We start from the raw sequence: 72,089 nt of genomic DNA on the forward strand, positions 1-72,089 counted from the left end.
CGGGCGCTGGCGTTAATTCACAATCGAAGGAGATAGACTGTATCGCTACTTCGCACTCTGACAGGTGAGTTTTCGCATTGGCGAATGGACGTAACTACGCAAATTCACTAAGATGCAGATTTTTCTTAACGTTACCTCTTGCACCAAACTTGCCTTCGCCACCTCAGACCAGGCGTAGGTGAGTGCCCAAAAAAACGCTGGCGTCTTTTCCTTTTTACAGGGTGATAGGCTGAAAAAGATCGAAAAAAACTTTTGGGGTACCCGCCTTCCCCCTACATTTGATAACATATGGCACCTAAACTAAATTGTGGGCATGTGTAGGGCATTATAAGAACTCTATATAATTTTATTAAGGTTCCCTGCAGTAATGTAGCTGCTGCAGCATATACGGCCATTGTACTTTAAATGCACGCTGTATGCAAATTAGCCAACGCTAGCGTAACTTCGAACTGCTGAACGTATTTTGGCTAGCACAACTTCGCAAGCGTTCGGTACCCTGTGCGCAACTTCGGATCTTTGTGAATTAGCATTGTCCAGGCGAATTTACGCCTGGTGAAGTGTTGCATTGTGCGCAAAGCCAGCACTGGCGAATTTTCGCATGTAAGTAAATTTGCCCCATTTTTCTTTTTCTGGATGTTCAGTGCAGAGAAAAACGGGATTTCCAGTATAAATGAGGGACTGCAGGTTGAGCTGTCAAAACAGGGACTGTCCCTCTAAAAACAGGACAGTTGGGAGGTATGTTTTAATACACATTTAAAAACTTAAGGCAAACAAGTGACAGCAGAGACAAAGAACTGAATTTAGATCATAGGATCATATATTATATATTTTAGTAAAATTTGCATGGGATTCTTCCTAGAAATTAGGGGCATTTTGTAAGGTGGACTCCTTTGCAGTGCTACTGAAACATTTCTGAAGGCTGCTTTATCTAAAAGTTACTGCAGTTGAAGCAGATCACAATCTTTATTAAAGTGTCTCTGGTTTGCACCAAAGTAAACAATATAAAAGTAAACAATATATTTTGGGACGATCTGGTGGAAATCAGGGGACTAGATTAATGTACGTTCATGCTCGTCTAGCTTGCTTTTAGTTCCTCCCCAGTCTCCTTAGAATAGGTATAACACCTGTTATAGCTGTTATAACACATTTTGTCAATTTCCCAGCTGCCCCCAGTCATGTGACTTGTGCCTGCACTTTAGGAGAGAAATGCTTTCTGGCAGGCTGCTGTTTTTCCTTCTCAATGTAACTGAATGTGTCTCAGTGAGACTATTGAGTGTTGTTCTTAGATCTACCAGGCAGCTGTTATCTTGTGTTAGGGAGCTGCTATCTGGTTACCTTCCCATTGTTCTTTTGTTTGGCTGCTGGGGGGAAAAGGGAGGGGGTGATATCACTCCAACTTGCAGTACAGCAGTAAAGAGTGATTGAAGTTTATCAGAGCACAAGTCACATGACTTGGGGCAGCTGGGAAATTGACAATATGTCTAGCCCCATGTCATATTTAAAAATTGAATATAAAAAAAATCTGTTTGTTCTTTTGAGAAATGGATTTCAGTGCAGAATTCTGCTGGAGCAGCACTATTAACTGATTCATTTTGAAAAAATGTTTTTTCCCATGACAGTATCCCTTTAAGTTATTTTGGGGCACATGTGCTAATTTTCGCTTTGGAAGTCTCTGCCATACTTTGTGCATCTAAGACAGATGTTATTTTGTGACTAATACATATATTCATCAAAATATAAAATTATATCTCAGGAAAAGTATGTTGAGATACTTTGTCAGCGATTCGTCGGCACAAAAATTTCATAACGAATTTTGGCTAAAGTTACTTCTTACTTTCCTAGAGAAACTTTGTTAACTTACTTACGCTTACGTCATTTTAAATTGAACAGGTATATAAAGGCCATATGTATGATTTTTATCAGTGATGTTGGTGAAATTGCTAGAAGTGGCCACTTCATCTTAAACATGTCCAAGGAAGCAAAATGAAGACAGAGATCCTCTATTGTCCTAGGCCATGAGCCCACCTTAAAACAAATGTAGTCAAATGTTAACAAAAGTGTTAGTAAGATACAGTATGTTGGTCAGTTACAACTTGTAAACATAATCCCACATTAAATATGAAAAAACACTAACGTTTTGACTTTTGCTTATGCCTTTTTTGGAATACAGGATATAATGTTACTGACATAATAATGTTGAGGATGTAATGTCATTGTATTAATTTGCAGAATCAGAATCTGGCGAAATAGATTTTGGTGTAAAGGGGTAACAAATTGAAATTTTCACATAAATTAGCGAATTTCTCTGTAATGAAGTACAATGTACAATGATCCCAACTAAAATATAATTAATCCTAATTGGAGGCAAAACAATCTTATTGGGCTTATTCAATGATTATATGATATTTTAGTAGACATAAAGGCAGGGGCACACGAGTAGATTCGGGGAGATTTAGTCACTTGGCGACTAATCGCCTCTTCTGCGAGGCGACAATCTCCCCGAATTGCCTTCCCCCTGCCTTCTGCCTGCTATAATGAGAAGACGCCCGCTTAATGGCACTTGCGGTACTTCGATTTCCAAAGTCACCCGAGGTCGCCTCACGAGGAAACTTCTGGCAACTTCGGAAATCGAAGCGCCTCAAGTGCATTAGCACAGGCGATTTTTCATTTTAGCAGGTGGAAGGCGGAGGAAAGCAGTTCGGGGAGATTGTCGCCCCGCAGAAGCGGCGATTAGTCACCAGGCGACTAAATCTCCCCGAATCTGCCCGTGTGCCCCTGCCCTTAAGTATGGATATCCAAATTACAGAAAGATCCCTTATCCAGAAGACCCCAGATCCCAAGAATTCTGGATAACAGGTTCCATACCTGTATCAAATATTGGGCAACAAGATCACAACAAATTGTGCAGGGATTTAATATACATTCTATAATTGCATTCTATAACCCATTACAAAGTAGATAAGATGACAGAGTATCTCCTTTTAATAGCTTCTTCATGTTTTTGTAGTAAAAAATATTAGCAAGACTATGACTAGTATGACATTTAGTACTGTCTTAAGTAAAGTAAAAAAAACTGTCAATTCCACAAGACGGTTGTGCTGGAAAGCATCCAATCAGGGAGAATGTGTTGGTGCTTATTCCTCTCTAAAGTCATAGTACAATCTGTTTAGCATATTGGATTCATTTACTGTTTTTCACACATTGAGACAATGAAAAATAATAACTTCTCACCTAGTTCTGTGATCGAGAGTAATGATGTGAAATGGCATCTGTAAAACCATCTATCATCCTGACATTTTTATCCAGACAAGCACTCCTGATGAAAATCCCCAGAAAATGGATTTACTCCAATTCAAAGTTGTCCTTTCACCCATGTTTTAAAGCTTTTTCTGTTAAGATCTGATTTATAGATAGAGGGGGAAATGTTGTAAAATTCCTCTTTTTGGCTGATGGGAATTTGTTTCACTTAATAGATCAGCAGAATTTGTTTTTCATTAAAAATCTTGGCTAACACGATCAGCAGAAATGTGAAAAAAAGCAGACAAATAAAGGCTGGGTTGTAAAGGACAACTGCAAATCTTTCCTGGACGTTGCTCTTCTCAAATAAATGGAAGCAGATTTCCTTCTTAAATGCTGAATCAAAACACAGGAACAGTTCCAATTTAAATAGTTGGAAAATAAAAAGAAATAGAGCAACATCAGTGTCTTTCCTATTCTCTATAGAGTAAAGCTGAGTACAAGAAAAATGAAAGTATAAATTCCCTTGCATTGCATAATGGATGTATTTATTTAACAAATAACATTAATGGAAGTTAAAGATACAGGGTCTCATTTATTAATGATAGGCAAGGGATACAGTTAAATTGACCCAATATACCATTTTTTCCCAATAATGCAATGTTATGCCCAGATTTCCAGTGTCATTGGCCTGCCACAAGTCAGCACAATTTTTGTCCCCCATGGCTAGGCACAAGCAAAGTGCATGCACAATACTTGCACCAACTTCTAAATCTTGCACACCTGCCTCAATTTGCTCCAAAAAAGTGTGGGGGTGCAGTTCAAAGAGAGAAGGTTTCCCTTGCATTTTAAAGGGATACTGTCATGGGAAAAAAAATATTTTATCAGTTAATAGTGCTGCTCCAGCAGAATTCTGCACTGAAATCCATTTCTCAAAAGAGCAAACAGATTTTTTTATATTCAAATCTGACATGGGGCTAGACATATTGTCAATTTCCCAGCTGCCCCTGGTCATGTGACGTGTGCTCTGATAAACTTCAACCACTCTTTACTGCTGTCCTGCAAGTTGGAGTGATATCACCCCACCCCAGCAGCCAAGCAAAAGAACAATGGGAAGGTAACCAGATAACAGCTCCCTAACACAAGATAACAGCTGCCTGGTAGATCTAAGAACAACACTCAATATTAAAAACCCATGTCTCACTGAGACACATTCATTTACATTGAGAAGGAAAAACAACAGCCTGTCAGAAAGCATTTCTCTCCTAAAGTGCAGGCACAAGTCACATGACATGGGGAAAAGTTGGTCACCTTAGATTAGATTACCAGGGAACAAATAATCGCCCTGCATAATGGGCCTCTGTTTATCTGTGCACTGGGAATCCAATTATCTACATCACAAGGAGAATATAGAGAAGCTTAAATATACATTTCAAGGAGCCGTGTTTCTTTTTTCTCTGTATACATATTGCTAGTGTTATTACCCCTTGTTCGACTCAAACTAGTCCCCCCCCATATAAGCAACAGAACTTCTGCAGTAACGCATGGACATTAATTTGTAATTATGTACAGACATTAGGGTATATTTCATATTTAATTATGAATGCATATATATATATATTTATTTATTTTTATTTTTTTTACTATACTTTCATTGCCATGCAATCTAGGTATCCCTGAGTGGCTGCATGATTCTATGCTTATAATAAAGGGTCATTATTATGGTTTCAGCTTCATCAGGTGCGATCCTGGTAATAAAATTAATAACTATAATACAATTTTCTTTTGAACCCGTAGTGATGGTTAACTATTTGTGGAGCTGCTATACCGTTCTTGCCAGAGCAACCAATGCAATCTCAATCCATTGTCACAAATTGTGAAAAACGCTTTCTGAGGCTCAACAAATGAGCCCAAGACAGGTCCTAAATTACTCAAGTGCAGTTTTCTCAGCACTTCAAATCCATACATAGGATTTTTTATTTTACCATTTTCATGCATCTCATAGTAATCCGACACCATTAAAACATAGCAAAACAAAGTCAGTTACATCTCTGGCTAAACTTTGTCAAATCTGATTATCCAGCAAAAATGTTCCTCAGCAAGCCTAGTTTATATGGGAATTCCAATTACCTTCTGACCTGCAAAATAGAGGTTTCTACCTATTAATTTGATTGTGGACTAGTATAGGCTGACAGAGGAGCCCAATGTTTAGTATATGTATTATAGGTATCTGTGGTGATACTTTGCAACTGTTCATTTACCATAATCCAGTTAATTTAATATGGAATGTAATGAGGAAGCAAAAGTTTTTTCCATGAAGCTATTATTGTTTGCTTTGCTGTATACATATAAACTGCATCAGTTTTGTCTGATGTTTGTTTGGGACTGGGATTGGTTTATTGAGTAACAACTGGGAAGGGTCTTTTTGAAATTTGACCCTAAATACCTAAACTTTTAGGGGCAGATTTACTAAGCTCGAGTGAATTTTCGAATTTAAAAAAGTTCCAATTTCGAAGTAATTTTTTGGTTACTTTACCATCGAATAGGATACTACGACTTCGAATTTACTTCGACTTCGATTTGATAATCTAAGTACTGTCTCTTTAAAAAAAACTTCGACTTCATACTTCGCCAAATTAAAGCTACCGAAGTTAGCCTATGGGGACCTTCCACAGCACTTTTCTAAGTTTTTTTGATTGAATAGAAATCCTTTGATCGATCGCTATAAATCGTTCGAATCGTTCGATTGAACGATTTAATCATTCGATCGTACGATATCTATTTGATCTTTCAGATACGCTAAAAATCCTTCGACTTCGATATTCAAAGTCAAAGGATTTCAATTCGAGGGTCGAATTTCGAGGTTTTTTTCAACTTCGAACTTCAACCCTTAGTAAATCTGCCCCTTATTGTTAAATAACCTACCCAAGTTGAAACAGGATCAATGGACATCTTTTAATTATAGATGGTGAAGAGCTATATTTTTGATTTCCATAATGTTAATTTCGGTTTCTGCTTGGTAATATATCTGACTTGCTTCTAAAAGTTTGTTATTTAACTGTACAGAGAATGTCAATGCTTTTCTTAGATTGACATTGTTTCGGAATGATTTTGCAGCTGTCAAAACATTATAGAAAGTAAAGGCAGTCAACACAGTCTTCTGTATATGACAACCAGAAGACCTGGATTAAATGCTAAGCAGCAAAAGTCACTTATTGGACAAGAACCATCTCAGGCTTAACTTAAACAGGGAAGGGCATGAAAACTGGGTTCTTGCCCAGGGTCTGTTTGTCTCATTACACCACCCTTAATATCTTGCTTATATTGTAAATTTCGTATGATATTTTGGCACTCTCGAAATGGCTAAATTATATCCCAGTTAGTATCCAATAGAGTTAAGCCTGAAGTGACTGGACTTGCCCTCTTTCCACCTGCAATATTAACCTCAATTGATCAAAATTGTATTTATTTTTTTCTAAACTAAAGCTTTTTTTAACTAGGGATGCTTTATGGTAAACATATGGATAGCCTCTGTCACAGTTCCAGCTGTATGTCTGACTTCCAAATTGTGCAAGTGTCAGGATGTATCTACAAGCCCCAAATGCAGAAGAGCTTACAGAAGGGAAATACAGGATAATAACGCAGAAAGTGAATAATGGAATTTGTGCAGAATTGAAGACGAGACCAAAGTCAGGCAGGTCCATTAACAAGTGGAAGGGTAGAAATGAAGCAGGGTCAGGAAGAAAGGTTGGATGTAGGGATTTCACACGGGACTAGCTTCCAGGCAGAGTCAGTGGCATCATACAGTTGCCCAGTGCTGTATCACGCTGGAAATGAACTTGTTACAGGTGTGACATTCCTTATCTGAGAACCCATTATCCAAAACAGTTCATAATTAGGGGAAGGGCCATCTCCCATACAGTCCATTTTAAACAAATGATTCTAATTTTTAAAAATTGTTTACATTTTCTCTGAAATAATAAAATAGTAGCTTGTACTTGATGGTAATGGAGAAGCATAAATCAAAAATGATGGCAAAACAATTCTACTGGGTTTATTTAGGGGCACATTTACAAAGCTCGAGTGAAGGATTCGAATTAAAAAAACTTCGAATTTTGAAGTGTTTTTTTGGCTACTTCGACCATCGAATGGGCTACTTCGACCTTCGACTACTACTTCGACTTCGAATCGAACGATTCGAACTAAAAATCGTTCGACTATTCGACCATTCGATAATCGAAGTACTGTCTCTTTAAGAAAAACTTCGACCCCCTAGTTCGGCAGCTAAAAGCTACCGAACTCAATGTTAGCCTATGGGGAAGGTCCCCATAGGCTTGCCTGTGTTTTTTTGATCGAAGGATATTCCTTAGATCGTTGGATTAAAATCCTTCGAATCGTTCGATTCGAAGGATGTAATCGTTCGATCGAACGAATAATCCTTCGATCGTATGATCGTACGATTAGCGCTAAATCGTTCGACTTCGATATTCGAAGTCGAACGATTTTAGTTCCTAGTCGAATATCGAGGGTTAATTAACCCTCGATATTCGACCCTTAGTAAATCTGCCCCTATATGTTTAATTGATTTTTAGATTTAAGGTATAATGATCCAAATTACAGAAGGATTACTGGAAAAACCCAGATACCAAGCATTCTGGATAATTGAGCCTATTATACCTTTACAGGTAAGAAACCTGTGATCCAGAATACTTGGGACCTGGGGTGTCCGGATAAGAAATCTTTCCATAATTTTGATCTTCATGCCATAAGTCTACTAGAAAATAATGTAAACATGAAATAAACCCAATAGGCTGGTTTGGCTTCCAATAAGGATTAAATATATCATAGTTTGGACAAGATACTGTTTTATGATCAGAGAGAGAAAGGAAATCATTTTTAAAATTTTTGAATATTTGGATAAAATGGAGTCTATGGGAAGACAGCCCTTCCGTAATTTGTAACTTTATGGATAGCGGGTTTCTGGGTAACAGATCACATAACTGTAATTACACCATTGTATAAGCTTGTCCAGTGATTGCAGCAATGCAGAAACATATACAGTAGGATTGTCTTGACAGTTGCAGCATTTCCTGCTGCTGAAAGGAGGTAGGTTCTTTGGGGTATATTTATTAAAGAGTAAAGTTAGAGATTCCGCCAATCTCCATGTTCCCACCATGTGTATTTTGTATTTCCGTAATGTATGTGGGTAAAATCTGTATGACCTTATTTAATTTGAAAATGTGTACAATATAAGAAATATTGTTGGCTACAAGACTAGAAGGAAAGAAGAAAAGTGATCAAAGATACTTAATAGGGGGAATTACACAAGTGGACAACCGTTGGTGCTGTGTAAATAGTTTGCCAGAAGGTTCCAATTCCAAACTAATTACTATCTGGGATACTAAAGGGAGACAAACATCTTTAGTTGTAACATATCAAAGCCATCAAACCTCTCTGCGTCTGAAGGGCAAGGAGTGTTGTTCCAATAAACTGCGTATATAACATATAAGAAATTTCTGTACCATTTTACTTCCATCCATGCTGTTTTATATTTAGTTTAGTTGAAACTGTGTTTACCTTCCATGCTGTACCCTGTTTACTGAACAAAGACATAAAAATGCACTTTATTTTTGTATAAAATCCACAGCGAGCCGCAACATTGTTATTAACCCCTTGGCAAACAAGCGAGTCAGCACTTGCATTAGCAATTATTCCATACTTCTACATCAGCAAGCAGTCCCCATTTGCAACCGGGTGTTGCCATGGAAACAAAGTGACACAATGAAAAAACTGAATTTAATTTCCATATATTTTATTCCAATCATATTATTATACCATTTTGTGATAAGGTTTTTTAAATATATTTATTTATGTTAAGAACCAAGTTCACTTTGCTTCTTTCACTGCTGCTCTTTACCTTCTCTGCTATTATCTATGCCCAGAACTGTTCATTATAAAACACAATGTGCTTTCTTCCTTTCATTGCAGATGTTTGTATCATCCATGAATACTCTCAGACTCTCATGATCTAGTTATCTTCTCTAGTTGCTGCCATCTTTTTTTTAAAGGTATTTAATAAGCAATATGCAACTGTAACTTAGAAGAAGTCCCTAGACTGAAGCAGACATTCTCTATTTCTGTGGTAGCATGAGATACAAGAGCCTCTCCCTTCTACCTTTAGATGGTTATCAATGTCAGACTGTTTTCTCTTTCTTTATGCATGTATGGGTTTATACATATATGTTTGTTGAAATCCTGCCTAACTAATGTGCACAACATTTAGAGACATTGTAAACCAAAACAGAAATTACTAATTGAAAGTGGGGAGAATTTGCACAGACATAAGGGAATAATATGAAATAATATGATGAATAAAATATTGAAATCAATCCTGTAATAGGTGTTTTGAGACTGTTATTGAATAGAGAAATTATAAGCACCGAGACTGAGTTAAGAAGCCTTACAACTTGCCAGTTTGAACATCCAATGAAAAAAAGTAAAAGCCAATAAACGAGTGTTATGCAGAAAATCCCAAAGTTTTTTTTACAAGGTGCTCATGACCGTGATTGAACTTTTGGCACTCCCAAGTGATTGTATTTACTTACCTGAAACCCCAGTGGGTGCTCCTATCAACAGAAAACTGCACTGGCCCAGGGTTATTCCATCAATCATCACGGAGCGATCCTCTTCCTGCTACATCTTTATTCACGTGAGTGCACAAGCACAGTAGAGAGAAAAGACAAACTTTAATGAAAAGTCGGCTATTTTGTTCTACTGCGCATGTGTCTGCGCTGCGAAAGAAGAAGAAGGAAGACAATCGATCGATGGTGCTCGCTGGAACAACCCCAGGCCGGTGCAGTTTTCTCCTGAGAGGGGCACCGGTGTCAGGTAAGTAAATACAATCACTTAGGGGTGCCTAACGTTTGGCACTCCAAAGTAAAAATGTGTTTTCCTTCTATTTTAACATTAAGGGGGTTATTTTTTAAAGTCCGGATGCCAAAAACCCCAAAAAATTTGGGTTTTTTTTACTATAAAATCAGATTTTTTTTTTGTGGGAAAAAAAACTCACATTTTTTCCAGTCTGGCAGAAAGAATGGATATGGGGAGAGGAACAGTAGCTAGATGTCAACTATTCATGAGTGTTTAAAGGTGGGGGTAAATTCCCCTGTTAGATCACACCTTACATTGATATGAACATTAAGGGGCCCATTTACTTAGTTTGAGTGATGGAATAGAGGAAAAAAAGTTTGAATTTCAAATGGTCAAATATGGCTACTTCGACCATCGAATGGGCTACTTCGAACTTCGACTTCGAATTGATCGATTCAAACTAAAAATCGTTCGACTATTCGACCATTTGATAGTCGAAGTACTGTCTCTTTAAAAAATTCTTCGACCCCTTAGTTCGCCACCTAAAAGCTACCAAGGCCAATGTTAGCCTATGGGGAAGGTCCCCATGTGCTTCCTAATAATTTCCTGATCGAACGATTATTCCTTCGATTGTTCGATCGTAGGAATAGCGGTAAATCCTTCGAGTTCTATGGTCGAATATCGAGGGTTAATTAACCCTCGATATTCGACCCTAGGTAAATGTGCCCCTAGGTGAATGATAACTTCCACATGCACCTGCAATATGCGCAATGAACCAAGTAGGTGGGCAGATGTTGGGCATTGTATATATACTGATACTGTATGTATAACACCAAGAAAAAAATATTTATTTCTTAAACATTTTTAGGTACCCTCAAAATAGTGCCTACCCGCAGTTGGGACAGACATTGCCCTTTTGTAAAAACAAATACAACTGGTTAGTTGTTTAAAAACGTTCCCAGAAAAGCATACCATACAGGCTGCACACAAGTGACTTTGGGAGATGAAAAGAAGAACTGTTTTCATTTGTTTATACATCTTTTATAACAAATTCTATTAGCTTGCAAAGCTCTCATTTCCATTTGCACGTGGGTAAGGAGCAACATAGAGACAGACATCATTTATCAACAATGTCTGCTGCAAGTAGCCCTCTGTCTCTTCCTGCAAGTACAGTAGGACTTTGTATCTGTTGCCTACTGATCTTCATATCTATTACAGAAGCAACCATCTAGATGTTTATCTATTGCAGAAACTGACTGCAAGTTAAAGGGGCAATACAACTAAATAATAAAGAAAATAATGAAATAAAATGTAATTTTAAGCAACTTTCCATTACACTTTAATTACACATTTTCAGTGGTTTTAAAGTTATTTGTAAAAGTGAAAGCAGTGCTACTGGAAGTAGTGTGTGTCCCCTGCTATTCTCTACTCTTAGAGCTGCCATGAGAAAGCAATCGTGGGGCCCCATGAAACTTAGTTGGCAGGGCAACACAAAGGGCCCATCTGTGCAGGGGTCTAAGCTCTGTGGTGCCAAATAAGTAGCATAGAGCATATAGATATATTATATATTTACATCTAAAATGTACATATTTAAAATGCTGCTTTACAAAAATGTATAATATTGAGCCTATTATTTTATGAACTAGAAGGTCTTAGAGTGAACTGGACACCTTTGAAACTGATTTGGACCTTAAGAATGAGAAGGCGAGTACAATACTTTTGTTTTGTTTCCAGGTATGCATTTATTTTGCACAATTAGAACTATCTTTTCTACTCTTCTTATTATACTGACATTTTTTCCATTTGTGCCCCCACCTATATTATGTAGAAATCTTAATGTATATGAAAAACAAAGTAGCCATTTAAGGTGGATACCAGCATTTAATAGTGTTGGCACTGACAACATCAATATGCAGTAAATATACCTCCGTGGTCCTTTCCCTGTTGTAATAATACTAGTTTTTGTTCCCCTAAAATATAGGTGCCAGGTTTTAGAACATGTATAGCTTAATAACATTTATATTTGTTACATGTTTATTAGTCAAGGTTTGGTCTTCAAAGCAAATTACTGTATGGAGTCCAGTATACCAAAATGTTTCAAATGGTTGACACTATCCCAATAGGTTGACAGATGTGATACAAGAATATGTTTATCTGTCGATCTTGTTATGAAAACTATCTATCAATATACCGAAATGAGCGCCATTTATAGATGCAACTGTAGCCAGTCAACTCCAAAGTTAAGAATTCATCCAGTCCAGAAGTGCAAGTAAGGGATATCAAAAAAGCATGCACTTTATTTCTTCATTAAATGCAGATGAGCGATGAGGATTGCTGCTGGTGCAGACTGGGGATCTACTGCAGATTCCAAGAGAGAGGAATACCACTGGCATCTGGTCTAGGAGTTTGGCCATGGAAAACAGCAATAGCTCAACTGGGCTGTCTGCAATGCCAAGTGTATTCCAAACACTAATTGCAGACGTATGCCGGATTCAAGTAGCAAAAGCTCTGCACTGAATCAACGGACTGTAAAAAAAAATCAGAGTCTGCCAAACAACATTAATAATACAGACGGCGCACTAGAAGATGCAGAGCTCATTTCTGTTGGCAATACTTGCTATGAAATGTGGCAGAGGAGTGTATACAATAAATAGTGACTTTTATGAATCAAAGGTCATGGAAAGGAGAAGATAATTATTCTGTGAGCCAGGTTGGAGAATGGTGGGACATGATATTATTATTAATGAATATACAGTAAGTAATCAGGACTGCGGAACAACTGAAATACAGGGTGGTGTGTCACTATATTAAAAAGCAGTCAGATGCAACAGTGTATAAAAATTTTTAGTATCTTGTAGAAACATGATGAGAAGACAATGTCAGTTCAGATCACAAATTTCATCCATCTTGTTGAAAACCCTTCCAGGATAGTCCCAGAATTTAAAGACATTTAAACACTCATATAAAACCCACTGCTTCATCCAAACTTACAATCCAAGTTCTCAACAATGTTACCAGCTGTTATGATGCTCTTCATTTTCTCCCACAGACACTAGTTACTGGTTTGACAATTTCTGCTAATATCTAGACTGACTGGACACCCTGACTTAATGACTCATGCCCCCTCACTTTTAGATGTAGGCTCTTGCAATCAGACCCAATTTTGCTTCTTATTTACTTACTATATGATGTTCGCAGAAGGGTATCTATTGTTTTATTTGGTTTAACACTATTAGGTCCCTTTATTACTTGTTGTACATGTCATGACTTGTTAATTATGAATTTATAGTGCAAACACATTGCACTATAATATTAGTAACATTAAAATTAAGTATGATTAAATAGACTCTAGTAACCCCCCAAAAGGCAAAGCTTGTGTTGACAGTGGGGAGTCATCAGAAATGTAACACCCCCAGTGCTTTTTCTCCAAATAAAGTTCAATGACCTCTTTAAAAACAATATGAGTAAAATGATTGAAAAAGGTTTTTTAAATCAAGATCAATCAATATCCCAACGCTAAGGATGTTTATACAGCCTGCTAGAATGAAAACACTAAAATGATAGTTGCCAAATGCACCCAGGGTGATTGGTGAGATATTGCAACATAAACACAGAGCCAGCACACATATTAATAACACATATTAATGAGGCACCTGAGATAATATTTCAAGGATGTGGCCTCAACTGGGTAATCTCCTTAATCCCTTGTGCTAATATTTACTCTTTTGCTGTAAAATGTAGAAACGTGCCACAGTAAGATGGTGAATTTCTGCTCTCTCAAACCAATTCGGATGATGTTTTTATCCCTTCACTTGGTACTCACGAGTCATTACAGACAATAAACATCTTCACAAATAAGCAAGTTAAGCTCCAGTGGCATAACTAGAAGTTACAGGGTCCTGCAACCAAACCAATATGTGCCCCACTATACTTCCTAGGCCCCCAGCAGTCACAGAGTCTGCTTCCTCTATAATGACACCCCTGGAAGAGACCATAAAATGACCAAATCTGATAATAGAATATCATATATTTAATATCCATACATATAAACTATACAGATATATGTTATTCACTTGCTTCCTTAATGTAAAGAATAATGTCTATACTTTTGTATAGGAAACTTTGTAAAAGGTGTCATTGGAGGGTCTGGGGCGCCGGTAACAAAGAATATTTAGGAATGTTTAGGTTTGAAAAAATTATTTATATGCTACTTTAGCTGTTTCAAGCTGAATTACCTTTTATAACTCTCTAAACTGGACTATTCGGGGCACATTTATCAAAGGTCGGATTTCGAATTCATGTGAATTTTTTTAACTCTAATAAATTCGAATATATTCGAAATTCAATTGGGGGGTTATTTAATTTAAGAATCGAATATCTAAAACGCGAACAAATCCTACTGAAAACTCGAATCGAATTCAAATCTAATTCGACTAAACTTGAATTTTTAATTTTTCTGAAAAGAATGTCAGGAAGGCTAGTAACATCTTCAAATTGGTCACTGGACCTCTGCTAATGACTTATACATGAACGCGGCAGGTTTTAGGTGGCAAATAGGTTTAATAAATCATGAAATTCGAATTCAAATTTAAATCGAGTTTGGATTACTCACAATTTGAATTGAAGAGTTTTGACAATAAAAAAAAATGAACATTCGAAATTCGAATTTTCAATTCGACCCTTAATAAATCTGCCCCTTAAACTTTGGGTGGACATATACTGCTTGTTCTGCATTTTAAGGATGAATGTGTATTTTCATCGTCGACCTAGCCTTGAGCCAAGGAAAATGGACTTGGCTATTCCGAAGCTGGCTCTCAAAGCAAAGGTAGGTATGCACATCTTACTACTTCCCCTGAGATTGAGACGTATAGTAGGAAAAGTTAAAACTGATGGGTCGTTAAGTTATCTGAGGATCTAATATGTCCAATATATTATACAACAATATCGTAACAGTCAGGCCCGGATTTGCGGCAAGGCCGCATAGGCCCGGGCCTAGGGCGGCAAAGAAATAGGGGCGGCATGCCGCCGAGCCGCCGTTCAACTGCACCAGCTGCGCCGGCGTTTTTTTCGCCGGCACGCTGGGAAGGCAGGCGCTAGGACCGCGCAGCCGCCTGGTCGGACTGCGCGGCCTAGGGGCGCCCAGAAGTGAAATCCGGCGCTGGTAACAGTTCTTGACACAGTTATATATGTTGCAGAAACTAGGAGGCAGCTAGCAGATACAGAGGTTTATTTCCCAATGAAGAACAACCCTACTGCTTGGTATAAGAAGGAATTGTATAAATTGCTGATGGAGGCTGTGAAGAAAGTTACTATTGCTCAATCTATGGCCAAGCATATGATGTTGGACTATCTAACAACCCTATTCATATATGTTTTACCAGAAATACATATGAATTCTATTAACCAGCCTGGTAGGCCAATCGTGACAAGTGTACCTGCTGAGGTTTGTGACAAAAGTCTATTAGTACAAATAACAAGGTTGTAACTCAAGGGCATTGCAGTCTATATAGATAAGGGACCTGTTACGCTAAGAAATAATTCCAAATCCTTTCCTATCATGTTAATTGAGCAAAATACATTTTACTTACACTATTTAAACTTTGTTCTCTTCAGTCTTGGAATTCACAATCAAAGCAACCAGGGCGCTGTTTTTTAAGGCAAGTTGTGTATCACCACAAAATCTTGTGTATGCTCCAGAATGAGGAGACCTAATGCCCATGCTTCATGCCCTACACAATTATAGAATATGAGGAGGGAAGGGGAAATGTGAGGGAGTGCTGTGACTAGTGATGGGCGAATCTTTTCCTTTTCGCTGCACCTAAATATTCACGAAACGGTGAATAAAATTTGCAAACCACATTGAAGTCAATGGCTGTCAAAAAAATTTTGACAATTTTGGAGAGAACAATTTTTATACGGGCGACTATTTTGTTCCTAATGCATTAAAGTAAATTGGTGTCCGAATAATTTTAATGCGTGCCAATTTTGATGCAATGGATTTTTCATCTGTGAATTTTCGCTGCACATTCGCAAAAACAGTAGCTGGCGGCGAAACGCGGAAGTTCTACGCGAATCCATGTCTGGCAAATTTATTCTACCATCACTAGCTGTGACATCTAGGAATTGCTGAATGGAAAGACAATTGCAAAGGAACTTCATTATAAAGCTTTCAATGTTTGGGTGAAAGGTCTGCTTTAAATATATGGGACAAACTTATGACATTAGAAGTGGCAAGCTTTCTGGATAACGGATTCCTTCCCTGTATATATATTTTGATGTTTTTTGCTTACCAGGTGTAAAAACTTTACCAGTATAGGGAATGAGGTCAGGAATTTATACTACATGGTCAACCACTAGATATTTGTGCAGTGCAACCAATAATAGAGGGAGCCAACAGACAAAAAATAAGACTATTGGTCTGTGAGAATAAAAAGGGTTGTAAAGGGAAATGTTGCCTTTCCATACAAAATGCCTTATCAAAAATTTAAACTTGTGGGTGTAGAATTGAGGACAAAAGCCAAAAGAAATAATTAGCATGGCCCATGTCCTCTTGAAAGGACATTCCACTTTATTGATTCCCTGATTTTTGCTCGTGCATGCACATATAGACAAATCTGTCCTCCAGACAGGGAACAAGGGAACCGCATGTCTGCAATTAGTTCACTGATTTAAACATCCTCCAGCTTTGAAATTGAAATATAATTTAAATTCAACATATCAATGATCTCACACTGTTCCTCACATGCAAATAGAATGGCCATGGGGCACAATAGGAAATACTTACATAAAATGCATAAAATATGGAATATCATCTCGAATAGATTAAACCAGCAAGGGATTTAATGGAATGTCATAAAGTGGATAAAAAAGACAGATGCTTTAATATTTGGCAAAACGGAGCAGAAGAGGGGAGAGTCCAGTTTTACTGAGCCAAAGAAAGGTCATGTGGAGATTACTTAGAATTTGCTTAAATACAGAGTATTTAATAGATGGCAGATTGCATCAGGCAGTTCTGAAGCTGCTAAAAGAAAACATATATATTTCAAAGGCTTAAGATGAGGAAGAAAAAACATTCTGGGAATTCATGGAAGATTTACTCCGAGCTGATTTTAGTCTCAAGATGCACTGTGAAACATGCTTTGATTTTCAACAGCTATTGCATCTTGATGCTGTACTTCGGATACTTTAAAGTAATACTAAAGGCAAAATACAATTTATTTCCATATGGGCATGTGAATATGGCTTCAGTACTGTCCATACTTTAGGCCAGATTCTGTGTGATGAGAAAAAGTTACATTGTTGCTTATCTCAGGGAAATTCCATTGCACCCTATGGCAAAAACTGCACCTTTGTATAACAATAACACGCATTTAAGGACAACTTATTAAAGTTGATAACATATGCAAATTAGAAACACAAAGGACAGTGGAGGAGCTTTGGAAAATGACCTATACAATGAGCAAATGAAGCTGCTTGTCAGCTGAAGAATAGCACAATAATAATAATAAAAATAGGCAGCTTGCCTTTCTGCAGAGAAGCTGGTGAAGGATGATGGGAGTTGTTGCCAAATATTACAGTTTAGGTTGATTATGACTGTCCTTGCAATCTTTAAAGATTATTATTTAAAGGAACAGTAACACCAAAACATTAAAGTATCCTAAAGTAATTAAAATATAATGTACTGTTGTAAAAGCACTTGTAAAACTGGTGTGTTTGCTTCAGAAACCATAGTTTATATAAACAAGCTGCTGTGTAGCCATGGGGGCAGCCATTCAAAGCTGTGGATAAAAGACACAGGATACACAGCAGATAACAAATAAGCCGTGTAGCATACAATGGGATTCTTCAGAATTTATCTGTTATCTACAATGTGTTCTGTGCTTGAATGCTGCCCCAATGACTACACAGCAGCTGCTTTATATAAACTATTGTTTTTTTTTTAAAGAAAACACAGCAGTTTTATAGGTGCAGGGCACCAGTACATTATATTGTCTTTTCTTTAAAACACTTTAATTTTCCGATGTTACTGTTTCTTTAAGGATGTATTCGTTCTAACTGATAACAATAGAATCAGTTAAAAAAAAAACCTTTAGAAATATGTGTACAATAGATTAAGCTTCCAGCAGTCTGACAGGACCTCTTGTGAGCAGAAGTGCATTGCTGCATACAGTGATAGAGTGACAGAATTTGGTTTAATGAATGAGAGTCATGCAGAATGGTGACAGCAGCAATGTGTTCAATCAATGCTCACACTGAACACTGGGTTTTGCAATCTTCCACAAAAATTACTTATGTAATTAAGCTTATGCTGTGAGTGTAACTGTAACTGTCTTATCTACATTTTTCCTTACTATAAATGCTGGTTAGAATTTAAATATCTTTTCAATAAAAGCAACAAGAAAATGTGTAAATCGGTATTATAGCTCCATGGAGTATATGGGGTGTATTAACTCCTGGTAGGCAGAACACAGTATATGCCACTCCCTCTCTTCAGGTGGGCTCCCACAGTGGTAAAGCTACCAAGCTGAATTATATCTCTAACACACACTTTCAGAAGATATCTCGGGTGCCAGTGGTTCTTAAACAGGAAGGTCAAATTTATGAAGAATGAAAATAACGGAAAAGGTTCTTCACAGGCTTAGAACATTAATCGTTTATTTTCAGTATTATCTGGCCTACCTTTGGATAGTAATGGCCCAAAACGTAGGAACTGTGGGATCCCTTCCCTTTTATAGACAAGGGAATAACCAAAACATCCTTGGGCACTACAGATCACATTTTAAGTTATATGGTAGTAGTTATGGCTGTGACCCCCTTGAACCCAGAGCAACGGCAAGGGCTTTAGTCCAATGGCAAATTAAAGTAAAATTTTTCTTTGTACAATTCTGGGAATTCCTGGAAGCCAAGCTAGAATGTTAATTTACTGTTGTTCTTTAAACTATGGAGGAATGACTGTAACAACAATGTTTTCATAGATCTTTAACTTGGTTATGAGCCAAGGGGGCCTTTACCATATGTTTGACCACATAGGTTTTTTTTTACTAAAAAATGTTGTAATCTCACTGACAGTAACATTTCACATCCCTTACAGTAATAAGCTACTTGTATTCCTTCCATTCCTTTACTTTGCACTTTCTTAGATAATTTAAGTTGAAAGTTAAAGGACAAGGAAAGCCACTGTTTCAAAAATTAACAATAGCATACCTCCACTTTAGCTCTCCTCAGTTGCTATCTTATTTCCCCTGCAATGTCTCTAGTTTACTTGGTATAAGGCACCAAAATTTTACACTGTGCTCTAATAGTCACGGGTATTTTTTAAAAATACACGTCATCAATATGTCGAATGACACCTTACTGCAAATGCGCCACTATTGTCCTGCAGCGCACCAGGAGATCCAGAGGTCTGAGAGGATACGTTATGCGCATGCTTCTGTTCCGAATTAGACTGAGCAGAATCGTGGTTGTGATAAAGACCGAGGCATTATGGGCTATTTCTTTTAAAGAAGCCAGCAGTTTGTATGGGAAAACGTTAATGCAGGACCTATATGAATAATGTTTAAGGTAATTAAAGGGCTATGCACATTTTTTTATCGGCCTTTTATATGGCACATAAAGTTGATTAAGCTTTCCTTTTCCTTTAAAGGGGTCTTTCACCTTTAAATTTACTTTTAGTTTGATGTGGGATATTCTGAGCCAATTAGCAACTGGTATTCATTTTTCATTATTTTTGGTTTTGAGTTATTTAGCTCTTTATTCAGCAGCTCTCCAGTTTGCAATTTTAGCAAACTGTTTATTAGGTGTCAGGCCTCACCTGTCTAGAGTTCAGATGTGAGGAGACGAGGTCCAGCAGGAGTGTCACAAGCTGTGGCAGGCAATAGTAGTAAAAAGGAATAGGCAGAAGAGTAGTCGGAAGGCAGGCCGGGGTCGGTGCAGGCGGAGTTCAGTCGTTATCGGAAAGGCAGGCCGGAGTCGGATTCAGGCAAGGTTCAATCGTAAACGGATAAACAGGCTGGGGTCAGATGCAGGCGGTGTTCAGTCGTAAGTCGAGATCCAATGCCGAAGTCAAAACCAGAATCAAATAGTCAGAGTTCCAAAAGGTACAGGAGCAGGTTTTTATCAACAAGCACAGAGCCTTCCCCTGAGCGTCCTTTTAAAGAGGTATTTTGGCGCCAAGCGTAATGATGCCTGCGTCATGCGTCATCACGCCGCGCACGTTCATGTTAGCGGACCTTTTTGACGCCCGCGTATGTTTCAGCGTGCAGCGTAAGATGACGCTATTGGCGCGCACGCTCATGCACGCTGAAACCTCACATTAGGGCACTTATAGACAAATACAAGATTCCTCTGCACTCCACCCATTATCAATATATTTAAGACAGAGACATTTTGTGCATACGGCTACTGAAAAATGCCTTACCCTTTAAACAAAACAGGGATTGTTTGTCCATATATTGCAATATATTTAAGCTGGCCAACTACGTCAAAGTCATCCCATATCTGGCCAGTCCTACACTCAACGTTCATCTGATTCATTAAGAATTCTATTGCTTCATTATACATTTTACAATGGGACTAAGTTTTACCTACAACTTACTAGCTGCTTTCAAAGTAAAACTCCCAAAGCTTAATATATAGTGCAATATATGGACATACAATCCCTAGTTTGTTTAAAGGGTAAGGCATTTTTTAGTAGCAGTATGCACAAAATGTCTCTATCTTAAATATATTGATAATGGGTTGAGTGCAGAGGACTCTTGTATTTGACTATATGAATTTTGTGGTCACAACCTCATTGCACCCCCCGCCTAATGGTCTTAAAAAAAGTGGTGAGCACAACTTTCCCTTTTTTGTTATTAGGGCACTTATTTCTGTGTCAAAACAAGGGTTTTTCAAAAAATATACTCGACAAGGTGTGAATGAAAAATATAAAATATATTGATATTTTATATTTTCCATTCACACCTCAAGGACAAGCCCCTTGGCTTTTACACTAGCTGAAATCTGTAATGCAGAGGAGGTGTGACTAGGTCTCTTTGTCCAGAACTACAATCTGATTTTCTTGCATCCCGCTAGGGGCTCAGTGCTCTATTTTTCTTGGCTTATTTCCTGCAATGCCCTTTAGTTAGTGGAAAGCAGAGTCCTCTCCCCCATGAGAAAGAGATTAATTTGTTTCATAGGAATTTAATACTTGAGGATGACAGTCCTCTCTGGCACCCAGTGAGTTCACCACAGTCCACAGTATACATGAATTTATAATCAAAGACAGATGTTTCTGCCTGTTAAAAACAGCCATTTCTCCTTGTTCAGGCCAGGAAAAAAATCCTTGTTTAGACTGGTGTAACTTATTGCTGGATCCTTGTATTTTCTTTTGGCTCCCCCATCTCTTCTCCCTCTCACTAGCATTTGATATTTGCCTAAGGAAATACTAGGAATAGGATTTCTTGGCTCTTGCACCGTCCCAAAGGATTATTCTATATGGTGAAATTAAACTCATGTGACATATAAAAGAGAATAGTGCTTTAATTTATAGCAAAAAAAATGTTTTAGCTAAAGCCTGGCTTTCCTGTTTTGTGTGTGAAAATGTCACAAGGTTTGCAAGCTATAAAAAAATATAAACCTTCTTTTGTTCACGTTTTATAATAGCTCGTTTTTTCAAACTAAAGTATTTTTTTTTTTATGATTTGAACCAGTTATTGTAAATGGGGACATATTTCTAAAAGCTCCAACTATTTAAATGATACCAGTTTTTCTTCCATGTGAAGAAAACCCAACACTCAGTCTTAATTAGCTTGGATTTACTTGGAAGCCATTATGATTTCATTACGATCGTTGGACTTGATATTTTGGGAATCCTAGTGCTATACACCACAGAGAAAGCTGATTAATTGGGCAAGCAATTGCAAAAAGGATCCACCAGACAGGCTTATTTTAGATTAAATAGATGAGAAATAAGTTACGAAAACAACAAATAGTGGCTATAAAGTTAGAAAAGAAGGGTGTTGTGCTGATTTGACAGCACTGAGATATTGATAACACAAAGTAATTGATGGCACAAAGGTAGCTGGGGCACTATTCATTGTCAGGTTATTTAAATAGTTGGTAAAGATGTTGCTTTCGGGGAGTTTTTAAACTATGTTGCGTTCATTTGCAAAATCATGGGAGGTGAATTCTCCTTATGGGCTCTTTCACTGATTTTGCAAATTAAGAATTCAACCCTTAATTAAAAATACCCCTACCCCCAACCCTACATATACCCCCCTCCCTGCTCCCCCCAGCCTAAGTGTTACTCTGGGTAAATTCCCCTAACTCTTTACTTACCCCTCGGTGCAGATTCAGGGCATCAGAGTTCACAGCCGCCATCTCCTTCTTTTTGGTAATCTTCGGAATGAGAATGGTGTATCGGCGCATGCGCAGTGGGAGAAATCTTCGCAACAACTGAAAATGTGCCGAAAGTCACGGAAATTGAAGTGAAGGTACAAGACCCACAGATAACTGAAGCGCCGGAAGATGGCGTCCGTGAACTCTGATGCCCTGAATCTGCACCAAGGGGTAAGTAAGGAGTTAGGAGCATTTACCAGGGGTAGCAGCTAGGCTGGGGGGGAGCAGGGAGGGGGTCTATGTAACATAGGGGTGTAGGAGTTTTTTTCATTAAGGGTTTAGTTCTCATTTAATAATTGGAGTAATCAGTAGCATCAGGATTGTATTAAATATAAACATATATGGTGACAGAGCAGGTTGCATTAAAATCAATCACTGTTTGCAGATGTGCACATTTTTAAGGTCCTGCTTAAAGGGGATGTATTTTAGTGCTTTTTTGAACCCAGAAATTATTTACTGCAGTGTAATAAAGTTTTATTACATACACACAAACAGGTACAAACTATAGATTTCACTAACATTCTTCCACTGCACTAAATAATTTCAAGGTTCACAAAAGCTATACAAGTATGGGACCCGTTATCCAGAATGCTCAGGACCTTGGGGTTTTCCTAATAACAGATTTTTCCATACCTTAAGTCTATTAGAGATTTAGGGGCTCATTTACTTAGCTCAAGTACAGGAATAGAGGAAAAAAAACTTCAAATTTCAAATGTTTTTTTTGGCTACTTCGACCATCGAATGGGCTACTTCGACCTTCGACTATGACTTCGAATCGAACGATTCGAACTACAAATCGTTCGACCATCCGACCATTCGAGAGTCGAAGTACTGTCTCTTTAAAAAAAACTTTGACCCCCTAGTTCGCCACCTAAAACCGAAGTCAATGTTAGCCTTGGGGAAGGTCCCCATAGGCTTTGCTATCTTTTTTTGGTCGAAGAAAAATCATTCGATCGATGGATTAAAATCGAACGAATTGCAGTAAATCCTTCGACTTCGATATTCGAAGTTGAAGGATTTCCATTCGGCAGTCGAATATCGAGGGTTAATTAACCCTCGATATTCGACCTTAAGTAAATTTGCCCCTTAATGCAAACGTTAAATAAACCCAATAGGCTGGTTTTGCTTCCAATAAGGATTAATAATATCTTAGTTAGGATCAAGTACAAGGCACTGTTTAATTATTACAAAGAAAAAAAGGAAATAATTTGTAAAAATTTAGATTATTTGAATAAAATAGTGTCTATGATGATTTTTTTTTCGTAATTGTCACATTTATATTCTATGTGTACTGTACATTTTGAGTTGTTTCCTAAGCTCAATAACTGACAAGAGCACAGAGCATGTGCAGTGAATCAGCAGAAAAGAAGATGGGGAGCTACTGGGGCATCTTTGGAGGCACATATCTTTACTGATAAAGGACTGTGGTTGCCTTGGGCTGGTATAGAAGCCCAAAACATAATGTACAACATTTCTAGCCTACTTCTTTAGGTAAACTTTAGTTCTCCTTTAAGCATTGTATGTTCATTCCCTTTAACAATATTAAGATGTAATTTGGCAAAAGAAGGGTTCTAACGAAGTTCCCAAAGTGACAAACAAGAATGTGATCAACAGTATGAATTTAACTGTAAGTTCCAGAAGAAGACACGGAAAGCAGCACACATTTAGTAAAACTAATACCAGTTAACAAGCATTAGATTAGTCTAAAACCGCAAGAAACAAAATATATTTTATGATTTGAGCATATACTGTACAGTAGCATCATTCACCTGTTGCATTATACTATGCTGGGTTAATCAAAGAGTGGAGGGTGGCAGCAGTTATATTTATTTATTTATTCAATTCACTTGCATGTAACTGTAGGTATCTCATAAAAATGAGTAATGTAGCTGAAGGAGTAATGGAATCACCTTCTTCATTTGCTGAACTCCACAGGTGCAGAGCAAAAGCTTCTGGCAGAAGGTGTTCATGTTACACCTTCAGCTAAATAACTAGGATTTATATAATAGTCAATAGCCTTGGTTGGCTCCCAAGGAATTAAATGTATTCCTTTTTAATATCATCCATACCATATGCTCCAGTCCTTTAAATAAGACAAATGTGAGTTCCGGAATGTGCAAAGGTAAGGATGTCAGTTTATTTATTGGCTCAACTTTACCTTTAATCTCTGAGGTTACTTATATTAATATACAGTAAATCATGCCCCTACTGGCTCAGGGCAATCGCACATTTTCCACTATTTCTTTTTATATATAATGAACTTACTAAACCAGCCCAGAGGTTAAACAGTCCTATAACAGTAATGACCCAGTTGTCCACAGCATGTTCTCATCTTGCACGATAAATCATCCTGAGCAAGTTTATGTTGCAGCAATGAGGGATAAGGCCATGGTACACTCTGTATATTTGCATATTTGCATTGATACGTACATTATGAAATTAGACTTTTGCTAAAGAGGCCAAAATGCTAAGAACAGGTTCTTAGAATTTTGGCATCATAATGTACATATCAATGCAAATATAGCCAGGAAAAACCTTCTAAGCAAATCTCAGCAAGTATAAGAGTGTGTTTTAGCAATAATGAGGGCTTAGAGTGTGTGTAATATGATCACTATGAATTATTGTTCTCTTTATTTATTCTGCTGACAGCTAGAGAAACTATGAATTCAATCCAACATGAAAGTGCTTTTAGGGTGGAGATGGGATTTGTAGCACAGTTTCCATAATTAGGGATTATTATTTTATACAAAAGGTTATTAAAGCTGGAATATTAGTTAAGAAAAATCAGTTACAATTGGGTACATTTCAGTACAATTGGGACAAGAAAGTTCAAAAATTTGCAGATTTCTAAATAATTACAATTTAACGATACACTTCAATTGGAAAGTGTTTCTCCATTAGTTAAAGTAATAGCAGAAAACATATATTTTGCATTCTTTTAAGAAAAATATAGTAAAATAAAATATTCCCATTTCCCCTTGCTCTACCCTACCAGTTTTTTTATACAGTATATAAAACAGAGAGTATAGAATATGGACTTTATTAAAAAGCTACCAAATTTCTTAGCTCCTTTTTGGTAGAAAAGAATGAATAGACGAACATTACTCTCACCACCCATAGGGGCAAATTCACTAACCCAGCGCTGGCTTTGCGCACATCGCAACACTTTGACAGGCGTAAATTCATCTGGACAACGCTAATTCACGAAGATCTGAAGTTGCGCACAGGATGCTGAACGCTGGCGAAATTACACTCAGCAGTTCGAAGTTACGCTAGCGTTGGCTAATTAGCATACGGCGTTCAGTTAAAGTACAATGGCCGTATATGCTGCAGCAAATACATTACAGTACACAAGGCCAGGGAACCTTAATAAAATGATATAAAGTTGTTATAATGCCCTACACATATGCCCACAGTATAGTTTAGGTTCCATATGTTAGCAAATGTAGGGGGGAAGGAGGGTACCCCAAAAAAAATGTACAATCTTTTTCAGTCTATCACCCTTTAAATAGGAAAAAACGCCAGTGTTTTTTTGGACTTAGAAAAATTTTCAACTTTTTTTTTGAGGAACTCCTATCTACAGTACTCTATTGCACTTCACCTGGTCTGAGGTGGTGAAGGCAAGTCTGGCGATAGAGGTAACGGTCAGTAAAATCAAAAACGAAGTGAATTTGCGTAGTAACGCTCTTTCACCAGACCGAAAATTTGCCTGGCATTAGAGTGCGAAGTTGCGGCAGAGTCTATCTTCTTGGCCAAATTACACCAGCATATCAGACTATGGGGCAAATTCACTAAGGCGCGAAGCGCCGAACGCTAGCGTTTTTTCGCTAGCGTTCGGCATTTTCGCTACTGCGCAAATTCACTAACGAACGCTGGCGTAGTTTCGCTAGTGTTACTTCGCAACCTTACGCTAGGCGAATTTTCGCTAGCGACGAAACTACACAAATTCACTAACTTGCGCAGTGTAGCGAACGCTACCTTTTACGCTAGACTTCCTTCGCCACCTCAGACCTGGCGAAGCGCAATAGAGTAGATAGGGATTGTTTCAAAAAAAGTCCAAATATATTTCTAAGTCCCAAAAAACGCTGGCGTGTTTTCTACATGATGGCTGATAGGCTGAAAAAGATCGAAATTTTTTTGGGGCTCCCCTTCCTCCCCCCTACTTTTCCTGACTCATGGCAACTTACCTAGACAGTGGGCACATGTGTAGGGCAAAATAAAATTTTTATTGGCTGATTTGAAGGTTTTCTAGGCATTTGTAGTGCAGATACGTGTTCCTCCATTGAAATTTGAATTTCGCGCCGTATGCAAATTAGCCTTCGCTAGCGCAACTTCGCTTTATATAGCGAAACAACGCTAGCGCAACTTCGCAAACTTACGCTACCCCTGTGCGCAACTTCGCATTTTAGTGAATTTGCGGAGCGCTGGCGAAAATTCGCCTGGCGAAGAGCGGCGAAGTTGCGCCTGCCGCAACTTCGATTCTTAGTGAATTTGCCCCAAAGAGTGAAGTCAGACATCCAACAGTCCACTAGAGTGAAATTCCACCACTCTCCATTCATTTTTACAGCATTTTTAAAGACATATTTATCAAAGGGTGAAGTTTCACTTTCACCCATTGCTAAATACTATTTTATAAGTCCCATAGACTTATAAAAGGCCTATCTTAGTCCATAGCCCTGTATTTTTGTTGATAGGTCATTTCTTTTTAAATGGCACAATTCCTTCAGCACTTTTCATTACAAGTAAAGCTCATATAGTCCATTTGCCTGAGTATATTTTGAATAACTGGAACACTTGCACCATGAGGCAGGTCATGTTTTTCCATGGGGAAAAGTAAAGGTTTTATTTGGGGAGATTTACTTGGATAAAGAGCTCTTGCGTGAAAGCTTGGACTTTCCACATGTCTATTTCTGAGGACAATTCTTACAGGGATATTTGGATGGTCCATTGGAAAGACTTTTATCCCATGTGTGCCTTCTGGTAGCAGCTGAATGATACATGCCCAGTACCTCTCTGTGACACCTGCTGTTTACATTTTCTGGCCAAAAACCATGTGTCACCAACTGTGATAGGTGGTTTCCATTTGTAACAATGACAAGCACCCCAGAGGAGTATGAAGTGTTTCTCATTCGCCTAAAATACACATAAAGTCAAACTAGTAACATGCATCCCTAAATTCTGTGTAATTGTTCATTTTGGGTCAATGGCGGTCCTTTTGAAGCATCAGCCCTGAGTGGGATCAAAATGGAACCCGGGGAATGTTGTTTGTATTGTTAATAATTTTGTCAGAGAAATATATGCAAATCATATACATTCATATTGTCTTTCTTTTGCAATATATGAACTTTGGCCAGTGGCACATGTAAAACTTCTCTGCCGGGATATTGCGGGGTTATCAATACATGGAACTTTCCACATTTTTCATTATGGTCATGCACAGAGCTGGAGCTTTAAAACAGGTACCATAAACCAAAAATATGTTTTAATATTTACTGTCTGTGACCATAAGATTTATTTAAATAACTGCCAACAGCCTATATGAAGTATGTTGCAGCATAGACAGCAATACTTCACCTAAATTCCTGAAACCAAGCTGCAGCCTATTAACTTTTCTGTTCTGGCAAACAAATTTTATATCTTTAATTCCAGTATCCTTTTGAATCTGAACTCAAGAGGAATGCGGCCAATCAAAAGCTTCAGGTGAAGAGATAGATATTGCACTTAAAGGCTGCACAATTGTGGATTACTTTTTATGATAAATAGAACACATGGAATTTTAAGCAAATCAATTATTTATTTACTTATTTATTCGGTCTCTTTAAAGTACATTCAGCATTTCACATTGAAAAAGCCATTATGTCTAACTGTATTTTTGGAGTTTGTGCATATTCTGTTTGAAATAAGTGGTTTTTTTTTAATGACATTCACTTATATAAAGCACAGCCATTGAGCTCATGGTTTAATTTACTTCAGAAGTATTAATGCTGTACTGCAATGGGGTGGCAGCTGAGTTGCCATGGAAGTAAGGAGGGAACTTTTTATTAGAAAAACCCATATCCATAACCGCTAATCAGTTAGGATCTTTTGCTGAACTACTGTTTGAAATAATATGTTGGGTACAAGACCTGGATCAATATTTACCTGTGTTACTATATTGTCACCCATTGCAAATATATTACATGAATGGGATCCCTTATCCAGAAACCCATTATCTAGACAGTTCTGGATTACAGAATGGCCATCTCCCATGGAGCTCAGTTAAAGCAAATAATTCTTATTTTCCTTTTTCTTTAAATGTCTTTATTAGCATCAAAAAGTTACACACAAAACAGAATGAAACATGTCATACAGTCACGAATAGGGTTACATATATAAATTGCAGTAGGTCTGCACACATTTATCAACCTACCCCAATGATCAAAATTACACAGTAATCATCAGAACACCCCAAGCATTAAAAGGGTTACGCTTTTCCTTGTTGTCGCCTAGGAGATAATGTTTGCTCATATTTTGCCCAAGTTGCAAAAAAGATTGTGACTATTTATAGCGGAATCTGACCCATTTTCTTTGTCGACAATTCACCAAAATATATTGAAGTCAGGCGCAACAATTTTTTTCACCAGTTGATGTCCATGGGCCTAATTTTCTAGGCGAAACTAGGTGAAAACTTCCGCTTCCAACCAATCCATATGATAGGCAAAGTCAAGTATATTAGGCATCATTTCAAGTGATGGGGGCAGATTTGATATCCAACAATAAAGATAGTTTTTCTACTGATCACAGAGACAATGGGCTCAATTCAATTCAATGCGCTAAATGTTCAATAAAGTAAAGATGTGTTTACCTCCGAAAAATAATGTGCAATGATGCCTAATTCAATTCATTGTGATATGGAATTAAGTCAATTCGATAAATGGTCAATTTTGTGGAACTGTGTTAAAAGTTAAACATTTTTACTCCCGTTTTTGGTGGAAACAGTGTTTCTGCTCTTTTTTTCACAAATCACACAGCAACTTAACAAGCAGAATTGCATTAATACAACATATGTCAAGTTTATAACTTTTTCATTTTTGTTGGTGTGGAAAATAACTTCCGGTTACCCTCTAAAGGTCAATGCTGCCTAAGATTTCTATGAAAATCTTCTATTGGCTCATCCCAACCAATCAAAGGTTATTACTTAAACACTAGTCACAAATATGGAGCGCTCACCTCCCAGAATAGACCACTGTTGCTGTGTCAGGTGCTGAACCGGAAGACCCTACCGGTTTATTGTGAAAACCTAATAAAATATTTCAAACGAACATATGCGGTCTGTGATCCGCTCAGATATCTATCAGGGAAGCCCGTCGTAGGTCTCCATACACGGTCTGTCGCAACTGTTATTGGCCCGTGTATGGCCACCTTTAGAATGTGAACAATAACCCAGCACACAAAATATACTGTATTGTTGTGTGAGGTTGAACATTATAGTGTTATTGGTATCTGAATACAATTTGGAGTTTATGTGAGACCCTTTCCATGTCAACTTGCAGTCTGCCATTTTAAACACTGGATGGTTGTTAGGGTCCAAAACTAGTGATGGGCGAATTTCTCCCGTTTCACTTCACCGAAAAACAGAAAAAAATTAGCGAAACACGAATTTTGACGAGGCGTCAAAATATTTTTGACAGCAGCGACAATTCAGGCGCCGGCGACAATTCTGACGCCCATTAAAGTCAATGGGCGCCTCGAATTGTCCCCGGCGTCGGAATTGTCGAAAATATTTTGAAGCCGGCAAATTTTCGCTGCAATTTCACTGATTTATTCCCCGGGGCGAAATGTGAAAATTTGCCGCGAATTTGCGCCTGCCGAATAAATTAGCCCATCACTATCCAAAACAAATAGTGATAGTCAAGTGTTATACACACATTTATTTAATAAAAAAAAAAGACAAATGAAAATGGAAGAAATAAAAACAAGGCAAATAGGTAATATATTTTGAATCAATCTATTTTTTAAAAACATAACATCTGAAAGAACTTGTGTTAATAAAATACACATCAGCATGGCTTTAAGTGCCTTTAAAACACTTTCGGCTTTAGGGATAGGAGAAAGAGCATTTCCACCAGATTAAGGTGGTGTAAGGGAAACCAGAAGATAACAGCAAAAGACTGTAATAATAAAACAATAATGTGTACTTGATACCAAGATACTGTAATTAATCCTTATTGGAGGGAAACCAATCCTATTAGGTTTATTTAATGTTTAAATGATTTTTAGCAAATGGTGATCCAAATTATAGAAAGATTCCTTATCCAGAACACCCCAGGTCCCAAGCATTCTGGATAATAGATCTTATACATGTATATGCTTTTGCACATCGAACTTTTTTTTATTAATAATAAACCTTCCCATGGCAAGCATTTCTGCATAGACCATGGAGCTTACAGTTTACCTTTTTTAATTTGTAAAGCACGATTTAAAGTGAATTACACAAGGTTACATGGAGCTGACTCAAATCAAGTTTCCTTGCTCCAGAGTCTTTGCCAGCTAGTTCACTTTTCCTTCCAAATGAGATTTCAGTTTATTTACATATTTTTGATGCTCACAGAGTTTTATTTCAGCGTGTACTTTCAATGTGTCCACTTGGCTTTGCCAATTCCACTTTGCTGAAAGGCATCAGCAGAAATAGTTACAGGATGACTAGAAAATTATGAATTCACCACCACAAACACTTTCAGTCCAATACTTTCATGTAGATGAGAAAACCAGATGGACTTCTTACCAGGGACAAACTCAAACCAGCTGGAATACCTTTGCGTTAGGGAGTACGAAGCGGGATTGCTGAGCTTGAAGAAAATTATTTATTACTCACATATAACTCTCTTATTGGGGAAATGAAAGAACGACCTGAACGCATGATTGGCCCCTACTTCCTGAAAGGGCCACATAAAGTACAGCCTACAAACAATAGAAATGATGCACCATTCAGTTACTTATGTACAAGCTGAAAGCAGCTGGTAAATATACACGTGTGCTGCATGTTATTTATATTTTATATATTTTCCAACTAATAATTTTCAGTTATGTTGATATTTAGTATTGTACATCTATGAGAGCTGCTTGCTCAGTTACGAGAATTTGATGTTTTTTTCCTACTGAGTATGAGACATATGAAGGTCCAGGGCCACTTCTGCCATGAGGCAAGGTGAGAACCTTGCCTCAAGTAGCAGTGAGCAGGCAGTTACAAGGGGGGCTTAGCAGCCATCGCAACACTTTGCAAGGGGAAAATGTGCTCAGACAACGCTAATTTACTAAAATTCTAAGTTGCATCCAGGGCGCCGCACGCTGGCGAATTTTCGTTAGCGTTACTTCAGCAATCAAAGCGAAGATGCGCTAGAGTTCAATTCTGCCTAGCGCAACTTCGTTAGAGGTTCTAATTTGCATACAGCTTGAAATTATAAAGTTGAATGGGCGTATAAATGTAAGGGCCCGAAGGCACCGTTGGAGTGAGGACCAAGGAGGAGACCAGACCAGGTTCGCAGTACAAGAAGGATTTATCAAAGACGTAGTCAGGGACAGGCAAATGGGTCAGTACAGGCAGCAATCAACAATACGAGAAGGCAGGCAAGAGTCGGTACACAGTATATCAATATAAGCAGTAGGCACACCCAGGAACACAATAGCTTGGAACCTATAATTGGGCACTGAGTCAATGACAAGTCCGCCTTTAAATAGGCAAAGGGTTCGCGCCAATCTGGACGCAGTGGCGTCATTTCCGGCGCGCAGGCGTCAGTTCCGGCGCGCCGGCGTCAGTTCCGACGCGCTGGCGTCAGTTCCGGCGCGCTGGCGTCAGTGACGCCGGCGTTCTGACGCCGACGTCCATTCCGACGCCGGCGCTGTTGCAGGCGACCAATCAGGGAGTGGGACGAAGATGATGCAGGAGCCATGCGGTGGGGAGTAATGCCATCTTGGACGCCATCTTGGGAGACAGGTACAGCATCCATTACAGTACCCCCCTCCTTAGGGGGGGCCCCAGGACCCCCAGGACCAGGGCTAGAAGGAAAGCGTCTGTGAAAATTCCGAACAAGGAGAGGGGCATGAACATCGGAGCTCCTCACCCAAGAACACTCTTCAGGACCGAACCCCCTCCATTCGATAAGGTACTGCAGGGAACCTCTAGAAAATCGAGAGTCCAGAATCTTCTGCACTTCAAACTCCTGATGACCATCCACAAGAACAGGAGCTGGGGAGGAAAAAGAAGAAGAAGAAGAATTTGCAGGCTTTAGGAGAGACACATGGAAGGCATTCGGAATCCGCATCTCGGGAGGAAGTTGCAACCGGACCGCCACAGGGTTGATGATGTCTATGACAGGAAAGGGGCCGATGAACTTCGGACCCAGTTTGGGTGTTGGAACTTTGAGACGGATATTCCGAGTGGAAAGCCAGACCTTGTCTCCCAGGGCATAAGGAGGGGAGGAAACTCTTCTCTTGTCAGCGAACTTCTTCTGTGCCAACGAACTCTTCTCCAGATTAGCAGTAGTAGCATGCCAGATCGCCATCATGTGGGCAGCTTGGTCATTGGCAGCAGGAACATTTGTGAGAAGAAGATCCTGAGGAAAAGCCAACGGATTAATACCATAGACACAGAAAAAAGGAGACTTTTCAGAGGAAGAGTGTAAGGCATTATTATGGGCAAACTCAGCCCAAGGAAGGAGGTCAGCCCAATCGTCTTGGCACAAAGACACATGACACCGGAGGAACTGTTCAAGGGCCTGATTGACTCTTTCTGCTGCTCCATTAGACTGGGGATGGTAAGCTGAAGAAAACTGAAGGGAAACACCAAGGGAACTACAAAGGGACCTCCAGAATTTCGAGACGAATTGAGACCCACGGTCAGAGACGATCTCCGCAGGAAAACCGTGAAGTCTGAAGATATGTTCAATGAATAATCTGGAGAGTTCTGGAGAGTTCTGGAGCAGAAGGAAGTTTACATAAGGGAGTAAAATGTGCCATTTTGCTGAATCTGTCGATTACCACCCAAATCACAGTAAAACCAGAAGAAACAGGAAGATCCACAATGAAGTCCATCGCCAAATGAGTCCATGGCCGGGATGGGATGGGTAAGGGCAACAATAACCCCTTGGGAGGGGAATGTCCAGACTTAGAAACAGCACAGATGGAGCATGAAGAGACAAAATCTTTAACGTCCTTCCTCAAAGAGGGCCACCAAACAAGGCGAGATAAGAGTTCTGTAGTTTTCTTGATTCCAGGATGACCTGCTTGCTTCGAATTATGAGCCTGGACCAGGATATCATGACGGAATTCAGGAGGAACGTAGGCCATACCCACAGGAGTATCCCCCGGAGCAGAGGATTGGGCAGATAATAAGTTGGAGGCCAAGGAAGGAAACAATGCGGCAATAAACTTTGCAGGAGGTAATATTGGTTCTGGGTCTTCAGAAATGGGATCATCAGGAACAAAGCTCCGGGAGAGGGCATCCGCCTTCTTATTTCTGGAACCGGGACGAAAAGTAATAATGAAGTTGAAGCGTGAGAAGAAGAGAGACCATCTGGCTTGTCGGGGATTGAGACGCTTGAGTGACTGGATATATTCTAAGTTTTTATGGTCGGTAAAGATGGTTACAGGCACTGCAGAACCCTCAAGTAAGTGTCTCCATTCTTCAAGAGCCAGTTTAACGGCCAACAACTCACGGTTTCCCACGTCATAATTCTGTTCAGGAGGAGAGAATTTTTTAGAGAAAAAGGCACAGGGATGTAATTTCCCATCGGCAGACGACCTTTGAGATAATATGGCTCCAACACCGACATCCGAGGCATCCACTTCGACGAAGAAAGGTTGAAGGGGTTCAGAGTGTCTAAGGATTGGGGCAGAAGAGAAGGATTCTTTGAGATTCTTGAAGGCTTCTAAGGCTGACGGAGGCCAATGCTGAGGTCTTCCCCCTTTACGGATGAGAGCCAGGATTGGGGAGATTTTGGACGAAAAACCTTTAATAAATTGTCTATAGTAATTAGCAAAGCCAATGAATCTTTGGACAGCCTTGACACTGGTGGGGAGAGGCCAATCCTGGATTGCAGAAACCTTGGCTGGATCCATCTTGAAGCCTTGCTGAGAGATGATGTATCCGAGGAAAGAGATGGACGACACTTCGAAAGAACACTTCTCTAATTTAGCAAAGAGATTGTTCCTTCTCAGGCGGGACAGAACCTCCTGGACTTGACAGCGAAGTTCATTAAGTGACTTGGAAAAAACGAGGATATCATCCAAATAAACGACCACGCTTTGCCCTAACAAGTCCCGGAAAATATCATTAATAAACTCCTGGAAGACTGCAGCAGCATTACAAAGGCCGAACGGCATCACCAAGTACTCGTAATGCCCATCTCGAGTGTTGAACGCAGTCTTCCACTCGTCTCCCTCTCTGATCCGGATAAGATTATAGGCCCCACGAAGATCTAATTTAGTAAATACACTGGCCCCCTTGAGCTGGTCGAACAGTTCAGAGATGAGAGGGAGAGGGTAACGATTCTTCAAAGTTATCTTATTCAACCCTCTGTAATCAATACAAGGCCTCAAACCGCCGTCTTTTTTCTCCACAAAGAAGAATCCGGCTCCAGCAGGAGAGGAGGATGGACGGATGAAACCTCTCTGAAGATTCTCCTGGATGTAATCTTTCATGGCAGAGGTTTCAGAAGGAGAAAGCGGATAGGTGCGGCCACGAGGGGGCATGGTTCCAGGAAGGAGTTCAACAGGGCAATCATAGGGGCGATGAGGGGGCAAGGTTTCAGCCGACTTCTTATCGAATACATCAGCGAAGGCCTGATAGACAGATGGCAAGGATGGATTCGAAGTCACCGAAGAAACTTTGATAATAGATTTGGTAGGTAAACAGTTCTGTTGGCAAAAGGAACTCCAGCGGGAAATCTGAGAAGAAGCCCAATCGATTACAGGATTATGAATATTCAACCAGGGCAGACCAAGTACAATGGGAGTAGAAGGACAATCGATTAGGAGGAAGGACAATCTTTCAAGGTGCATAGATCCCACAATAACGGAAAGTTCATCGGTGGAGTGGGAAATAGTAGCGGAAGAAAGTGGACGATCGTCAATCGCCAATGCTCGAAGAGGAACAGCCAGAGATCGCAGAGGAATGGAATGGCTTTCTGCAAAGACCTTATCGATGAAATTCCCAGCTGCACCGGAGTCAAGGAAAGCCTCAGAGGAAATCGTCTGGGTTCCAAAACGAATCTGCACAGGAAGAAGGAAGCGTTGAGCAGAAGAATGGGGAGAGGGACCAATTCCACCCAGGTAAGTCTCCCCAGTCTTACCTAGGTGTTGGCGTTTCCCGGCTTCACTGGACACTCATAGGCGAAGTGGGATTTTCCACCACAGTAAAGGCAAAGTCCAGCAGCCCTTCTCCGAAGCTTTTCCTGTTCGGTCAGACGAGCCCGTCCGATCTGCATTGGTTCTTCCGAAGGCAGGGAAGAAGAGGCAGGAACCGCAGGATTTGGAGAAGACAAGGTGGAAGCCGGGTTGGGAAGGAAGGGTCTTTGAAAACGAGGAGCCAGAGTAGGTTGGAACTTGTGGAATCTTTTGGTTGGGGAGTGCTCTCTGTCGAGTTCAGCTTGAAACTCCCTCTGCCGAGTATCTACCTTTATGGCCAGGGCGACTAGATCTTCCCAACGGGATGGAATTTCCCTGGACACCAGATCAGACTTTATCCGTATCGCCAGGCCGTTGTAAAAGGCAGCGTGATACCCGTCGTTGTTCCACGAAGTCTCTGCAACCAGGGTGCGGAACTCAATGGCGTACTCCGAGACTGAGCGAGTTCCCTGTAGAAGATGGAACAGGCGTGCGGAGGCAGCAGTGGCACGACCCGGAGCATCGAAGACCACACGAAGTTCCCGGACGAAGGCTCGGGCATTATCGATAATGGGATCCTCCTTTTCCCATAGAGGCGAAGCCCACTCCAATGCCTTTCCTTGCAGACGGGAGAATATGAAGCCCACCTTGGCTCGTTCCGACAGGAATTGGCTGGGTGCGAGTGCAAAGTGGACCTCGCACTGGTTAATAAACCCACGGCAAGCTGTAGGATCACTACTGTAGAGTGGGGGAGCCGGAATGCAGGGTTCGGTGGCGTGAAGCGGAACCACAGGTACTGGTGCAGGAATAGGATCGGCAGGTGTTAGCTCCGACAGTTTAGCAAGAATGGATTCCAAAGCCTGACCAAAGTGAGATTGCTGTACCTCATAGGACTGCATGCAGGATGCCAGACCACGAAGCGCTCCACCGACATCAGGCGGCGCAGGATTCTCCTCCGACGGGTCCATGGCCCAATTATACTGTAAGGGCCCGAAGGCACCGTTGGAGTGAGGACCAAGGAGGAGACCAGACCAGGTTCGCAGTACAAGAAGGATTTATCAAAGACGTAGTCAGGGACAGGCAAATGGGTCAGTACAGGCAGCAATCAACAATACGAGAAGGCAGGCAAGAGTCGGTACACAGTATATCAATATAAGCAGTAGGCACACCCAGGAACACAATAGCTTGGAACCTATAATTGGGCACTGAGTCAATGACAAGTCCGCCTTTAAATAGGCAAAGGGTTCGCGCCAATCTGGACGCAGTGGCGTCATTTCCGGCGCGCAGGCGTCAGTTCCGGCGCGCCGGCGTCAGTTCCGACGCGCTGGCGTCAGTTCCGGCGCGCTGGCGTCAGTGACGCCGGCGTTCTGACGCCGACGTCCATTCCGACGCCGGCGCTGTTGCAGGCGACCAATCAGGGAGTGGGACGAAGATGATGCAGGAGCCATGCGGTGGGGAGTAATGCCATCTTGGACGCCATCTTGGGAGACAGGTACAGCATCCATTACAATAAATTACAGCAAATACATTACATTACACAAATCCACCGAACCTTAATAAAGAAAATAGAGTTGTTATAATGCCCTACACATGGGCCCACTGCATAGTTTATGTTCCATACAGTATGTTAGAAAATGTATGGGGGAACCCGGTTACCCATAAAAAATTTCAAGGACTTTTGCAGGCGATCACTCTGAAAAAAAGAAAAGACGGCAGCGTTTTTTTTGGGAACTTTTTCCACTAAAAATATGATGTAAGTAACAGAGGATTGAGGAAGATCTATGCACTCCAAAGCACTTCGCCTGGTCTGAGCTGGTGAAGGCAAGTCTGGCGAAAGAGGTAATGTTCAGTAATCCACATCTTAGTGAATTTGCGGAGTAAGGTCCATTCGCAAGAGCAAAAATTCACCTGGCGATAGAGTGCGAATGACCGCTAGCATCTGTCTCTTTCACTAGCGAAGTTATGCCTGTGCCCGTAAATCGACAAAGTGCCTGAAAGCGGTAATGCTGGCGAATCGTCGCCAGAGTTAGTCACTTCGCCCTTTAGTAAATGTGCCCCTAAGAGCCTCATGTGGCAGCAGCCCCAAGATCACCCTCGTGAAGGTCTATGAATGGTGTAAGTGCATAATAATATCATTGTTGAACATATTTGGCATTTACTACATATTTAACTGTTGATTCTAAGCCACTGTCTGATTTGATGGTATCTGTTAGTGTGTAGCTGTGCAATATAATCAAAATCCCGGAGACACTGCAAAAGGGATCCAATTAGGAACCATGCTTGGACCTTCTGGAGTTCATCTCCCATTGGGTCAGATTCAATTCAGTGGAAAACTGTTTCTCGCTCAATTGAATCTGACCCATTGTATCTAGTATAAAAATAAAGTGATCATCATGTGTGCGACTTCGAGCACATTCACCATGTATTTTTTTACCTACAATACAGTGTTTTCTCCCATGATTCCAGTATATCAGGTGATGCACCTGACTCCTTTGTGGCAATACATAAATATTTATACAGATGCGCTTGTACAGACACAGATAGTACGCAATTGTCCTAAATTGTCCTGAAAAATTTGTCAGGTTGGTTGGGAACTTCGCACAATTGTGTTGAAAATTTTCTAAGGATAGTTGGTGTCATTTCCGATGTTCGTCATGAGAGTGACGTTTGCAGGCCACCATGGGATCCCTGGAGCTACTGTCTAGTTCGGTGGTGGCATTAGCTCAAGGGTTCTCCTGTGTCACTAAGTGCAACTGCATGAAATTCACAATAGGAGGCAGGATGAAGGCACTGCCCATAAGTGCCATTATATGGAATTGCAAGGAGAGCATGTTCACACAAGTACCACTGCACTTCCCATTGTAAATGACCCCTTTAGTTTATTTGTAGGTGATGGTTAAACAGATACAAACTTCAAATGTAAAAAGTATATACTTTAACTTTATGCCATGACTGGTGTTTTCCCTCTATTAACGGAATTGTTCAGTGTAAAAATAAAAACTGGGTAAATAGATAGGCTGTGCAAAATAAAAAATGTTTCTAATATAGTTAGTTAGCCAAAAATGTAATGTATAAAGGCTGGAGTGATTTGATGTATAACATGTCAGTCAGAACACTACTTCCTGCTTTTCAGCTCTCTTGGTTTACACTGACTGGTTACCCAGGCTACCAGGCAGTAACCAATCAGAGACTTGAGGGGGGGCCACATGGGTCATAACTGTTGCTTTTGAATCTGAGCTGAATGCTGAGGATAAATTACAAACTCACTGAACAGAAATGTACCATGTGGCCCCCCTTCAAGTCGCTGACTAACTCAGAGTTATAGAGCTGAAAAGCAGGAAGTTGGATTCTGGCTGTTTTATTAGACATCTGTTCACTCCAGCCTTTATACATTACATTTTTGGCTAACTAAATATATTAGAAACATTTTTTATTTTGCACAGCCTATCTATTTACCCAGTTTTTATTTTGACACTGAACTGTTCCTTTAAGGTGGACATAGATGTAACAATTACAGTCTTTCCTGGAAAAGATATTTCCAAGAAAGATTGTTCGTTTCAATACACACTTGTAGAGCTGAATCATCAGATATGCAGGTAGATACAATAGAATTCTACCTGCATCTGACAATTCAGCACTAACAGTGGCTAATTTTCCACCTGGCCTGATCAATGAGCCGACCAATATCCAAGTCTTCTGCCGATATCGGTCGGCTCATCTCCCGCCATACGTGCACCTAATATCATACAAAACTTAGTTTCGTACAATAATATTGGTGCATCTATGGCCACCTTTATACAGAAAGTTCCAAACACAGCTTTGTCTTTTCCCATGGACTCATACTGAAGCAATCAATTATGAATTTTTTACAGATTTGCTTTTTATCTATAATAATTAGACAGTTCATGGCTCTTGATGATAATGTAGCAAGTAGCAATTCATATCAATGATAAAACCCTCCTGGGGTTAGTTAATATGTTAATAGCTTCACTCCAAAATAAGGTAAATTCTTGTAACCACAAGCTTAAAGGGGTGGTTCAACATAAAGTTACATTTTAGTATGTTATAGAATGTCCTTAAAGGAGAATGAAAGTCTAAAATGAAGTAAGCTTTATCAGAAAGGTCTATATATATATACACCAGTAAACCCTCAAAGTAATGCTGTTCTGAGTCCTCTGTCAAGAGAAACACAGCATTTCTTTCCTTCTATTGTGTACACATGGGCTTCTGTATCAGACTTCCTGTTTTCAGCTTAAACCTCCAGGGCTAGGACTTGAGCATGCTCAGTTTGCCTCTCTTCCCCTCTCCCCCTCCCTCCTCCCCTGTCTGTTATAATCTGACCCTAGAGCTATGAGCAAGCAGGAAGAAACAGGAAGTGATGTAACACCAAGCTAATATGGCAGCTGCTATCCTAAACAAAAAGAAAGAGCTTCTAGAGCTGTTTACTCAGGTATGGTAAAGCATTGAGCAGAATAAATATAGTGTTATAGTTTGCACTATTGTGGCTAATCTATTGTCATTAAATGAACAGTAACACCAATAAATGTAAGTGTTTTAAAGTAATAAAAATATCATGTAATGTTGCACTGTACTGGTAAAACTGATGTGTTTGCTTCAGAAACACTACTATAGTTCATATAAACAAGCTGCTGTGGAGCAATGGCGGAAATCGAAAAATGGCTATATGGCACAGGTTAACTAATGGATAACAGATAACACCATTAGACAGACAGAGCTTATTTGCTATCTGCTGTGTAACCTGAGCCTTTTCTCCTTTGAATGGCTGCCCCCATTGCTAAACAGCAGCTTATTTATATAAATAATAGTAGTGTTTCTTAAGCAAACACAGCAGTTTTACCAGTGCACGGCAACACTGCATTATATTTTCATTACTTTAAAACACTTTTATTTTTTGACGTTACTGTTCCTTTAAACTGCTTCAGTAGCTTTTCTTCTCCTTTAACAACTTATCAATTTCATTGTTTTTAAATATAGTTTTGAATTTTTGGCCTTCCTCTTTTGTCTCTAATCACCTTTCAAATGGGGGTCAATAACCCCTGCAATGAAAAAACAATTTTATTTGTAATTTGGGATGGGCGAATTTGACCCATTTCGTTTCGCCAAAAATTCGCCGCCGGCGAAATGTCGCAGACGCCCATTAAAGTCTATGGGCGTCAAAAAAAATTTGTCGCGCGGCGCAATTATTTTGTCGCGCGCCTTTTTTTTTGACGCACATCTCCATACAAGTCTATGGGCGTAATTTTTTTGGCGAAACGAGGCGAAAAAATTCGCCCATCCCTAGTAATTTCAACTTTGTATTATTTATCTTTCTATTTAGGCCCTATCCTATTCATCTGCCTGGTTGCTAGGGTAAAGTAGACCTTGGCAACAAGATGGCTGCTGAAGCTTTAAAGGATAACTAAAGCTTAACTAAAGAAGTAGGGTAGAAATGTTGTACATTATGTTTTGGGCTTTTGTACCAGCCCAAGGGAACCATAGTCCGTTAGCAGTAAATATCTGTGTTTCCAAAGATGCCCCAGTAGCTCCCCATCTTCTTTTCTGCTGACTCACTGCACATGCTCTGTGCTACTCTCAGTTACTGAACAAAGGGACAGATGCACAATATACTGAATATATATAATATAAATGTCACAATATAAGGGTGATTAGTACACAATTCAGATCATTGGTGCATGGCCGCACAGAAACCAGCCCAATTAGCATCAGAATTTAATGGCATCTGTAGCATCAGCTTTTGTGACAGGAATGTCAGGATGAAATGCAAATCTCAGAGTACTAACCAAAAAGAGTGGTTATTATGGGCACTACACAAATTAATCGCAAATAAATGCCAGCTATACATGTCTACATGTAGGAATCCAAAAACATTTTGCATTACTTTACTCAGTGTTTACAAATAAATCGAGGGGTTCATCCTGCCAAAGTTCATTACCTAAAGCTGATTAGGAGTGCAAAGTAACAGTTGAGTACTGTACTAGACTGGAGGCACAATTAAGGGCATATTGATACAAATCTATAAATTACTTGGAGCCATGCAGGCTCCTTGCAACTTGCAGTGGAAGTCAATGTGCCCCTTCAGCATGCTCTGAAGCATTCACTCAAGGGAATCCTGGAATTTCCAGCAGGACCTAGATGCTAACTATTAATGCTGCAAGTGATGACTTTCCAACTCTAATGCAGTAACAAAAGTGTGTGCTGCAACTTGCTCAAGATTTACCAAAACGGCCGCTAATCTGCTTCAGTATTTGATGCTTCACACTTAGGGGCACATTTACTATGGGTCGAATATCGAGGGTTAATTAACCCTCGATATTCGACCATCGAAGTTAAATCCTTCGACTTCGAATATCGAAGTATTTACCGCAATTTGTTCGATCGAACAATCGAAGGAAAAATCTTCGATCGAACGATTAAATCCTTGGAATCGAACGATTTTAATCCCTCGATCAAACCATTTTCCTTCGATCAGAGATTGCTAGGAAAGCCTATGGGGACCTTCCCCATAGGCTAACCTTGGTGCTTGGTAGGTTTTAGCTGGCGAAGTAGATGGTCGAAGTTTTTTTTAAAGAGACAGTACTTCGAATATCGAATGGTCGAATAGTCGAGCGATTTTTAGTTCGAATCGTTCGATTTGAAGTCGTAGTCGAAGTAGCCAATTCGACTTTGAAATTCGAAATATTTTTCATTCTAATCCTTCACTGACATTCATATTGCACTGCCATAATAAATTAGGCTTCCTGCAACTTCTTTAGTTTCGGGCTTGTTGGGCATCAGCTTGATAAAAGGCCACACATAGGTCTGAAACGTTGCTGGCCAGGTTTGCCATGAAATTGTAAATAAAGGCATTTTTGAACTACAAGGTGCTGTACGAAGAATTCTTGTCTTGCTGTTCCTGGTGGATGATGGACCACTGATGGTACGTGCACCTGGCTATTGAAAATTGAGGGTTAATGTGAGCTGACTCTAATTAGCTATTGTTGGACATCACTGACACACTAGGCATTGCTGAAGACTGTGTTGTTTAAATGATATGAAAAAGACAGATTATTATTCCATTCACTACTAATATAGTAAATGGTTTATATGAGCATTTTGGAAGAAGCAGAACTACTATAGATGTCTCATGTTGATGTTTGATGCACATGAATTGTCCGAGGTCACCTCTAGAACACACGGTTAGGGTGCTGTTTCTGAAAAGACTGTTATAAGATTTATTACAAGAATCACATGAAGCATGAAGAGTTTACTGTTGGAACAAGATGTTTATCATCAATATGTTTTCTATGTTTTAGCTATAAGCCCAGAATTTTCGGAGGATTTATAGGTCTGACATAAATCCATTGTAAGAGAGACATCATTAATAGCACAATTCTTTGCGCTGTGTTTTCCAGATGGTTTCTTTACTATAAAATGAATCGTTTCCATATTTCCCCATGTCAGATACTGCAAACGGGATTTTCCCAGCCATATTCTTTGTTGTGATATAACAATTGGGAATTGAAGAGTAAATATGGCCAGTCTACAAATCGCTGATAGTTAATATGGAAAGTTGGATGATCTACCGCCTATCATATTCCCCTTTGTCCCAGCATTGTGGTTAGTGGGCCCCATTATATCACTGTACACTGTACATTAAGGAGGGAAACTGTTGATGTAATTAAAGTGAAAGCAGCACTTTATGAGCATATAATATGCAACAGATTTTTCTGTCCGGTTTCTTCCGTACGCCAGGGCCAAGTTTTAAAGGAAACAAAGGAAGTACAGGTATGGGACCTGTTATCCAGAATGCTCAGGACCTGGGGTTTTCTGGATAAGGGATCGTTCTGTAATTTTGATCACATACCTTAAATCTGCTAAAACCATTTAAACATTAAATAAACCCAATAGGATTGTTTTGACCCCAATAAGGATTAATTATATCTGGAGATGGTCATACACTATAAGATCTGCTCATTTGGTGAAATTGCCAAATGCAATGGATCTTTCCCCGATATGCCAACCAAGGGCAGGGTATCGGGCAAATCCAAATCATTCGACATTAGGGCCTAACGATCGGATTACAATGAATGGTGGGCAGTGGTGTAACTAGATGTTACTGGGCCCCACAGCAAATGATTTTTCAGGCCCCAAAAATGTCTAGAGGTTGACTTGTTTTACCAATATTTATTCAAAATGTATATGAATTAGGGCCTCATGGGACCTCTATACCTCCTGGGCCCCCCTGCAGCCGCAGGGTCTGCTTCCTCTATAGTTACGCCCCTGATGGTGGGGCCGCACCAACTATCTGATGTGGTCCTTGATCGGAGGGGAAAAAACTTGCCCGATCGATATCTGCCTGATTTTTCACCGGCTATCAGCCGGGGAGGCCCGTCTGAAAGCCCCATACACTGGCAGATAAGCTGGCAGATCCATCTAAAGGATCTAAATCAGAAGCTTAAGTCTGCCCTTGTATGGCCAACTTTAGTTTGAACCAAGTACACAGTACAGTTTTATTTTTACAGAGAAAAATAAATCTTTAAAACTGTTGATTATCTAATTAAATTGAGTCAATGGGGGGTGGCCTTCCCTCAATTTGGAGCTGTCTGGATAACAGACAATTTTTGAAACATTAATTACCCAAAACTGAATGCATTTCGATCACATTGCAATTGGCTTTTATATATTAACCCTATAGACTCACCATTTTGAGAAGATGGATATACAGCAATCTACAGGTGCGATGTTTTTGTCCCAACTTTTCCTTCATTCAGTTAGGAAAAACAGATTACCTGAATGCTTCACTTGTGTTTTAAAAAAAATGAAGAGATAGTTAAAGCGAGCTAGCAATATTTCAGCGTTGTTTTATGACAGAGCTTCCAGATATAATTTATAACAGAGTGTAAATATCACTGGGCTTACTGTGAACAAGAAAAAGGCAGGAATAAATCATGTTCTATGCAGTGCATCTCACACTGGTGAGATCATATTTCAGTGGAGGAGCATACTTACAGTCATGTACTGATGCACAAAGAAATGTATGTTACTGGAATTGTGATCAGAGAGCTAGAGACCAACTCCAGACACTGTAACCCATTGTTTTCTTGGCTATTTTCCTAAGAAGCCAGACATTCCTTCATTGTGATGATGCCTGTTTCCTGGTATCTGTTTGTCTATCATTTGCAGCTTCTGCCTTCTGTTGACCTCACTCTCTTAACTGACAATGGCCTGGCCAAGCCAAGCAGGCCATAAAAGCATGTATAAGTAGGGGTACTAAATGGATTATATAGCTGGCTAGATCGCATCCTTTAGATTACATCTTGTCAGCTTTTATGGTTTTCAGCCTAATAGCAAAGAGCACAAAAATAAGTATTAACTTAGAGAGAGAAGAGACTAACAGTTGAGGCTTTAAGAGAACCTAGACTGGAAAAGAGTTCCAAACAGTGGCATTTCCTTGTGTCAAAGAGTAGTAGCAGGTGGCTTGAAGCTCCATAACACTTTTTCAATATACCCAATGGAGAAAGCACATTTATTATCAGTTTGACATTAGAAACACAACTTAATTACAGAATAGTACACATGAATGGATGGGAGACTGACAGGATGCCATCAGGACAAAACCAATACTGTACCTGTAGACCACAAATTAATCTCTTCATTGTTATTATTAGAAACCCTAGATCTAGGTTTCACTCCTAACATTCCAGGCATGTAAACTGGCCAAAATAGATCTTTTCAGAGATTCACATCCTTTGCTATTGATTTGCACCTTGTACCAAATCAATTCAAATTATACATTGCAAATCAGTCAGAATCAAGGTGCCAATCAGTTTTCAGTAGACTCGCTTATCTCTGCTCTTTCAGACGTGGTCTCCCTGTGGACCTGTCTTCCTCTGAAAAATCAGGCAAATCATAAGCCAGTAACACAAAGACACATACATTATTTTTTCTCTTATATTTATTTCCTTAATTGTATCAGAAGGAGCTATATAGAGTCTTTAGAGAACTATGGAATAACAATGTTGTAATTGTTATAGCAGTAAACACAGAACAGTTCCACAATCATAATTATAGTACAGGTATGAGACCTATTATCCAGAATGCTTGGGACCTGGGGTTTTCCAGATAATGGATCTTTCCATAATTTGGATCTTCATACCTCAAGTCTACTATAAAATCAGGTAAATATTAATTAAACTCAATAGGCTGATTTTGCTTCCAATAGGGATTAATTATATCTTAGTTTGGATCAAGTACAAGCTACTGTTTTATTATTACAGAGAAAAGGGAAATTATTTAAAAAAATCTGAATTATTTGGAGTCAATGGGAGATGGCCTTTTTCGTAATTCGGAACTTTCGGGATAATAGGTTTCCGGATACCTGTACATTCCCTGTAAACAAGACAACACAAAGAGCACAAAGCTATGCTTCTTCTTGGACACCACCATGACACTTGTCAGCAGTGTCCTAACATTGTCTTATGGAACAACTCTGATACCATTTCACGTTGTATGGCATATATAGTTTTATATTGGCTATTTTAAATGCTGCTTGACAATTGTGTAGTCTAAAGTATGTTATTCTTTATATGCACATACATTAATGAATATATTCTAGAGATTAATTTTTTAATGTTCAATTTGGATTTGATTGGTGTAGAAAAATTGAACTGCACAGTATTAACTTAGTAAGAGCAATGGAAACATACCTGTGATATACAAAATGTGTAAAATTTTATTTTGGCCATACCAAAGGTGGTTTTTGAGGGTTTTACCTCAACAACAGCTTGCTCACAGTGGGAATTCTAAACAAACATCTGCCCGCTATTGTTTTACAACACACACAAGGCCAACACTTTCTTCTACATTTCAGTGACAGAATTTCTAATTCTAATTCTCTAATCTATTTACAGAGGCTATGGGATCAGGAATCTCATTTACCTACAGACTGAAATTGATGAATATTGACTATAAGCTGACTTCAGGAGTTAAGCTCATTATTTCAGAGACTGTAACTGTCTTTTATTTGCATATTGATTATTTTTAGGGGTCTTACCAACAAACTCTATGCAAAGGAGATGCATTAGTATACCATGACCTGGATGAATGAAAATCTTCATAGTAAATATAGGATTGATTTTCCTATAGGACACCACTAAGCATCCCAAATTGTCCCAAACAATGTTGCATGTAGGTCTGTTTTTTGGTGGCCAAGTAGACAGTTGACCTGGGCCCCTAGCCTAAGCCCCAACTTTTCCAGGAGAAAGTCCTTTATCAGTATCCTTTTGACAAAGGAAATTTGATGACAGGGACTATAGATTGCAAGATCCCCTTGGGCAGGGACTGATGAATGATGTACTATTTCTGTAAAGCGGTGCATAAAAGTATTGATGCGCTATAGATAAAGAATACTAAATAAGTGTCCATAACACATATAATAAGAAAACATGTATAAATTACCTTTTATCATAAGTATGAAAAAATAGAAAAACATTTATTTTTGTCACTGTGGTTTTGATCCTGCTGATTCTCTGGTTTCCTAATTTTTTCCTGATGTGCACATATGAAAAATGATGGCAAACGGAGGTACTATACAGTGAAGTGGTGAGTTGTCTGCTTCTGCCACGTCTGTGCCTCCCAAATTTCTGCCTGCTACATAGCCTGTCCCTTCAGGCCACTCAGTAGGAAGTGAATATAAAAAGAAGCCAAATGGAGTTTCCGTAATGTTATAAATTTCAACCTTTGGCACATTAAAGCACTTTTAACTTTTCAAAAGGGAGCTGCACTATTGCTTTTCTGGGACTTCCAACACAGCCAGGAGCTTGGGAAGAAATGATCTGTGGTATTTCAGTCATCAGCCACTGACCGCTGAAAGCATCATTTTTCCAGATTCTTCACAACGAAGCTTTTATGGACATTACACGTATTCTGTATTGCATCTATTAGCAGCTGGGGCAAGTAGGTAACATTTGTAAAAGTCAGATTTAGGCACAAATGGCCATAAAGATATTTTCATGCACAGTTACTAGTGCAGTCACTAAATATTGTAACATTGCATGGAAAGATCTGTCCCACCTGATACCACTTTGAGCTAACGTATGGATTTTTTAGCTATTTATTTATTGTGACTGCAGACGTTTTTGGATGGGAAACTTCTGGCGCAAAGAGTAAAAGATACAATGATGGGACAAGGCTTCCAGGGTTACCAACATCCTCCGTTTAATTCAGGTATTGGATCCATTATCCGGAAACCCCTTATCAAGAAGGCCATGAATTACAGGAAGGCTGTTTTCCATAGACTCCATTTTTTGTTCAAATTATCCAATTTTTTTTAAAAATAACTTTTTCTGTAATAATAAAACAGTAGCTTGTACTTGACCAAACTAAGATACAATTAATCCGTATTGGAAGCAAAACCAGCCTATTGGGTTTATTTAATATTAAAATGATTTTCTTAAAGTATGAAGATCCGAATTACAGAAAGATCTGTTATCCAGAAAACCCCAGGTCCTGAGCATTCTGGCTAACAGGTCCCATATCTGTTTTAACATGTACAAAACATCCATGATTAAACCATAATTAAAGAGCAACTATTATGGTGTGAAAACATTTTCTAGCCTAGCTTTGTAACACCCCTTATCTGCTGTTACAGAAAGCTGGCCACAGAATGACATTACAATATCTAAAAAAAAGAGCCAGCTCTTTTTTAGATATTGCGATTTGGGCTTGAAGGGATACAAATGCAGGCCAGCTAAGGATTGTGAACACAATTGGATCTTGGGACTCTATATATTTTGCATAGAATGACATTAACCCACACAGAACGCTGACTGCCACCTTGCCTGCAAATCAGTGCAAACACAAATTCAGATGCAATGATCATGTTTTGATAACATTACTGAAAATAAGAGGTGGCAAATATGTGAAGAAGGAGATGTGAAACAATAGAGGGAGAAATAACTAACGGCACCTACATTGTACCTGCTGATTTAAAATTGTTTATCGAAACTATCCCGAAGTAAAGGGTAACAATGTCTTAGTCTAGTAACTAGGGATGTCGCGGACTGTTCTGCGGTGAACTTGTTCGCGCGAACATCAGCTGTTCGCGTCCGCCGCAAGTTCGCGAACGTCGCGCGACGTTCGCCAATAGGCGTTCGCGTCAAAATCGTTCGACCATTCGACCATTCGGTCGCTAAAATCGAACGATTTTCGTTCGATTCGAACGAAAATCGTTCGATCGAACGATTAAAATCCTTCGATCGTTCGAATCGAACGATTTTCGGATGTTCGAAGTTCGCGAACTGTTCGCGAACTGTTCGCATTTTTTGCCGGTGTTCGCGAACGGCGTTCGCGAACACATTATCGGCGGTTCGCTACATCCCTACTAGTAACCCATACTAACCAATCAGCAGGCACTGTCAGATAAAAAGTGTTCTGACCTGTGCGACAAAACCTATGAAGCAGAAATTGTGCTTTCCAAACATAATAGATAGAAGCAAGGGAAAGGTATCTTGAAGTTTTTCTGTCTATTCTCTACAGGTCCACTGTATGATTAATTACATCTTATTTGGGATCAATACAAGGCACTGTTTTATTATTTCATGGGAAAAGGAAATCATTTAAAAAAAATTGAATTATTTGATTAAAATGGAGTGTATGGGAGATGGCCTTTCCATAATTCTGAGCTGTCTGGATAACAGGTTTCCTGGTAATGGGTTCCATACCTGTACTAACATTTTCCACAGCAGATATTTATTTTATAATTCAGCACCTTCCATAGAGGAGCTTGCAATCGAATTTGTGAACCATAGACACTCATATGCAATCTCGCAGACATAATAGTTTCGTACTGTGTCATTTAAACTACCAGTATTTTTTGCAGCGTGGAAGGAAGCCATAATGCAATAAACCCACACAGATACAGATGCATACTTTATTATATTGGTTGCAATCAAGCCCAAAACCCCACTGTTTTGTGGAACAATGGCCGACCACTTTGTTTATAACTATATTAACTTTGTTTATAATTCAGTAAAAATTGCAATGTTTCCTAAGGGCTGGAAATATGGAAAGAGTGTAATGTTGTACACAAAATCTATCAGAGGTTTCAGTTGCAAAACAATATTTAAACAGGCATCCCCTAATGTCCAATGCAAACTGGAGTTTGGGTGGAAACTTTGACCATGAATACATTTTCCAGTTCCACTTATTATCTTATTATATTATCTACTCTGTGTAACATAAAGCTGTCTCATCCATTTCCATTTGAGAGTCCCATCAGTAAACAAAACAATGTGCCTATGATTGCAGAAAGGAAGAGATTCTTTTAGGGGCTTTGGGAACCTTTGCTTTTGGAATTGTGTTGGTTACGTTGCTCTGGTGAGAGGGTGAGGTTACAAAACTATTAAAAGTTAATTGGCTTCTAAAGAAATTGAACCTAGAGTCTTTGTGTGATAGGACCCTATGATTGTAAGCTCCATTGGAGCAAAGACTGGTGTATAATCTCTGTAAGTGCTCTCAAATGTATCGATGCCCCATAAGAAAAATAAATAATGAATAAAAAGCGCTTTGTTTCAGTGGTTCCAGGGTCATTTTGGTGCACCACTGTTTGAATGCCCACTGATTTGCCCAGAGACCAGGTAACAGTTTTTGAAAACAGATATAGACAAACTGGGCCAGATTCAATTCAGTGAGAAAACGTTATCTCGTGGTTTATTAAGTGAAAAGTCATGGACAATATTCATTTAGAGGAGAAAAGACTTCTCTCCAAAATCAGTTCAGTGTTTTCCCGTAGACTTCAATAGAGTTTTCACATTATAAACCCCGAGATAAATTTTTCTAAATTGAATTGCATCTCAACTTGAATCCCGTCCATTACTATTCATGTAATAAACCCTTTTTCTCGCTGAATTAAATTCCATAAAATAAAGTCAAGAATGACATTAGAAGATAAGTAGCATTTTATACACAAAAAAAACTTCCATTGACCAAATAAGACATTTGGAAGATATTTCCCAATGGTTAGCTTAAAAACAGTCTCTCCAACTCAAATGGCATCTCTTAAACAAATAATCTGCATTATTGCAGATTTTCAGTCTGGGGCAGAGGAGAAATATAATATGTGTCACTGTGAATACATGTGGAGTATTAATTACTTGACAGGCTGAGAAAGTCTGTTGTCTGCAGCTGCAATAATTAATACAGTATCAGGACTGTTTGCTTGGAGGGGATACGAAAGATTAAAGGATAGGCAGCCTAAACATTGGGGAATGAATACTTGCCAACAATCAGTGAACATGACTTGGTCAGGGATAAGAATCACTGTACATTTCAGTTCTACATTCTTGATGCGTTTAGAAATCAAAGTTCAAAATATATTAAGGAAGTAACATAACGTATACTAAACCTATATTGTGGAACTGCCTTTACACACATTGCATGTTGTGCACCAGCTTTTGGCATTCCAATCGCATGCAAAAGGTACTAATGGCACAAAACATTCAATACTACTTGCACCTAGTTTATTAAATTGGCAAAACTTGTGAACAAGGATTGACACATTAGGTGCAAGCAGCTGGGGTGCAATTTTTCTTGTGCACACAATTACAGTGGAATATAGTGTCACATGTCGCATAGAGGGTAAAATCTATGGTAAATATCAAATAAGCCATATAATTATTACCTTATTTATTATTGAAACACTAAGGGGCAAATTCATCAAGGGTCGAATATCGAGGGTTAATTAACCCTCGATATTCGACTGGGGAATGAAAATCCTTCGACTTCGAATATCGAAGTCGAAGGATTTTGCGCAAATACTTCGATCATTCGATTCGAAGGATTTTAATCCAACGATCGAAGGATTATCCTTCGACCAAAAAAAGTTAGGCAAGCCTATGGGGACCTTCCCCATAGGCTAACATTGGGTTCGGTAGCTTTTAGGTGGCGAACTAGGGGGTCGAAGTTTTTTCTTAAAGAGACAGTACTTCGACTATCGAATGGTCGAATAGTCGAACGATTTTTAGTCGAAGTCTACGTCGAAGGTCGAAGTAGCCCATTCAATGGTCAAAGTAGCCAAAAAAAAACTTAGAAATTCGAAGTTTTTTTTATTCTATTCTTTCACTCGAAGTTAATGAATTGGCCCCTAAGCATTATTAGTTTGTAGTATATCATAATGAAGAGAATTTACTTTGGGTGTACAGCCTATTTTGAAGGCTTAATTTGCCACGTAACAGTAAAACAGGTGTTGCAAAACAAGCACAGTGCCAAACTCAGCAGGAAGGTTTCAAATGCTGGCCCAAAGCACTTATTACACTTTTGCCAAAAATAAAAAGGTGTTTCATTTATATCTGTCAGTTTACGCTTCCATTTATATATTAAACAACTGATGCATATATTTCTTCCATCCCTTCCATCTAATCAGATAGTATTATTTGCCTAATGCACGCCGGTTGTCATATTGTGTAACACCTCTAAGCTGTACAGAGGTAAGCCTCTATTGCATGCCATTCAAAAACAATTTTTTCAAAGGCCAGAAGCAAAATGATTTCTTCAGTAGGCATCAGGATATCCCTGGTTTTGGGGCCTGTTATATATTAGCAACTGCTTCTCCTGTTTGAGCCATAGGAGGCAGAGTGCATTAGGGCTCTTACTCATGAGCGTTTTTACCTGCGCTCCCCTGCGTTCCGTTTTTCGGCGTTCAGCCGCAGGGGAGCGCAGGAATAGACGCATTTCATTTTTTCAAATGGGGCTGTACTCACACAGGCGCATGTAGGCGCCGAACTCAGGAAAAATGCAGCATGTTGAGTCTCAACCTGCGTTCGGCGCCTACATGCGCCTGTGTGAGTACAGCCCTGTTTGAAAAAATGAAATGCGTCTATTCCTGCGCTCCCCTGCGGCTGAACGCCGGAAGCAGGGGAGCGCAGGTAAAAACGCTCATGAGTAAGAGCCCTTAAGCCTGACAGAAAATCATACGCGACTCTTCCCCCATTAATATACGCTGGTCAACACCCACTGTCCAGCTGGGGGCAATAGCTCATTAAAGGGCTATTTAAGACCACTTTCCCAACTCCCTGGTGCTGGAGCACTTGCCAATCTGCCTAATCCGAACCTCGAGTTCCTGTGATATTTTTTCGGCTCTTGAGATCCTGTTCCTGTGCTCTTGTTCCAGTTCTGATCCATTTCCTGTCAGTCCTGTTCCTGCCCTGTTCTTGTTCTTTATTATCTGGCACTGACAGTCCGGTTTGACATTTGACCTGTTTTTTGGACTTGTGTTGTCTGCCGCTCCACCCTTGTCCTTCAGCCTGTCTATATGGACTTGATTCTTTGCAGTCAGCCCTGACCCTTGGCCTGTTGTTTTTTTTCTGTCTGTCCCTGAATTAAAGCAGTTTTCCTGTTCGTGACAACTGAGCATCTGCCATAAGTGATGGAAATTGCTGAAGGGAAGGAAGAAAACCCGAAGAAAAAGAGGCAGAAGATGGTGTCTATGAGCTCTGCTGCGCTGACTCTGCAAGGAGAGTTAAGTAAACAATTAGGGGCAATTACAGGAGGTAACACCTAGGCTGTGGGGGCAGAGAGGGGGGCTATATAGGGTATGGGGTAGTGATTTTTAATAGCAAGGGGTTTAAATTTGCAGTTCTGCTAACCCTATTCATGACACCAGCCCTTTCTCAAGTGTAGCAAAGTTTGCACCCAATATTACATAACCCCCTTAGAGTTACATTTGATATTCTGTGAAGAACATATACTATGAGATGAATATTTTAAGAAAATAGGAATTCTTACTTTTAATTTAAAAAATGGACAAGAGTAAAACTGCATACTGATGAAAGAATCAAATAGCATCATACATTATACACAAGGGGACAAAACAATGAAAATCAAAAATATTATTGGAGATTAATGGGGCTTTGGAGAGAACAATGCTCTTCCTGGTAGGAATGAACTTCTGTATCAGCTACAGAACCTGTGTCTAGGCTCCTCTAAACCTCTTATTTCTAAATTACCTGTGAGGAAGATTTTTTTACGGACTTCTACACAGATGTAATAAATTCTACTGAGTAAATGTATGCCTAAAGGAGTCTCGGCTAGTGGTTTGCTGCTCTCCAAAAACATTTTCAATAAATCTTTGTCCGCTGACATTTTTTTCATCTTACAATGAGCAGCGGTTTCTTATTCTAGCAGAAAATGTGAGTAACAGGAACATTTGGAGATATTGGACTTTTCAAGTAAAAAAAATTCTAATTTATTAACTCTTATATGTGCATTAGTATTTATTTCAATTTCCAGGGTTTGTGCATAAACTAAACACATTCTAGTTCTTTATATTGTTTTAGAATAAAGAATGTTTTTATGGATTGTTTTTATCAGCCATACCTTTCTAGATTCTAGAATGCAATTTTTCCCCTATTTGAGCACAGAAATCTCCCAGGCCATCTTCAGGGAGGGTAGAATAGAATTTGACAGCAGTTACAACAACTTGGCTGACATAATGTATGCCCTTTACTACTTCTTCTACATGTCAAAGAGCATTTGGGCAACACATTGGCAAACAAGCACTAGTTAAGATGAACCAGCGGCTACTGTGATTCCAACGTGAATAGACAGCTTGAGAAACCTGTGTTGATTTTCTTTCCAGCCAAAAAGAATACAAACCTATATGTCCTATAACTCTGCATTTATCAGAATAAATATTTGTATTAATGTTTTCATTTTTGCTCTAAGCAAAATATTTAAATCAGTTTTTTATTCAGCCAAATCTTCAGTAAAGAACATGGTATTCAGCAGAATCCAAAAATGCTAGTTGGGATGCATCCCTAACATTAACTGGGTTCGTTTTGGAAAAGGGGTATGAAGTAGATTCAGTCGTAATGGGGGCACCCTGGATATTTTTTGTGAAAAGTTGAATATAATATATTATTTACTTATGTACTAACTGATCTAGTGCCCATGTTATAATAAATCCTACACAAGTTACTTGATTTTTTTAAGAGACCGAAGGAAAGTTGTTCATGTATAATAACATTATTAGGCATACAAGACATGTCTTGATTAAGAACGATAGCTAGTGATTAAAATCATGCTTAAACAATAAAGAAATAAATGTATATATATATATATATATATATATATCTCAATATATATATATTTAGGTTAGCTTAATTCAGTTTATTGGCAAGCAGCATGAGTAGATTTCATGCTAAGTGTAAAGTGGAAGCTCATATTGTACTTGATATACTGTCACGTTTGGCTAAGTATTCCGCATTGATTGAATGAACCTGTAGTGTTTCACTGCATCCTAATTAGGCAGAACTGTCAGTTAGGTGCACACTGACTTAATCTCAGGCAATGGAATATCTTCAACACGTAGCTAAGGTCAATTATTTGAGGTTTGATTTGAAAGGAGGGGTTGTAGAAAATCTGTTTTTAACTTCATGAAAGAATGTTAAGCCAAATATAAGGATGAACAACATGGCAGGAAATTGGGTATTTTAAATGCAGTTCCAGAAAAAAAGATGTTTTTATTTGCACTCCTAGATAGCTTTTCTATTATGTAATGGGTTTCTAGTATGTAAAGAGTTATTTGCTCCTGGAGTTCATTCTGCAGTCAGCAATTAGTGCATAAATATTTTCTACGGTGTCAAATCATTAGGCTTTATCCCAGGGTACACCATTTCTATTCCTATACTCTCTTCAGATTTTACATTCAACCCTGAATTTCATTGTGTGTTTCAGCCATTGTTGCCTGATCCCCCTTCACTGCTGAATGACCTCTATATGTTCAGTGAGCATCATGAAGATATAAAAAGCTGGGTATATAGAATTTTTGACTGTGGTCACAGAGAAAAGGGTTTATTTACGATCATAAGAGCAGTCGCTGTTCCACAAATTTCCTTGCAGTCACTTGTGCCTGAAACTTCATTAATTAAAGATATCAAAATGTGCTCCTTGAACTTCCATTTAGTCGCGTTTGGTACTTCCCAGTCCTCAATGCCGTTACAGTTGCACCTATTGACACAGAGAAACACTGGAGCTACCTCCACACAGCATTATGGGGAAAAAATCATGGCTCGATGTTGTGATCGAAAGTGCACTTTGATCACTGCACTTGTGGTTGTAAATGACCCCTAAGATGTTACATTCCCCAGTCAGAGCACTCAGTCCGTGAGTGACCCCCAGTCAGCCTCCCATTGTCTATGCCCAAACAATTTAATAAGTGCACATGGATATAGTGGGCTCAAACTGCACAGTCACAAAAGCTTGCCATGCTAGCAGGTAAACCCAGACACCTAGAAACAAGAAGGGAAGCACAAAATACATGAATGCTTTTGGATTATATACAGTATATCAGGTTTAGATTATAACTGATAATTATATAGTGAATAAAGTACCCCCTCTAGTGAAATATAAGGATATTATAAGTAACCAAGGAGTTTCATGACAATATAAAAACACGAGGACGAAGGCCGAGTGTTTTTATACAGGTCATGGAACTCCGAGGTAACTTCTAATATCCTCATATTTTGCAACTGGGGGTACTTTTTATATTATAATACACAAATTTCAGTGAGTCATGTGACAGAAATGACATCAGAACTCACCGTTTATAACCGATGACATCAGCCATAATGCAGCCATGACCAGCTATGCTTTTCAGAATAATCATATACAATCCCCAGGTTGTTTTTTCTTACAGTACAGGTATGGGATCTGTTATCTGGAAACCTGTTATCCAGAAAGCTCTGACAGGAAGACCATCTCCCATTGTCTCGATTTTATCCAAATAATCCAAAATGTAAAAAATATTCTTGTAATAACAAAACAGTACCTTGTGCTTGATTCAAACAAGGATTTAATGAATCCTTATTGGAAGCAAAACCAGCCTACTAGGTTTATTAAATGTTTACATGATTTTCTAGTAGACTTAAAGGGGACCTGTCGCCCATAAAAAGCTTTTTTAAATATATTAATAGTAAAAAGATGCAGGTTGAGAGTGTTGCTCCTTTAAATAATGGTAGCAGTATGGTTGTAACATATACAGAAAAGGCAAATTTGCTAAATCACTTCTTTTCTTCAGTGTATACCCAGTGAAGATCCATCTCATAGCTGCACTGTTGGCTCAGCTTAGTCTAGTCAGTGTCTGACTCAGGGTATGGTTCATAAAGCTTTACTAAAAAATAAGGGTGCCAGAGGAAATCTGATGTCATTCCTATATTTAAAAAGGGATTACAATCTCAGCATGGCAATTATAGGCCAGTACATTTAACATTCGTGTTGGGCAAATTATTTGAAGGCCTTGTAGGCATAAAGGCGGGCAGGCAATAACTTTTACTTTTCATTCAGCTCATTTTTGATTTCCCTGCACTTCCCACTATTCCCCCTCCCTCCTCACAATTTAGTTGTGTAGCCAGTGCATGGGAGACAGCATCAGATTCTGGTGCGCAAACAAGATTTTGAGATGATGCAAGAATTGCCTTTGTAACAGTGCCAACAAAATGGCTCCTGCCTGCTTGCTAGTCTGTCAGTCATATATTCACATTAAAAGGTAAACTAAAAACAAATATCCTATACAGCACTGTCTTCACACAATCACTGTTGTAGCAGAGTATTTAAAAAGACTTTACAGATGAATGATAAAGGTTAGCAACCTATGGCCCCAGCATTCTTTCATTCTCTTCAAGTAACAATTTTTTTTTAAAAAAAAATCAGGGCCACTTAGCCCCCACTGAAGCTCCATATGTTGGCTGAGGATGATATAATTACCTACAGTTTTTTTTATAAGTTGATGAAACTGTTCATTATATCAATGGGGTGGTCTTGTTGGTGTGGCCATTAGTGATTTAAGAGTTAAGACGAAACACACGGTAACCCATGGGTTGACCGCTGGTTGGAATGAAATTTGGCAAAGCATTGCGTGTTAGGGTTGGGTGAGGGTCAGAGTGGGGAAGTACACTTCTCTGCTCCTAAAGATTCTATGTCTCGGAACCAGATGTGCGCACGGAAGTAGAGTACAGAGCGAGAAGACGCCAATACAGTTTGGATACGGATCTGCTGCTATCTGGTGATTGGTGACTAGACCTAGAGTAATCTTTGCACCTTGTCATTACATTACAACAGGGGTGAGACAGGTGTTTTAAAGTGCCTCTAGCAAAAATTTAGAATAAGAACTTGCATGGGAAATAGAACATAACCCCTACACCAACTCTGTATCCCCGGCACTGAGAAATCAAGCTGCATTCTGTACTCACAGTTGCCTTTCACAGCTTTAGAACATTTAATTTATTCAATTATATTCACATTTCAAGCTAATTTTCTTTCTAACAGGAAGAGTGCTGCAGAGTATGGATTAATTAAGCGTATTAATTATGCTACATTTATGCAAATTTACTTAGGGTTAATTAAATAAGTTAAATCCTTCGACTTCGAATATTGTTTGATCGAACGATTAAATCCTTCGAATCGAACAATTTGAAGGATTTTAATCCATCGATCGAACGATTTTTCTTTGACCTAAAAAAGCTAGCTAAGCCTATGGGGACCTTCCCCATAGGCTAACATTAACTTCGGTAGCTTTTAGGTGGCGAACTAGGGGGTCGAAGTTTTTTCTTAAAGAGACAGTACTTCGACTATTGAATGGTCGAATAGTCGAATGATTTTTAGTTTGAATCGTTCGATTCGATGTCGTAGTCGAAGATCGAAGTTTTTTTTATTCATTCCTTCATTCGAGCTAAGTAAATGGGCCCCTAACTGTTAGCATGCTTATTTTTATTTACAGGACAAACAGCTCAAAGGACCAAGGCACTGCCCTCTGTGGCACGGAATATGAACATGTGAGCTCTACTGAGCATTATATGCACCTTTAATCAAAGGCTGGAGTGATTATAATGACCAATACCCTGATGCTAGTTATTATAAAATATGCTGTGGGGAGACCAAGTGTTAGGTGAGTATGTGGTTCCTTCCTTCTGGATAAAATAGTTTATTTAAAAAAAGTGAAAAGATGTGTTCACATTATTAAAAAGTAAGTAAAAATATAACAATAAAAAATTATATAACAAGTAAAATATAATAATTAACAATAGATGCCTAGTTAAAGCTGCCTGTGTCTGACATGGTCCCTCTGGCTCCCAGTCATTCTTTTCTTCGTAAAACTTTTCCATGGCCCAGTGGGCCTGCATTTGGTTAGATGTTCCCGGTTACATATTGGTTAGGGAGCCGGGACCATTTTGAGATAAGTGGAAAGGGAAGTTATATTTGTACAGGTATGGGATCTAATATGCAGAATGCTTGGTTCCTGCATTTTTAACAGATGTGGGTTTTTACTCTATTGTGCATGCGTGCCCATGCAAGAAAACAGGAAGGAAGAGGATCGCTCGCTCACAAGTACCCCAGCCAGTGCAGTTTTCTGCTAACAAGATCAACTAAATATCAGATAATTCATTACAATCCTTGACGGGTGCCCTAACATTTGGCATCCCCCATGGATTGAACATTTCCTTCTCCTTTAAAGCTAAAAAACCCAAAAGTTTTATGTATAATAGATCCTATACCTGTATTTTAACTTTCATAGAAATATTAAGATTCAGGGATCAATATTTGAACTGAAAGTTACATAAAAATGCAAAGGACATGCTATTTGCAGACAAGTTACCAACACTTCACCCAGTAAGTGTATAATCTGTGCACAACATGAAGATGTTCTGTATCTCCAACATAAGTGTAAGGCAAGTGTGAATGTTTGTGTATTAGTGGACTATATATGTATACATATTAGTTCTACTCTGCATTCCAGTAGAAAATCTTAAGAAATATTACTTGCTATTTTTCTTCGTAGGAGGCCTATGTGGTAAACTATAAAATGCTGTCCCACTGAACCCATTTTATTTATTACTCTTTCTCAGCCAATAAGACCATATTTTGATGACCGATTCAGTGTTCTGCTGCTTTTTCACTGCCACCTGCAAGTTATCTTTTATGATTCATGTAATGTAACACGTTTCTACATCTGCTTTATGTAATCGTGCTCCCACACTGTGGTTCAGGCAACAGGATTTGCTTAGGAGAACTGTAATGTCCATGGATTTCATGGGAACCAAATTACACAGATATGTGCTGGCCACACACAACTAGGCTTGTCTCCTGCAGTGCCAGAATCATCCCGTGCTCAGTATTATTCACACTCATTAAAATGATACCTGACACTATTATATTGTTTCTAAAACTATACATTGTTTTTTTGTTCCTCTATTTTTTCCTGTAAGAACTTGGATCATAAGATGGATTTGTGGAGCAATCAGGTTTTAATCATGAATAATGTCTCTGTTTGGCAACAATATGTCACGAAAATAGCCATTTTACAGCAAGGCTAATGGGTTTTCCACAGCTATAACTGTGAGGGCAACACAATGGGCTGATCCCATTCACCTATTTAATCAGAGTGCACATGGGAGGTTTGTATTGTTTTAATCATGTTGTTGCAATAAATAATTTACAACACTGAGTATTGAGGTTCCGTGTTTCACAGATGCTGGAGACTGGAGAGTTCTGGTGTGGTGACAGTAAAGCTTTTGTGCCACAAAGTTCTACTAAAAACTCCAAAGACTAAAACAGGCATTGGCAAATGCAAGACAATAAGCTAAGGGCCACAGTGTTGCCTTGTGGGTCCAGCTTATTATTATTATTTTGGCCTTTACTGTGCAGGAAGTTCAAGCAAAGATAATCTTTCTGCATGGGATTGTAATTGTGGCATAGTGTTATAAGAGTGATAAGAGACAAACCTAAAATGTTGTGCTGTATGTAGCCAGTAGCTCCCCAAAGTAGACATTGGATCCAGGCGCACATGCCCCAGACCATCAGCAATGGATGATTACCTGGAAGCAGGCATTTAGGCCTATGATTTAGTGCAATGATGGTAATAATTATAATTTTACATTACGCATGATTATATGGGATTCCATGAGTCCCTATTCAAATTTACTTGTTCACAGTGTTTAAATATGTTAGGGTTATCCAGCCTGAGGTCCTGCAGACCATTTTTTATCTACTTCTGTAAGAAGATACAGTATTGTAATGGCTGTGCTTGTCTGTGTGTAACCAGCTTTGGGATAGGTGGGGTTGGAGCTATCCTTCATCTAGAGCATGTCTTCTTTACACCACAAATATTAGCAGTGTCCCATCCCAAATGTTTTAAGAACCCTACATAAAAAGTTCACATATCCAATTTATTACACAACAACTAATCCTGTGACAAAAAAGGCTATTTTAATGATGAAAGGCATTATAATACATAAGAGCCATGAATATCATGTAACATAGGTACCAAAAGCTCCATAATACTAGAAAGCTGGCTCCCATAGACTTCATTTTATCAAAATAATTCAAATTTTTACAAATGATTTCCCTTTCTCTGTAATAATAAAACAGTACCTTGTACTAAGATATAATTAATCCATATTGAAGGCAAAACAAGCCTACTGGATTTATTTAATGTGTAACGTTTACAGTTTTTTAGTAGACTTAAGGAATGAAGATCCAAATTACGGAAACACCTGTTATCCCGAAAACCCCAGGTCCTGAGCATTCTGGATAACAGACCCTGCACCTGTATTTATAAACAGGGCTCGGTTATATCATAAGTTATAATTAGTGTGATATCATTTGTATCACATGTCTCAGTGAAACTGTATTAAATAATGTACCCCCTGTTGAAAAAGATGAGGAAATTATAATTCACCCTAGAAGTTCCATGACTGTTATAAAAGCACTTGGTCATATTATTTTACAATAAGGGGTACATTATTCCCTGTAAAAATAATGGCAGCAGCCTTTTTTTAATATAGTATGTGCCACCCACTTAGATATGGGGGGCCTTCTTCTTGTCTCTTCAATACTCTGCACTTAATCTTAAATGTAACTTTATTTTGTATTTAGTTTTTATTATTATATTAACCCCTGTTCTATTACTGTATTGTTCTACTATACAGGGCTGCATGCACAAGTAGAACTTTACAAATAACAGTTTACAATGCATATATACATGAACACACAATATGCCCTCACTTGGCAGAACCTGCCCTTCTGCATCCAGGAAGCATGGGACATTTTCTATTTTAATTATATTCATATGTTTAGAAACAGCAGCAGCACCTGATGCCCTCTGCACCATGTGCAGTATTTCAGCTTCCATCCCCTGGACCACCTTAAAGCTCCAGTGCTGTTTCCCCTATACAGGTGTGGGACCTGCTATCCAGAATGCCCGAGACCTGGAGTTTTCTGTAATTTGGATCTTCGTACCTTGTCTACTACAAAATCCTGTAAGCATTAAATAAACCTAATAAGCTGTTTTTCCTTCCGATAAGAATTAATTATATATAACTTTGGACAGAGTTTTTGGACCAAGCACAGTGTACTGTTTTATTAAAAAACAGAGAAAAAGTAGATCATTTTTAAATAATATGGATTATTCAGATAACATGGAGTCTATAAGAGATGGCCTTTCCTTAATTTGGAGCTTTCTGGATAACAGGTTTCCAGATAATGGATCCCATACCTGTACCAGTAACCTGTAGCTCATTACCTTGTATACTAGGCACCAAAAGATTGTGAAAAGGGGAAGGGTCAGTTGCACATAGCACACAGGACCTTCCTCTCTGAGCTCTGAAACATATTTATGCTCTTTCATCACTTGTATTAGAAATAATCATTAAAAAAGTGATTAATGTATCACTTAAGGTTGAAAAAAATCAAATTCCTATAGAAGAGCTATGATTGAGAATTCCCTTCCACACACGCCCCCCTGCCTGTGTATGTGAGTGAAGAAGCTGGAGCAGGTGCCCTTTTCTGAAAGCAGTGGCACAATCATAAGCAATTCATAAATGAACTGGAAATCTCTGGCCAATAATTAATGCCGCATGATCAGAAAAGCTTTCCCTGCTCCCCGCAGGCTTATTGCTCCACAGTGACCACTTTCTAATAACCCGCGCAGTCATTTCTCTCAAGGACCCAAAGTTATGAAAGTGCACGTCCCACTGAACAAATATCATTATTCCTTGTTGTTAATTTTAGATGGCAAAATGCTGAGAGAGTGATGGACAGATTGACACTAGAGACTACTGTGCTTTTCATCTGCACTGGCTTAGGTAATGTTTACAAAGAAATATAAATTATTTCTTTTGTTCATGAACTAGCACATTAGCACCATCTTCAGGCTTTAAGAAAAAACAATTTTTGGAGCATTCATGAGGCTAATATAACATTAGAGGCAGGATGCTGATATGTCTAAAAATAGCAACATGACCATACATCCCATGTATTAGCCTTTATTATAGGCATATCTTCTGCAAATGGCATCCATTCAATACTCAAAGGGTCAAATGTCTTTGGGAAAAAGATCCTCTCCAGAAAATGTTACAACAAGTAGAGCTAGAGCCTTGCCTTATAAAACAGATGGGAAGGGAGATGACATTATAATTTATAATCATAGTGTGTAACCAGATTTATTAAGTACCCCTTAAAGGAGAATTCAACCCTTTAGCAAAAAAAAAAAATCCTACCCCCACCCCACGTAGACCCCCCTCCCTCCAGCCTAACTGCCCCCCCCCTCAGGAAATGCCCCCAACTTTTTACTTACCCCTCGACGCAGATTCAGGCATCGGAGTTCCACGCAGCCATCTTCCAGGTTATCAGTAAGCTGAGATTGAGACCAGCGAAGCGGCGCATGTGCAGTTGGAACAATTTACAGGTTTGCGACAACTGCGCATGCGCCGAAATGGATGGAAATTGCCGAAGCATCGGAAGAAGACGCGAAGACACGGAAGATGGCTGCAGTGAACTCCGATGCCTGAATCTGCACCGAGAGGTAAGTAAAAACTAAGGGGCATTTCCCAGGGGGGGGGGCAGTTAGGATGGGGAGAGTTTTTTGCTAAAGAGTTGAATTCTCCTTTAATGTATGAAAGTTAACTAACAGATGTGCGGGTGTTCTTTTTTTGAGCAAGATCAATAACCCTCTATTGTATTTAGCTCTCTAACTCTGAGTTAGTCAGCAACTTGAAGGGGGGCCACATGGAACATAACTGTTCAGTGAGTTTGCAACTGATCCTCAGCATTCAGCTCAGATTCAAAAGCAACAATTATGACCCATGTGCCCCCACCCCTCAAGTCTCTGATTGGTTACTGCCTGGTAACCAATCAGTGAAAACCAAGAGAACTGAAAAGCAGGAAGTAGTGTTCTGACTATTATGTTACACATCCAGTCACTCCAGTCTTTATACATTTAATTTTTGGATAACTAACTATATTAGAAACATTTTTTATTTTGCACAGCCTATCTATTTATCTCGTTTTTATTTTTACACTGAACAATTTCTCAGAGGAGTACTCTGAATATGTTTATGAGTTAATATTTTTGCATTTAGACCCCCTTTAAAATGGGGTTATTTAACAAAAGTTCACTTCAGTGTGGGGGATCTCCGATTGGTTCCGGACATCACGTGTCACTAAATCCAGGTTCCCTGCCAAGGAATCACTTCATACAAGATATTGCGGATTTCTCAAACACGATTTCCAAAGTATAAAATATTGTACTTTATTTAATCCATTACATCTAAGGTAAAGTGCATATGAATCAACACTGACGCGTTTCGTGCCCTAAGGCACTTCCTCACAGTGTTACAGATTTTTTACTAGACACAACTTTGTAGCAACCTTAATTACAAACAATGCACACTATGTGATTCTTAAAGGTATATTGCACATATAAGCTCAATATATATGTATCTTATTCTTCTCATCTTGTCTTCAGTACCTCAATCTATTAAAAATATTAAAACCACCACAAACCATAGATTTAAAAGAAAGGTTTGTTCCATGTATGCTATTTCTCTTAAGGGGATTGATGGGAACCACGTTATAAATATTTTTGAATCTTAGCTGATAAAATGGATTAAATAAAGTACAATATTTTATACTTTGGAAATCGTGTTTGAGAAATCCGCAATATCTTGTAACAAAAAGTCGCTATAGTTTATCCAGTGCAGCAACCTGACATTAATTACTGGTCACTTGTTTAAAAGCAACACCTTATTGGTTGCTTCTGTATGTGTTACTCTACCTGGGCAAACTTTTATTACATACAGTAAATAGGGGAAACTGACTTCCTTTTAACAGCTCACCTAACTTTAAATTACAGAGATAACCCCAGCATCTGCAGTCCTGTAATGATCTGTTGTTTAGGTATCCATTGTTTTTTATTGTCTCAGTTTTAGGAGCACATTTACAAAGCTCGAGTGAAGGATTCGAATTAAAAAAACTTCGAATTTCGAAGTGTTTTTTTGGCTACTTCGACCATCGAATGGGCTACTTCGACCTTCGACTACTACTTCGACTTCGAATCGAACGATTCGAACTAAAAATCGTTCGAATATTCGACCATTCGATAATCGAAGTACTGTCTCTTTAAGAAAAACTTCGACCCCCTACTTCGGCAGCTAAAAGCTACCGAAGTCAATGTTAGCCTATGGGGAAGGTCCCCATAGGCTTGCCTGCGTTTTTTTGATCGAAGGATATTCCTTCGATCATTGTATTAAAATCCTTCGAATCGTTCGATTCTAAGGATTTAATCGTTCGAACGAATAATCCTTCGATCGTTCGATGGTAGGATTAGCGCTAAATCGTTCGACTTCGATATTCGAAGTCGAACGATTTTAGTTCCTAGTCGAATATCGAGGGTTAATTAACCCTCGATATTCGACCCTTAGTAAATCTGCCCCTTATTGTTCAAATAAAAAAATGTAAATGTCTGTCATTTTCCAAAAGAAACTTTGTATCTCTGGCTGGCTGCCACCAAGAAAGAACCATTGGACCATGGTTCTAAACACTGAGTATAATCTGTAACAATAATATGCACTGCTTGTTATCCTCACATATACAGCTTCTCGGTTTGTACGTAAAGAATATTGATTGCCAAACTCCTTTTTCCATTGCTGCATTGTGATCACTCCAGAATCTGCCCAAGAGCTGCTTTGCTGAAGAAAATATAAATTAATAGTGGTTCATTTATAGCCATATATTTCTAAGTGAACTGTTGTTCTTCCAAAGATATTAAAAAGCCATGGGCTTAATCCAAGTGGGTCTGCATTGTTCTGCCAAGTTACATCTATTAAAAATAAGTCAGGAGAATGATATGGCCTTGAATAACGACTTCTGTATTTCAAGGGTGCATTGATTGTTCCTGGCACGGTGAGAGTTTGTGGGGGTTATGTTTGGGGTAACTCTTCTGTTACAAGCTGGGGGTTCATTGTACCATTATGTCCTGGAGGTCACTATTCCGTTATGTGTTGTGGATAAAATATGTAATTATAATACACAAAAGCCATGAATAGCTTGTAAATTATATCCTTATAAACGGTGCGTAGTGATGTCATCAGTTATAAACGGTGAGTAGTGATGTCATTGCTGTTACATGACTCTCTAAAATGTGTGTATTATAATAAATAAAGTACCCCCCAGTTGTAAAATATGAGGATATTAGAAGTTACCTCGGAGTTCCATGACCTGTATATGGTCATGAAACTCCTTGGTAACTTATAATATCCTTATATTTTACAAAAGGGGGTACTTTATTCACTATATATTCTGGGTGTATTGTATCATTCTATAGGGCAGATTTACTCGAGGGCGAAAATTTGGCAGCGAGCGCTTCGCACCCGTCGCTACACTTTGCCAGTTGTAAATTCGCTCAGACAACGCTAATTCACTGGAATGTGGAGTTTTGTCGTGGCTGGCAACGTTTCGCTAGCATTACTTCAGTAATGTGAGCAATTGAAAGAATAAATACTCTAGCGTTCATTTCTGCCTAGCGCAAATTCGCTAGAGGTCTTGCACTCAGGTTAATTAGCATACGCCGGGAAATTTAAAGTTGAATGGACATATATTGCATTACACAATTCCAGGAAACCTTAATAAAGAAAATAGAGTTGTTATAATGCCCTACACATGAGCCCACTGGTGTAATGTTACATATGTTAGAAAATGTATGGGTGAACCCAGTTAACCAAAAAAAAATGTAAGGACTTTTTCAGCCTTTTTTTTTTTTACTTTTTCCACTAAAAAATATGATGTAAGTAAGATTGCGGAAGATCTATGCACTCCAGTGCACTTCGGTCTGGTCTGAGCTGACAAAGGCAAGGCTGGTGAAATGTAAAGCTGGGGACTTAACTGTGCTGTTGTCTCACGCAAGTGTACATCTATTCATTGTTTTGATTTCTTATAAAATGGCAATGGGGTTTCTGCACAGAGCACTAAAATAAATCATCCTTCTGTAAGTGTATATGAAATACACACACATTTAGAAAAAACACTGAAATGTTTGCACAACTTTTTAAGTAGAAAAAGTGAAAGTGACTAGGTTGATTGATAAATAACAAAATTGGGTTGTCCCCTAAAAGAATGTTGATAGGCAAAAATTATAGAGAGAATTTACAAGGATTATGCACACTCACAGAACCACTAAGCAGACAAATATTGACCACAAACTGATTGCCTGATAAGCACATGCATCCTACACCAACTGCAATGAAATGTGAGGGGAAATCTATACAATTAAAGCAGCAATGCCACCAACTGACCAAGGGGAAGTACTGAATCAGTTCTAGAATGCGTCAGCTCCCTGCTTCAAACTCACACGTACTAGAATAAATCTTTTTAGCTTTCAAAGGAACTTTACATTTTCTAAAAATCCAAAACTTAACATTCATGAAATTAGATTTTTTTAGCAAATCTCTATATATAAAGCTATATATATATATTGTCCCACAGTAACCGAACTCAGACCAGTGGTGCACGTTCAATTGTATGGTATTAGTAGTGAATGGAGGATCAGCACTCACTGTTGTAGTTGTGAAGAATGCTTTTATTTCATAGAATTTTACATCTTAATCTGACATTTCTACAACTACAACAGTGAGTGCTGACCTCCATTCACTAATATATATATATATATATATATATATATATATATATATATATATATATATATATATATATATATATATATATATATATCATTATAGTATATAGATGCACACTGGGACTTTAAAAAAAAAAAAATCTACTGCCCATGTTTCGGTCTTGTCTTTAGACCTTTCTCAAGACACAAAAGTTTCACTAAGAGACCAAAACATTGACAAATAAATGTTGATTTTTTTCACTTTGTTCCAGTGCGAATTAATATACTGTAATGTTATTACATGAATTAGCAGATAGCGCCTGGGTATTTGCCTACCATTTTTGATTGCACCACTCTTGCTTCTCTGCCTTTTGGCTAAGATCAAGTGTAGTATCTTCGGAGAAACTCTTTATCCTCTGGCCAAGGGGCTACAGCGGGATGGAAGCTGGAGTCGCTGACCCCCTACAGGGGGTGCCTGATTCTCTTATCGGGATCATGCACTATGGACATGTACTTTATGCTTTTGATCCTGTTTTAGCACTTTTCTTTGCTCCGGCCTTTTGGCTGGCCTGTAAGTAAATTTGCACACAATGGCATTGCACTGTTGCACTTTCACACTTTAGCACCTTTTTTGTGTTTATGTGTCTTTTTTTGTGCACTTTTTTCACTGGATGGGTGTTTTAGTCCTATGGGCTTGACCCCAGGCCAAGAATTGCACCTTGGGAGAAGTATCGGCACATCCCAGGGTAGACCAGACTCCCCCTAGCTGCAAGGCCCCTCCCCTGTGGATAGAAACATGTAGGTATGAACTCGGAGGAAGAATAAACCTATATATATATCTCAATCTTGCTCGGTGCACTTAAAACTCCTTTGACCAGCAACTGCCTGGATGCTGGTTATATATAATCATAAAACATTACCAAAAATCAACTTATACAACTTACTCAACTTAATTGCTCTTATACAAACAAAAGGTGGTTGTTTATTTCAACGTTTCGGCTCCTATACTTGGACCGTCATTAACACTAATAGGAGCCAAAACGTTGAATTATACCACCCCCTTTTTTTCTATAAGAGACCCTGGAGTGTGGCTGCTTTTTTGGTATATATATATATATATATATATATATATATATATATATATATATATATATATATATATATATATATATATATATATTGAAAAAGGAAAAATAGCTGCATTCACTTACTGGAGTAAAAACCTGGGTGCACACTGCAGAAAAGTCATGTAGAATATCATGTAAAGCGATGCACTTACAGGACTTAAAATATGGTGAAAAGGAGATAATGTTTATTTATTATTCCAACGTTTCGGACTTCCTTGAGACCTTTATCAAGGTTATAACAGAGTGAAAAAATTCAAACCGTATACCCCTCCCCTTGAAAATGGCACCAAAATGTGTGTAATTAGTTGCTAAGAACAATGTGTGGACAGGGCCAGATTTATATAGCGGGCACCCCTAGCCGCCCCCTAAACTGCTGCTGCCCTAGACCCGGGCCTTGGTGGCCTTTCCACGAATCCAGGCCTGTGTGTGGATTAGTGATCAGTATACTAGTATTCACATAGCTAAACTCTGTAGACATGGTATTGTAAAAGCAGTGATATTTGTTATAAACTGATGTAATTTAAGTGTGATAGTCACTAATTAAGAACACAACACATATCAAAGAGCCATAGCCAATAAAATAAACTGGCAGAGATAGGACAGATTGTAAAGAATAAACCTCAAAAGGAAAGTTAAAAGTGAAGACTTCAGTGTCTATTAAAAGCAGAAAAGATACATTGTTGTAACTGAACTGATTGTAGTAAGGTACCTGAAGTTTCCAGTAAAGGCATGCATGGGCTTGTTTTTCTCTTTTAAGGATCATATTACACACTTAGGTAAGCAGAAGAGGAGTGACATCATCACTACTTAATTGCTGATCATTAGGTGTGGGGGGGGAAGGACTCAAAGTCTCATATCCTAGTTTAGCCAAATTACCAAAGTACAAAAAAAAGTGTAAAAATTTTACATTTAGATAAGATTAGCAGATATAATAGGCGTGTACCTTAAGTTGCTATAAGGCTGCACGGCTCACCCCTTTCTGTCCCCAAGTTTACAGTGATAAACACAGGATATAAGGTCATACAATCACTACCAGACCAAATATGTGCCATTTCCCACTGATATAACCATAGATTGGAATTTTTTAGTAGCATCCTACAGCAGGTAGGATTTCCATTAAAACTGATTATGACGAATGCTATCTTTGTGCAAAGGAAACGTAAGAAAATGATCTGGAAAAAACACATTCAAGTAATTTAACAGTTTGTACAGTGCTCTACAATACAAAAATCGTTTAAATGAATAAATGAACAAACTTGGGAAATTAGTAAATGTTTTATGTGGAAGTGCCATACAGCTAAGTGTTTCAAAACCAATTGTGGCAGTAGGGATGATCCCAGACATTGTGCCACCTATTAAATATATGCCATATTGCCTCAATATGAACCTTCTCCATTCCTGCAGGCAGCATGGGTGCCCCCTAATGAGAAAAACTGATTATTTCAGTTAAAGTCCTGGTTTAAAATGTAAAGCTAATATCAATGAAATATAATGGAGGGAATAATGTAAGAGTTTAACTGTTGAACTCACTTATAGAAGGGAAAATGAAATCGATTTGTGCGAGTGTGATGGGGGGCTTGATTAATAATGGCATCTTTACACTGTAATTAGCTGTTTAGATTTGTTTCTACTGAAAAATGGCACAGTGGATACTGTTTGCAGAGTGGAGCTGCCACAGAGGATCAGTGTAGACAGTATACTTCTTCTCTGACATTTGATTAATGGTTATTTGTGTTACTTTTATTACTGCAAGATAGATTTGATGTGAGAAGCCATTTACACCGTACAATTGTTTCAATCAGTGTTAAACAGATGAATTTGTGCACTAACCCAATTACCATTCCTAGAGTACTGCCTGTAATAGGCTGTCTACATTGCTAATTTATCTGCTAATCACTACAAACACATTTGGCCTCAATTCAGTGACTGCTGAATCTTGAAACTCATGCTGAGATTAGCACTGAACATAAAGAGACTTTACACAAAGTACTGGAATGAATGGCAGTCTGTGCTGGCATGGCAGCTGCTGAGAAGTCATAGTTAGGGCTTTTAGTAGGTCACTTGAGGGCTACTCTTTAGATGTCACATGACAAGTTCCCTGGCTCTGTTCCCAAAATAAATGACTTACAATGACCCAATGGGGTGGTGAGGGGGGCAGCCTAATTCAGCCCTTTCAGTCCTCCAACTGTTGCAGGGTTATAGATCCAAAAGGTGGACATCACTGCTTCATAATAAACAATGGTTCTTAGCCCAAAGCACACAGTACAGAACGAACTCCATTAACCTCCTCAGATGTCTAGACTGGGGAGCAGCATATTCTTCACTTGGTTAGTCTAAAAGCAGATTTGGCAGCATTGTACCAAGTGTCAGAAACATGCAAGTTGAGTGATGTTTACATTTTTCATGCAGACGTTTGCCAACTATAACAAACTGTATATCGCTACGGAATGATCTCACCAACAGCTCCCTTTCTGCCCTCACAATGCATTGGCACAAATCTGTAGCAAAAAATGGAAGCAAAGGAAACATATTTCTTAGTGGAAACTGTGCAGTTCTGTTGGAGCCTTTTTGAATACATCCATTGTATCCCACAAACAAGCACTTACTAAATAAGCAAGGATTCAAGTTTAGGTGGCAGCAAAGGGGCCATTAAAGATTACAATAAAAAGTGTTCATTTTAATATACTGGGGAATGGGAAAGCATTGGACAGTTGGAGCCATAATTTTTCTTAATACCAGAGTCCAGAATGTATGTGGGCTTGTGATCACAGTCACGGGCAACTCTGCATAAACTAAGGCTATCGAAATATCACTTTAAGCAGGTTTCCCTCTAGCTCTTCAATGACTAACTAAGTGAAAAATATACCACAAAAATTCATATGCATAGCGATGTCTTATTATTCTCTGCTGTGTTGACATACCATGGTCTTTACAAAGAATACTTAGCTAGTCACAAAAGTATGTGCTTTGAGGTGCAATCTGGGTCGTTCTGCACAAGAGGTTTCACAGTCCCATTGCCCCATGCTTCCTCACTGCCTTTACACATAGACATTCCCTCTCCCCCTTTAGCTCTGTGGAGGTTCTGTATTATCCAGGGGCAGAATTTGCTCTCTTTGCAACCACTGCATATGTACCACCTGAGGCAAGGTGCTTACCTTGAAGCATTACTAAAACAC

This window comes from Xenopus laevis, chromosome 3L, assembly GCF_017654675.1.
Source record: "Xenopus laevis strain J_2021 chromosome 3L, Xenopus_laevis_v10.1, whole genome shotgun sequence".
NCBI classification, from domain to species: domain Eukaryota; kingdom Metazoa; phylum Chordata; class Amphibia; order Anura; family Pipidae; genus Xenopus; species Xenopus laevis.